This window comes from Notothenia rossii, assembly GCF_949606895.1.
Source record: "Notothenia rossii genome assembly, chromosome: 8".
Classification (NCBI taxonomy): domain Eukaryota; kingdom Metazoa; phylum Chordata; class Actinopteri; order Perciformes; family Nototheniidae; genus Notothenia; species Notothenia rossii.
In genome coordinates this window covers 72,625,324-72,696,786 of record NC_136906.1, presented here as the reverse complement: position 1 = coordinate 72,696,786, position 71,463 = coordinate 72,625,324, and the positions used below count along the sequence as shown (strand labels likewise).

Sequence of the window (71,463 nt, the reverse complement as noted above, 5' to 3'; positions counted from 1 at the left end):
AGCAATATTCTAAATAATAATGATAATCTTTTGTTAAATAAGCAGTTTTCCTGATTCTTTGTTTTTCATTTCCCCCCCCCAGATCACTTTGGCTGAGCTGCTTTTTGACAGGGGGATTATCCACACTGCAGATGCTCTGTAGTGGCCACGGATTCTTCAGTCATGCATGAAAAGATTGTCTCTGTTCAAAATATTGCAAAAACACTTCTTGTTCCATGTACTCTTCATTGGTTCAACTGGAACGTTCAAGCTAAACAAACCATTTTTTAATTTACTCTGTTCAGCATCAAATAAACCTATAAGAAAGAATCTCATGTGTCATCTAACCAAAGCAACAACCAGTACAAAATGATTTTCATGACAAACGTCAAGTTTATTATCGGTTGATACAACTCATATTAAAGATTATTGGGAGATCCGACTCAAAAACAGATGACATCTTACATATTTGAGGATTTGATGGACGGTCACACAACATGACAGGACACATAGCAGGGAGGGGTGGTCTACTTCCAGGTCACCTCCTCACCAGGCTTCAGCTCCCTAAAGACACCAGAAGTAAAACAAGTCGTGTAAACTTCATATAAACACACATGCTTTCCTTCATCACTAAGCATTCCTCCATCTTACTCTTTACACATAGCATTACGTTTAAACTGGAGGGAAATGCATATTATATAGAAAAAGCATCAACATAAAAGAAAGTGCTCTGATAAATGTGGAGGAAATGTTTTTCTTACCTGCCGAACAAAAGGCTTTTGTTCCTGAACGTTGTCAGCTTCGAGTCCTGCAGTCTGTCAAGGTACCATCCGAAAACAAAGCCCATAGGCACCAGGATGTTTACCCAATGCTCACGGGCTAGGGATACAAAGTTGACCATGGTTTCTTCAGAAATAAGCAAAAGACAGACATAATGTAATGTTAATTATGTGGGACTGATGAAATACTCTGATTTAAAACCGGTTGGCTAACATTTACAGTAATAGTGACTTATCCTTTCAAAAAATAAGTTCACCAAAATACTTAATACTGACAGAATCATAGAAAACGTAAAATCTTGTAATTGCCTTAGCTTCTCTGTGGTGCAGATATTGGCAAAACAGGTGCTACAATCTGACCTGAAGCCCTACACAGAAGACTGACACAGAACTACACTTTTGTCTTGAATAAATTGCATCTTTATCTGAGGGCCTTCACAAAACTAGTCTGATTCTGTGTCACAAATAGAGCAGCATGAACATATTACTAAGGGGGAATTTATAAGCTTACACAAAGCCAACTACATTAAGCCGTGACCGATTACATCTTTTCAAATCTTTGTTTTCCAGATTTAAGGTGACCTTACTTATGCTGACAAACACAACAAAAGGGATTGTTTTTGAAAATGACATTGTTGCTAATGTTTGTCTGAGCTGATTTGTTTGTAGGTGAGGGTGATCTCTAAATTCAATAAATTAAATCTCTAGTTAATTTATATGAAACAGGTAGAGTAAATAATCTCAAACCACATGATGTACTTCTTAAATTTAATATATGCATTATAGCAACCCACAAAATAGTTTAATTGCACACTAAAACAACTCACTGCACCACAGCCACCAGTTTACTAATCAGCTAGCTAGCTAGCATTATACATATGTGTCAGGTTTTCGTTGAGAATGTTATTTCAGTTAAATTATTTTGTGCTTACAACAGTTAACATATCAGATTATAATAAAACCAAAAAAGAAAGAGACACGATGTAGGAATATGCAGGATATTACCTTGTGTTGACGCTCGTCGTGGCCTTCAGCTCTTCTCTTACCAGGCAGAGGACATTGGACTCTTCCAACTGTGCAAAGGCGACAGTGCTACATGAGCAACATAAATAAAATGTATTACAGTGATCACCCTGGCTGTGGATTGTAATATCAATTGTCACTCATGAATTGGAAAATGTAAAGCAAATCTATTGAATTGTCTTGATAACATGAACAAACGTTTTATTTTCTTATACTTTTAATTTTGTTCTAACACCGCCCTACTTGGTACGGTCCTTTGCCCTTTCACACATGATGCAGCGGCAAAGATGTCTGCTAATCAAGTGTGTACTGAAAACGCTAGCCAAAATGTCTTAATGTTACAATTATAGAACATTTTCTTATTTTTTTTTCTATTTGAACGGGAAAATTTTCGCATTTCCTCGTATTAAGTGGTACGTTGCACCTTTCTCCGTCGAGCCAAGCCACTTACATCCACAAGTTTAGTGTAGCTAGCATGCTAAAAAGACATACATCGCAGGGTACTTTGTTATCGGTGTTGCTAACTAGCTGTAGCTGGCAATCTAAATTGTGTTTACTTTTAAATTGACTCACTGCTTGATGAGCCAGCCGTATATTTGATAGACCTTACTTATGCAGCATAACACTATTGCATCGTATAGGTTCATTTATACTTGTTACGGTTTTTTTTCTCCAAAGATTTAAATGAATGAGTTCTCAGTCGTAAACAAAGTAATAGAGCCATAGTAGTTGAGATTTAACTGCATTGTTTATTTGGGTGGTTGTTTTGTTTTAATCATTGATCATCTATATTGTACTTTCAGGGAGACAACTAAAGAAATATGACGTCCATTATTAAGCTGACAGCAGTGTCAGGGGTGCAGGAGGAGTCTGCCCTGTGTTACCTGCTGCAGGTGGATGAGTTCCGCTTCCTCCTGGACTGTGGCTGGGATGAGACTTTCTCAATGGACATTATCGATGCTATGAAACGGTATGGTATCCCTCTTATTATTAGATCAGTTTCCTCCTTGTTCTGCTAATTTGACGTTTATGTGATGTCCATTTTCCCTTCAGATATGTTCATCAGGTTGATGCCGTGCTCCTCTCCCACCCTGACCCCCTACACCTGGGAGCCCTGCCATACGCTGTGGGGAAACTAGGTCTAAACTGCACTATATATGCCACAATCCCCGTCTACAAGATGGGTCAGATGTTCATGTATGATCAGTTTCAGGTAAGAAAGGGACGTCATGCATGTTAAATAATGTATTAAGAGAGCTTGTTTGCATGACTAACATTTATGTTTATTCATATCTCCACTTAGTCTCGAAACAACAGTGAAGATTTCACACTGTTCACCCTGGATGATGTGGACTGTGCTTTTGATAAAATCCAGCAGCTGAAATACTCTCAGATTGTTAATCTGAAAGGTGAGTTAGTTGCAGACCCTTACTAGTCAGGATCCACCCCTGTTTATGTATCAACGATAACCATATTTTGTATATCTTTATTTTTACCCAATAGGAAAAGGGCACGGTCTTTCCATCACTCCTCTTCCAGCTGGTCACATGATCGGAGGAACTATTTGGAAAATAGTGAAGGATGGAGAGGAGGAGATTATTTATGCTGTTGACTTCAACCACAAGAGAGAAATGTGAGTACACGCCAAACAATGAGAAATGGAAAATTCGTTTCTAGATTGGCTATTAGTTCTTAACCTTTATAACTCTGTTTCTATATTCTAGTCACCTGAACGGCTGCGTGTTGGACAGCATAAGTCGTCCTTCTTTGCTTATCACAGACTCCTTCAATGCTAGATATGTACAGCCGCGTCGCAAACAGAGAGATGAGCTGCTTCTTAGTAAGTGATCTTTACGTGCCTCTATAGTAGAAATGTATAATTGAACCCTTCGCCCTACAAACATATCTGGAAAAAGGAGTATAGACTAAATAATACACCAATTTACCAAATTATAACCTGTAGTTAAATTATTCATCTCATCTGAAAATAACTAAAGTTAATGTTTTTTTTAGAAAACTATTTGTATATTGTGTTAATAAGTCTGTGTCCTACAATAATTACAATCCCCCCCCCCCACTGAGAGTGTGTGATACTAAATGAGAAACAATGGACAGTCTCAATAATTACTTCACGCAGAAACAGTCAAATTAAGACTGTAGGAACAGATTCTTTTGAACAAGGATTACACTTTTGTTTTACCCTGTGTTCCTTTTGTGTTTTTATCATCCCCTCCTCCAGTTCTGTAAAATAACTTTTTGAAAAAATGAGTTTATCTTCAAAAATAACCTACATTTTTTTTACTCACAGCCAATGTAATGGAGACTCTTCGCGGTGACGGTAATGTCCTGATCGCCGTGGATACAGCGGGCCGTGTGTTGGAGCTGGCTCAGCTGCTGGACCAGATTTGGAGAACAAAGGATGCCGGGCTGGGAGCCTACCCTCTCGCTCTGCTCAACAACGTCAGCTATAATGTGGTGGAGTTCTCCAAGTCCCAGGTACCACTGGTTTTCACACTTTATACAGTTTCATCGCACCGGCCACAAGACTGTTAAACACCGGAACTTTTGAAAGAACATCCATAACATTCATCTGTTTGCAACTTATATATATCAATATTCCAATTACCTGTATATAGACTATTCTGCACTATTCCTATTATATTCTATTTTATTATCTGTTTTATTGTGTTGCACTGTTGGAGGAGCCTAATGCTGCGTTCACACCGGACGCGATGCGAGTTTTGGGGGCGATCACATGTAAAGTCAATGCAGAGACGCAGACAGACGCGAATTCGCTCCGACGGCGCGCATGAAGCGGTGGACGTGGTTCGAATCACGCGATTGGAGAGGGCCGCGTCAAATGCGAGAGTTCCATTTTTTCAACTCGAGCGTCAAATTCACGTGGCGCGTTCTCGCGAAAGCCAATCAGCGTTGGGATTCCCTCTGACGTCCTGCTGTTGATCAGTTGTAAAGATGGAAGAGATGATCGTTGTGGCTGTGAGTGGGTTCCCGGAGATTTACGATACAATGTCGTAGCCTATATCAACCGGGACCGCAACAAAAAGGAGCTGGCTTGGAGGAGAATAAGAAACCGGACACGGCGTTTGTTGCTACGTTTGTAGGACTTCCACAGAAGGTACAAAGCAGCAATAGTTGTTATATCCTCCATGGTCAAGGACAGAAATAACCAAAACGATCTTGCATGGAAGTGTAAACAACCTCAACTGCCCGTCAACGGCGCGACGCGTCAACAGTATGTCTGTTTTGAATGACGCGATAAAACAAACTGCAAGCCGCGGTGAAACTGCAAGCCGCGGTGAAACTTGAGCGATTGGCCGGTGTGAACGCAGCATTACTTTAATTGTCATAACAACACTGTTGCTAACACTGTTGCTATGTACAAATTACAATTAAGCCTTGGATCTTGAGATGATATCATACTCTTCTTCTCCTGCCTTGTTAATTAACCATCAACATTCTTAAGATTCAGAATGACTTTATATAATAACATTAATGTGTTCTTCCTGTAGGTGGAGTGGATGAGTGACAAACTCATGAGGTGTTTTGAAGACAAGAGAAACAACCCCTTCCAGTTCCGTCACCTGACGCTGTGCCACAGTCTGGCAGACCTGGCCCGGGTGCCCAGCCCTAAAGTGGTGCTTTGCAGCCAGCCTGACCTCGAGGCCGGCTTCTCCAGAGAACTCTTCATCCAGTGGTGCCAAGACGCCAAAAACTCTGTCATCCTGACCTACCGCACCACACCTGGAACCCTGGCCCGCTACCTCATCGACAACCCCGGAGAGAAGATGCTGGATCTGGAGGTGAGAGCGGCAGTCACGATGATAACTCACTGTGTTTATCTCTTGATTGCAGCCCCATGGGGAAGAGCCTGTCTGTCACATTTCAGACTCATAACTCTTTACTCCATGTCCATGCTTCATTCCTCTCATCATCACAGGTGAGGAAAAGAGTGAAGCTCGAAGGCAAGGAACTGGAAGAATTCCTCGAAAAAGACAAAGTAAAGAAAGAAGCAGCTAAAAAACTTGAACAAGCTAAAGAGTAAGTCGAAAGAGAAATGTTGTATGCCTGTAAAAAACTAAGTTTGATTCATACTATTTTATTCTCTTTTAACAGCTTAAAAGGAAAATATGTAAAAAGCCAATAGATATGCAAATAGTGCTCTGGCTTGAACATTTAAAACAGGCTATTTAAATGCTAATCTTAAAATGGAAGATGACACTTGACAACATGTATACTCCAGGGTTCTTACGGTCATTAAAAAAAGTGGAAAAGTCATGGTAATTCAAAATGCTAATTCCAGGCCCTGGAAAAGTTATGGAAAACAATATGTTTCCCAAAGTCATGGAAATGTAATTAAAGTTGCATCAAATATAATTTATATTTTAGCTAATCGCCAAAATAGTAATATTATAATGATAATAAATACTGTGTCGTATTAATGAAACGTAAAATGGCATTTAACTGACGAGGTGTTTTGCTGGTGAGAGATTTTAGTTGCTTTAGCCTGTAGAAGCTAGTAAGCGTACTATTTGATTTGTTTTAGATCGGCACAACATGTTTCATAGGCAGACCTTATTTTCCTGTTCCATGTTAAAAAAAGAGTAATTGTTTTGGTCATGGAAAATTAGGTAAAGGTCATGGAAAGGTCATTGGTGAAAAGGTGTATGAACCCTGATACTCAGCAACTGTAGAAAAATGGGTTTTAAAATTGATGGCAAAAACAAGGAGAACACACACACACACACTTTTAGGGAAGTTGCTCTTTGATCCCATCCGTATTATCGGAAAACTATGCATATGTACACAGTTAATGTTTATTCTAATGCACTTTGCAGGGTGGACGTAGACTCGAGTGAAGAGAGTGATATGGACGACGATCTGGATCAGCCCGTTGTGTTGAAAACTAAACATCACGACCTGATGATGAAGAGTGAGGGCAGCCGCAAAGGCAGCTTCTTCAAACAAGCCAAAAAGTCTTATCCGATGTTCCCCACACACGAGGAGAGAATCAAATGGGACGAGTATGGGGAGATTATCAGGTACTGCAACAGTGATACACATGGACATCAGATCACAGGAAGATGGACTAAGAGTGTAAAGACTATTTGATGCTTTTGTTAATAAGCCAGAGTTGTTTTTTCACAGGCTAGAAGATTTTCTGGTTCCTGAGCTGCAAGCCACAGAGGAGGAGAAAAACAAACTGGATTCGGGGATGACCAATGGAGACGAGCCCATGGACCAAGATCTCTCTATTGTTCCCACCAAATGTGTCTCCAGCATAGAAAATCTCGAAATTAGGTCAGTGATTCCTTAAAGGGGCCCGAACATGCACCTTTTCCGGTTCAAATGTCTATGTTGTGCCTCTCATACCGCCCGTTCACCCTCTGTCTGAAACCATGGCCAAACAATTTGTTGGGGTGCTAGCCAATAGTAGCACGAGTGTTACGTAGTGAGTCACTACATTTACGGAAGTCAACAAAGGAGGCCAATTTAGGCGTTTCAGGCAAGGGGAGTGTGATGGAGAGACACTTTGGGATTGTAGCCTTTGCAGACAATTTAAATGCAGGAAATGGAAAACCCCAAAAAGTATAACTTGGCCCCTTTTTTTAAATCTGTCTTCCTCTGTGAAAAGAACTCTACAGACTTAAAGGTAGGGTAGGTAAGAATGGAGAAACCAGTTAGAGTGCGCTAGAATTTGAAAGTACGCAGACGAAACAAATCTGCCCTTTCCTTCAGACTTCCTCACAGAGCCCCTCCTCCAACACAAACGAACACGCGCACATGACCAATGAGGGCACGAGATAAGTTTGTACACAGATGGAAGGCTGACAGGCAGGTAGGCCATCCAGTTATTTTAGCCGGGCCGGCTCAGATGATTGGTCGTGCTTTTTACAGCGCCACAGCTTCCACAGATGACATTTTTTTAATGGATTTATTGTCAAAGCATTTCAGATATTCATTGCTATCGGGATGTTAAGAGCATTCCATGGAATATAACAAAAAGTGTTTCTGAAGTGAATGACCTACCCCACCTTTAAGTTCTAAATATGTCTCACCTCCCTTTTGAACTGCCACTAGTGCTGATCATCTGCCAACTGCTCCGTGCTGTGGGGTGCTGGACGCCCTCCAGGTGTGAATATTTGAATTTGAGGCTAATTATTGTTTGAAAAAAAGCTTATGTCTACTCAGCAAACGGCTCCTGGAAAAATGACAAACGCTCTCAGGAAGTCTTGTCTGTGCTCGTGTTCGACTATGTTTGACAATTACGAAAGAGCTTTATCCTGTCTTCAATCTTCCGCAGAGCGAGGATATCGTACATAGACTACGAAGGTCGCTCCGATGGCGACTCCATCAAGAAGATTATTAATCAGATGAAGCCCAGGCAGCTGGTGATCGTTCGCGGGTCGCCGGAGGCCAGCCTCGACCTGGCAGAGTCCTGCAAAGCTTTCAGCAAGGACATCAAAGTGTACACGCCCAAACTGCAGGAGACCATCGACGCCACGAGCGAAACACACATCTACCAGGTCAGCCTCTAAATGCTTCTCTCTGTTTGGAGACTGAATTATTGGAGGGAAATGTTGTCCTTTAAATGTGTTTTTAAAAGATTCATAAAGGTTCTGTAGGGCTGAATGTTCTAAATGTAATAACGAAAGGAAATATTAGTTTATGAAACAAAAAACCTCTAACTAATAAGAAGTACTTTTAAAAAAGTCTTTCATGGGCTTTCAGGGAGTTTCTCATCTACCTTTTTCATCCCTCTGCATCCATACAGCCCAGGAGTCCCTCATATAATAATAAACTAAGGGCGCCCCCTCATGGTCAAAATAGAACACATTACATAAGAAATATCACATGCATCACAAAGCTGTACACATTACAAACAGCACAGCCAACATTAATTAGACGGCATGATCAAACATCAACGTTAACAGCCCTATTCTGCTTTGAGAAAGTAAATCCTGATAAATCTGATAATGTTAGTTGCAATTTAAAACCCCATGGCAATAGACTAGAGCTTAGAGCAGCGGTCGTGTGAGGCGCGCCTCCCCCGGGGGGCGCCAGAGAGCTTCCGGAGAGGCGCAGTGTGAGAAAGAAATAACCAGAAACAGTGAAATCTAGCTTGTTAACTTCAGCCAACTTTATGCTAGCGGCAACATGGATCGATTTTTAGTGAAGTTACCTAAAGGGAGAGAGGAGACAGCGTCTGGCAGAAAACGGAGGAAGCATGACCACGATTATTTGAAGCTAGGATTTTCATGGACCGGTCCTGGCAGGGGCGGACTGGCCATGTTGACGGCCGGCTCGGTTCGCTGACGGCCGGCACCGTCCCTTATTTTAATTTGAATAATACTTACTTTGATCAAAAGTACCGGTCAAGGCTGCAGCCAGAGGATGATCTGTGTTTATTCCTGTCTACATTGCATCCCCGCATCATCCGCCTGTGCGCATCAAAGACGCAGACTCATTGTTCGCACTAAAGTAGGGGTGAGGGCAATAAGGAGGCAAAGTTGACGTTCAGTGTGTTGCCGGGAGCATATAAGGAGGATTTATCCACGATGTTGAAAAAAGTTGTTGTTTAATGTTTTAAGGAGGTGACGCTACTCAGCCAATCAAATGGGTGCAGTCAGTGAGTCAGCACGATAGATTCAAACACAGAGACGAGAAGAGAGAAACAGTCGGAGTCATTTCAAATGGCGTGCTCAAAAAAGAGAAAGCTAGACAGCGTAAACAGAGCATGTAATGACATTTTGTCTTACTGGACTTCTTTGAAATGCAATTGAATACCCCTGCATTATAGCAACAACAACAATAATAATTATAATAATAGCAATGATAATTGGGTGGGGGGGGCGCGGCACAGCTGTTCTTATGTTCTCTGAGGGGAGGCTCACCTTCCTACACTTTGAAAACCACTGGCTTAGAGGTTAACTGCTCCCAGGTTGAGTTTTTTTAATGAAAGAATAAAAGCATCCTCCGTGACAGGCTGGTGTCTTCATCTTGTCTCATCTTGTCTCATCTTGTCTCAATCTTGTCTCATCTTGTCTTCATCTTGTCTCATCTTGTCTCAATCTTGTCTCATCTTGTCTTCATCTTGTCTTCATCTTGTCTCATCTTGTCTTCATCTTGTCTTCATCTTGTCTCCATCTTGTCTTCATCTTGTCTTCATCTTGTCTCATCTTGTCTTCATCTTGTCTCATCTTGTCTTCATCTTGTCTTGTCTCATCTTGTCTCAATCTTGTCTCATCTTGTCTCAATCTTGTCTCCATCTTGTCTCAATCTTGTCTTGTCTCATCTTGTCTCATCTTGTCTCAATCTTGTCTCATCTTGTCTTCATCTTGTCTCATCTCATCTTGTCTCCATCTTGTCTTGTCTCATCTTGTCTTCATTTCGTCTCATCTTGTCTTCATCTTGTCTCATCTTGTCTTGTCTCATCTTGTCTAATCTTGTCTCCATCTTGTCTCAATCTTGTCTCCATCTTGTCTCAATCTTGTCTTGTCTCATCTTGTCTTCATCTCGTCTCATCTTGTCTCCATCTTGTCTCCATCTTGTCTTGTCTCATCTTGTCTTCATCTTGTCTCCATCTTGTCTCCATCTTGTCTTGTCTCATCTTGTCTTCCTCTCGTCTTCATCTTGTCTCATCTTGTCTCATCTTGTCTTCATCTTGTCTCCATCTTGTCTCCATCTTGTCTTGTCTCATCTTGTCTTCCTCTCGTCTTCATCTTGTCTCATCTTGTCTCATCTTGTCTTCATCTTGTCTCCATCTTGTCTCAATCTTGTCTTGTCTCATCTTGTCTTCATCTCGTCTTCATCTTGTCTCCATCTTGTCTTGTCTCATCTTGTCTTCCTCTCGTCTTCATCTTGTCTCATCTTGTCTCATCTTGTCTTCATCTTGTCTCATCTTGTCTCCATCTTGTCTCATCTTGTCTTCCTCTCGTCTTCATCTTGTCTCATCTTGTCTCAATCTTGTCTTGTCTCATCTTGTCTTCATCTCGTCTTCATCTTGTCTCATCTTGTCTCATCTTGTCTCAATCTTGTCTTGTCTCATCTTGTCTTCATCTCGTCTTCATCTTGTCTAATCTTGTCTCATCTTGTCTCAATCTTGTCTCATCTTGTCTCAATCTTGTCTTGTCTCATCTTGTCTTCATCTTGTCTTCATCTTGTCTCATCTTGTCTCATCTTGTCTCAATCTTGTCTCATCTTGTCTCAATCTTGTCTCATCTTGTCTCAATCTTGTCTCAATCTTGTCTTGTCTCATCTTGTCTTCATCTTGTCTTCATCTTGTCTCATCTTGTCTTCATCTTATCTTCATCTTGTCTCATCTTGTCTTCATCTTGTCTCATCTTGTCTCATCTTGTTTCACTTGTCTCACTTGTCTCATCTTGTCTTCATCTTGTCTCATCTTGTCTCACTTGTCTCATCTTGTTTCACTTGTCTCACTTGTCTCATCTTGTCTTCATCTTGTCTCATCTTGTCTCACTTGTCTCATCTTGTCTCATCTCGTTGTCACGGTACAGGTTCGATTGAAAGACTCCCTGGTGAGCTCGCTGCAGTTCTGCAAGGCCAAGGACACGGAGCTGGCGTGGATCGATGGCGTGCTGGACATGCGCGTGGTGAAGGTGGACACAGGTGTGATGCTGGAGGAGGGAGTGAAGGAGGAGACGGAGGAGGGCGAGATGCCCATGGAGGTCGCTCCTGAACTGGATATCGACCAAAACGCGACGGCGGTGGCCGCCCAGCGCGCCATGAAGAGTCTGTTCGGAGAGGACGAGAAGGAGGTGTCCGAGGAGAGCGACGTCATCCCCACGCTGGAGCCGCTGCCTTCCAATGAGGTAAGGCGGGAACACGAGGAAATGTGTTGCAACGATCTGTCATTATTTCTGATTATGAATTTAGGGGTTTTGGAAAAGTGTCATTTATTATTCTAAGTATTTGGGTTTCCACTGAAGTGTTAACAATTCGAAAAGTTTTAACAAAGACAAGATGCAATATTTAGCAAGATCAGTGGCACCTCATTTTGATAAGCAGATTTCCAGGAATACATGTTGGAATTATCCTTTCGGGGTTCTAGGATTTTCAGGATACATTTGACCCCAATTCACTCACAAGCTATTCGTGAGGCTTTGAATAAACACAATTAGTATCTAGTTTTGCATGGTCCCATTAATTCAATATTTATTTATATATTTTTTCCAATTAATTTCATGACATGACTGAAAGATCTTGAACATTTGGATGGAAAAAACACCTACTCAATCTCCCTGATTTAAAAAAAAAAGAAAACCAGAATCTATAAATATGCAAATATAGAGATTTTCATTTCAAAAAAGCTGACCACAAGCTGTCTCCCACTGAATAGTCCACTCTCCGTAATTGCTGTCTCAAATCATCACCCGAAGATGTTAAACTGAGATTTAAGTGTGAGATCAGATAAATGTTCTCACTTTGACGAAAGTCCAAAATGTGATTTAAGCAACAATGACCAAAACGGCTAACGTACTTAATAGTCTTTGCATTAATGTGAATTATTGATGGCCATAAAATAGCACAAGCAGCAGATGACTTCTAGGTGTCCTGCAGCTAGTGGACGTAAACCATTACTCCTAAAACGGCATGTTGCCTGGCCACAGGAGAAAAGACAGTTTTCTCAAGGTGAGTGGTACAGATCAGCGTGAGCCTGATTGAGAAGGCGTTGTAACACCATTCCACCAGTGTGTGTCCACAAGGTTGTATAAGCACTTGAGACAGGCCTCAGTGTGATTGGCGCTCTCTTCCGCTCTCCCTGCAGATGCCAGGCCATCAGTCGGTGTTCATCAACGAGCCTCGCCTGTCAGACTTCAAGCAGGTCCTGCTGAGAGAGGGCATCCAGGCCGAGTTCGTGGGAGGAGTGCTGGTCTGCAACAACATGGTGGCCGTCCGCAGGGTGAGTTGTCCGTCCCACTGGCTCAGAGTGTGCTGTCCGTCAGCTCGCTGCAACACGAGTCCCCGCTAACAACGTACAGCGAGCAGCGCAGAACACATAGGACACAGGCTTGTTTTACGCCTACACACTGGAAATTCAAGATTCAAGGCTTTTATTCTCATTCGTACATAGTCTAGTTATGTCGATGAAAGTCTTAGGTCCCAGGCTCCTCCAACAGAGCAACACAATACAACAGATACAATTGTCCAAGTGAATGCAATAAAAATAGAAATAGAAATAGTGCCATAGGAGTCTATATACGTGATACATAATTTGTAAGACAGGTGAATGTTATGGATGTTCTTAGTTCAGGTTGAGTTTTATTCCAAATGTATTCATATTTATAAGTCCATGTGCAAGGAAGGTGCATAGTTAATATACAGCCACCGTTTTAATGAAATTAGAAGCAGGTAGAATTTAAGGACCAATTAAAATTAAGTATCCAATTAATTTAAAGAATTTGAACAATTATTTTGCTAGAAATCCCTTCCCATGTCTTGTCCGTCACCCTCCTGACACTTCTATTGTATGTATATCATTTATTAATGCAACAAATATCTAATTTATCTTGAGATATAGGAGGTATTTATTTCCCTAAATATTGTTGACGGAGCCGTCAGAAGTACCGATGCATAGCCAGAAATTGTCCACATTAGACATGCTAATATTGTTGAGGATATTATATATTGTTGCTAATAATAACCAGAGGAAGCAGAAGTTGTAAACTGTAGTTACAATAGATTAAGGCTGATCAGTATTTAACAACATAGTCATTTAATATAACATTACAAATAATCAATTTGGCCCTGGGGTTAATAGTATCTTAGTTCTGTGTTAGGGCTGGTTGTCGATGGTTTATAGGCTAAGGTGTATTTACTTGTGCATTCTATAATAAAATACCAGTGCTTAATAAAAAAAAGGAACATTAAACACAAAGGGAAGTTAATACAGCCCGCCTAAATAGGATTTCCTTCTTCTTTTTTTTATACCCGGCGGCATAACAAAACATCTCGGCTCAGAAGAAACGCACATAAAAATAATCACAGACAGAACTTAACAACTAAAGGAAAAGTAAGAGGGAGCCAGGGTACCACCAGCAAAATGCATAATTGACAAGAACTTAAAAATAACCCCAGAACTCGCAACCCAGAAAAACGAGATCAAAGCGAGCTGAGGCTTTTAACGGAGTGTGTCCTCGTGTGTGTGTGTGTGTGTTTTTTAAACGGGAAATCTTGAAGTGGAACGCTTCGTCACACATTTAAGTCTGTGAACAGTGTGTGGGAATGATTTGGAAGCGTATTTATTTCAGAGGTCAGCATACAGGGCTTGTATCTGATATGTTAAAATGTGGAGCCATGTTGTTTGAAATGTTAATGAATGGACCCGTGTGACCTGTGCATCTTTGTCCAGACGGAGGCCGGGCGCATCGGGCTGGAAGGATGCCTGTGTGACGACTACTATAAGATCCGGGAGCTGCTGTATCAGCAGTACGCCGTGGTATAGAAGCAGGAGGAGGAGGAAGAGGAGGAAGTGGAGGAAGAGGAGGAGACGCAGCAGAAGAGCAAACCACGGCAGTACAGAGACAATCCTTTACGAGGACTTTACCCAGAGGAGCAGAGTGTACCACACTCCCTCTGCCTTATGGGGGGCTCCAGCTGTTTCACTGCAAACCCTGTTGTATATTTTCCCTTTTTATAATTTTTCCTTTTTTTCTAGATAATGTTTCTTCTTTTTTTTTTATTGTTAGTTTACCTCTTTGAATTGAGACAGATGCTGTCCCTGGACTGACCTCTTTGTAATCAACTCCTCCCTCTGTACAGTCCTGATGCACTGGATGGGAAAATGGTGTTTCCCCCCCATCCTGTTGTCATTAAAAAACAGATTTTTTTTTTCAAACACGCGTCCCAGATTTCCGCATTTGGGGTACTGAACCCTCTTAACTACTTTTAATACTTTTTGAGTAAAGTGGGGCCGCAGCATCAAGAATCTAAATGTGGCTTCACGTTGTGTGCACAATTCTTAAGCTTTGTAAAAAAATGACTCTCTCACACATTCACCGCTCCATATACTGTTTAATAGATGTGTTAGTTTGCCTCATACTGAGCATTGACAGGTGTTTTGTCATCTCAATTTTCCCACTTATCAGTAAAATTGTTATCATGCCATTTACAATACTTTCTTTTTTCCTTTGGTTCAATTGATGTGGATATATTTACACTAGAATTGGACATCAAGGTAAATGACAGAGGACTTCAAGTTAAATGACAGAAGAGATATATATATAAACCTATTCCCTATACTAAAATATAATTTCAATTCCCATACAAACACTGAATGTTTTCTAAATGCAGCGCTTGTGTTTCTCACGTTGGTGAAGATGTAACTCCATTTGCATCTGTTTTGTCACATTTGTTTTTTTATTTGCATCGGGGTTTTTTTTGCACCCGTCGTCCACCATACACACACACATCCAGATAGGACACACTGGACTAACCCCCATGAAATAACCAGAGTCCTTGTGCGTAAAATAGCCGTGAATATTCCTTAAACTAATAGTGAAGTTTTACTGCCGAAGCTACCAAATGATCCCCGGCTCTATCCATATTTGATGGGTTTTACACAACATTTACTGCCTACTAGGTCACCTAGTTCCTGCAGTAACACCAGATGGAGACATTTTGCAGCTGCTTCTAACCGGCCTCTGAATACCCATATCAAATCTGCCCATGCAGCAGGACCATCTGTAATACAGCGGTGAGATGACATTGTCCCTGAAGTGATAACTGGGATTGAATATAACTCAGCATGCAATCTAGTGAGCCAGGATTACTGCTCCTCTCTTTATTTCAGGCAACATTTCTCTTGCAGCAAAAACACTTATTTTATTTATATATATATATACCTCCCTGGCTGTTGGTGACAGGGCAAAAAAGGAAAAAGAAATGGTTCTGCAGTTTGTTTTCTTATCTTTCTCAGGCACACATGGATATGCAGCATCACCTCTGCTGTGCTCCAGTGAGGTCTAACCGCTGTATTAGGGAGGCGGGGTGATAAGAGGGGATGCAGCGAGGGTGGGGGACAGGCAGGGGTGTCATTGGCGGAGAGATGTGTCCGCTGCAGCCGTGGTGGCACATTGACTCGGTTGATTACGTTTTCATCGCTGTGTGAATCCCCAGAGGTAGGTCCTTAACACAGGCAGCTGCGGATTCCCACTTTTGGATACACCAACACATATCCCCCACAACTCCTCTTCATCATCCCACACTCTCTAGCATCACACGTAGGTGGAGACTCCTCCCTCACTGATTGGCTGTTGAGCAATCACAGGGGGGTACACACACACACACAAGTAGGACAGTGGAAGTGTGTGTGTGCACGGTTGGAGGAGTTAGGCTCGAGCACGGATGACTGGCTGACGTGCGAGCCAGTTTTTTTTTTTACACTGTTGCATAACATACAGTTTTGCACTTTAGAAACATTACAATTTAAATGCTCTTTTTTAATCCGTGGCTCACAAACGCAGAAAACTTTCATGTTGCATCAATGGTGCCTTTTATTTATTTCTGCCCCTCCCTCCCCTCAGCGTCCCTAACCTGTGACAGACAGAGTGAGAGATGGAGAGAGAGAGGAGCTCTTCTGTGCCACAGAGCCCTGCCCAGTCACTGCTTTTCATTTTGATAATTGTCCGACAACGCCAGAAATGTCCATCAGCTAATCCTCTTAGCTTTCATAATGCTGACTCTGTCACAGAAGCCCCTGTTTTAATGTAACGAGCAGCTAAGCCTAGAGCAGACTCTCCGCCCCCCGAGGCTGCTCTGCCCCCTGGAGGCCGGACAGAGATCTGCTCTCAACTCAACAAGTGCCCTGCCAATCTGTCCAATCTATAAATCCATCACCCCCCCTCCTCCTCTGCCTTTCACAACATACACATTGGCACAAAGCTGTGCTCCAAAAAAAAACGAGCACCTTCCTTCCTGACCGCTGTGCATCCATTCATCTGTGTAAAGGGAGGATGAATGGATTTAATCTCTTTGAATTCCCGGTTTACTCACGAAGCAGACCACTCAATGCCAAAGACATCAATGTAATAATGTGAAAGGGGCACACATTTCTATGAAACCTGACAATATTCAAACACAGCATAAGGCAGTGATTCTCAAATGGGGGTACGTGGACCCCTAGGGGTACGTTGGGGTACTGCAGGGGGTACGTGAGGTACAAATAAATAAAAAGGTTAATTAAAAAAATACCATGAGTACAATAAGTTAAATAGAAAACACAATTTTATATAAAATATTCCTAGAACAACTAAGGAGGTCCTCATATAAACATGTTACATTTGTGTATTGTATTTATAGTTTTTAATTATTCATTTTCATTTTGTTCATTGGTTTGTTAAACATATTAATTCAATTGAAAAACTCCTTGGAAAAATGTCAAAAATGTCCGGGGTCGGTCAGGGGTTGGTTGAGAAAATGTCTCAAAGGGGTTACATTACTGAAAAAAGTAGTTTGAGAAGGACTGGCATGAGGCACCACAATCCCATGATACCCTGCTCTAAAAATTGAACTTGTCACTCGGCCCAAATGGACGTCACATTTAAGTTTCTGGATATATATTACGGTTGTTTCACCAGCTCAGGCACAGGTTTTGAAATGAATATGAGTCATGCCTCCATGAGTTTACCATTGTCATGCTTTCATATCACCTTCTGAGGAAATGTAAAAGACGAAACCAAAGCTTAAATAATTATCTCGACATTCGAAAAATAGGCATAAAAAGAGAATTTCGACAATTATTCCAGCCCCCTTTTTTGTGCCTGACATATCTGTAATTTCTGACAGCCATAATCTCTCCCACTCAGTAAACTGTACAATGAAACTGTCACAAAAACGTACACAGTTGCAAATCCACCATTTCCATTTTAATATGTCATTGTTAATTATTTCTCCAAGAATCGGTTTGTGTTGAGTTGCCTTTTGAAACAAAATGAAGAACCTAAGAGTAGCTTTAGAAAGTTTCTGGATGCTGTTCATGGTCCTTCGTGCTTCTAGTCTTTTAATTTCCTTTCCACACATCTTAATTCCTCTCCAGGCCCTTTTCACTTTCCCCCCCGCCTCTTCCCTAATTCCTGCCTCTGAGGGTAATCCCCACGTGCCAGCATCTTCCTGTGGTAATGGTCCTTCAGTGGAGGAACCACCCTCTCTTTAAGACACGCATAGAAGGGCTGTGTTGAGCAGGAATCCTGAATTACAACATTACGGAGGTGATCCTCTTATGCAACCTGCTCTTCACACCCATCCACAAAGCGGGGATGCTCACGAGCACAAATCCACGAAGGCACTTGCTGACAGATTATCCGCAATCCACAATACTGCAGCTGCCATGTTTCCCTTTTGATGAAACAATGCGTTTTGTTGGGTGCATTCAGGGGACTCGCGCTGTCTGGCTTCCTGGCACAGACATTTGGATGACTTATTGATCATGTGTATGTGACTGGATATTTAGGACAGATCACATGAGATTGTTTTGCTTGGCTTGTGTACAAACAGTGCATTCTTCTCCTCCCAGAGCAGAAACAAACCTGACCAGTTGGTTGTCCGTAACTTGAGGCGATGAGGGCAATAGGATCGGGAGACACGTTCTTGGACGAGGGCAGTCTCTTAGCAAACTGCACTCAGGCGGACATGTGGTTGCAGCCAGTCAGCAGAAAGCATCCTGCCTGGCCTGCTCTTTCCGCTCGGCACATCAGAGGCAGCCGGCCTTATCTGATGTGACATGGCGGACACCACCTTGAGAGCGATGAGGAGACCCTGCCGATGATTAATTCAAGCTCAGAAAACACGAAGAGGATCGGCTCTCCGTGTTTACCCCTGCAGACGTCTCTCCTAAACTGAGGATGACTCTCTGGCATGACACGTGTAATAAGGCTGAATCATCCGCAGCTAAATGATGTCGACGTGAGAACGAGAAGAGGCCAGGCCCGGGAGTGTGAATCCAGAGGAGTGACTCTGCACTACAACTGTTTGTCTTCGTGCAGCTCAGTTTACATGCCAGCACTCTGAGCAGTGAGCTGCAGACCTCGGTTGAAAGTCCAAATTAAATCTGCTTGCTTCAACTTGAGGTGGAATATAGGTGAGCATGCAAGCAGCATCTGGGAAAGATACAGTCCAATCACAGGCATCTGACTTTTTCCTTTCCTTGCTTTTTGTCACTCACATTCTCTTTGAGGCAGATTCTTGCTGAAAACAGATTGGACAATAACCACAATTTAGGATTTTTGGTTAGAAAAAATCCCTCTGTAGGGAGCTTTGGGATTTTGCCTTTGCAGAACATTCCCAAACCTAAATAACCAACCCAGTCTCACGGTATTTCAAACTTTATTTTCCCTGGCCACATCAACCAGCTCTGACTGGGGGATCCCAAGGCGCTCCCAGGCCAGCGAAGAGATATAATCCCTCCACCTGGTTCTAGGTCTACCCCTTGGTCTCTTCCCAGCTGGACGTGCCTGGAAAACCTCCCTAGGGAGGCGCCCAGGTGGCATCCTAACTAGGTGCCCGAACCACCTCAACTGGCTCCTTTCGACGCGAAGGAGGAGCGGTTCAACTCCGAGTCCCTCCCGGATGACCGAACTTCTCACCTTATCCCTAAGGGAGACACCAGCCACCCTGCGGAGAAAACCCATCTCGGCCGCTTGTACCCGCGATCTCGTTCTTTCGGTCATGACCCATCCTTCATGACCATAGGTGAGGGTAGGAACGAAAATGGCGCGGTAGACAGAGAGCTTTGCCTTCTGGCTCAGCTCCCTTTTCGTCACAACGGTGCGGTAAAGCGACTGCAGTACCGCTCCCGCTGCTCCGATTCTCCGACCCATCTCACGCTCCATTGCTCCCTCACTCGAGAACAAGACCCTGAGATACTTGAACTCCTTCACTTGGGGTAAGGACTCATTCCCTACTTGGAGTGGACAGTCCATCGGTTTCCTGCTGAGAACCATGGCCTCAGATTTGGAGGTGCTGATCCTCATCCCAGCCGCTTCACATTCGGTTGCGAACCGATCCAGTGAGTGCTGAAGGTCGCAGACCGATGAAGCCATCAGAACCACATCATCTGCAAAAAGCAGTGGTGCAATCCTTAGTCCACCGAACTGCAGACCCCGTCCCCCACGACTACGCCTCGCAATCCGATCCATGTATATTACAAACAGGATTGGGGACAAAGCACAGCCCTGGCGGAGGACAACCCTCACCTGAAATGGGTCCGACTTACTGCCGAGGACCCGGACACAGCTCTCGCTTTGGGGGTACAGAGATTGGATGGCCCTGAGTAGAGACCCCCTCACCCCATACTCCCGCAGCACCTCTCACAGTGACTCCCTGGGAACCCGGTCATACGCCTTCTCCAAGTCTACAAAACACATGTAGCCTGGATAAGCGTACTCCCAGGCCCCCTCCAGGATCCTTGCGAGAGTAAAAAGCTGATCCGTCGTTCCACGACCAGGACGGAATCCGCATTGTTCCTCCTCAATCTGAGGTTCGACAATCGGCCTGACCCTCCTTTCGAGTACCTTAGAGTACTTTTTTCCTTCTAATTTGTTCATATTTGGTGCTGGCCCGAAACATACTACCAATAGAAATACATTGCTTCTAAAATCGTTCTGTTTCAGAATACTGAAATCTGTATTTTTTTTATCTGTTTTTCCTTCTAATGTTATTATTTACATTGCTTTTAAAATCGTTCTGTGTGACACAAAAAAAAATGGCGAAATCGTGTTAGTGGACACGAATCAATAGATTAATTTCGTGACTATAACACGAAATGCCGTGAGACTGTGTTGAAATAACACATGAAAGGAAAGGAAAACCCTGAAAAAGCATAATACGGCCTATTTAAAAAAACTTTTCACAGGAGAAATGAACCAGCTGTTTTTACTATCTTTATGATGAGCTCCCCTGAATGTTAAAAATGGTTGGAGTGCCACTTTAAAAAACATTTCTGCTAACTTTTCCATCAAAAAAGCACGTTCCAGTCCTCGTGCCTGCTTATGAATAATAAGACTGTATGACATTAACAACTCCTACTCACCCTCCCACCGCACAGTGCCTATAACTTGTGTGTCCAGTATGGAGGTGTGTGGGGTGATGAAATCACACAGCAGGGAAATCTACTGGCTCATTGACTTTATTGCACACGTCCTCAGCCCTCCAAGTGAATGAAGTAGAGGAACTCACCCTCGCTCTGTTTCAGACTCCTGGCTCCTGCTGCCTTATATTACACTTTGTATCCTGCGTCTCTAACTCTGATGCTATCTTCCCGGAATGAATGGACTGCATGTTTCTGCTGGCATACCCTCTGTGGTCAGTCTGAATTGGACTCTTTGCTGCTTTTTGCAAGGGGGAAAGATGGCTGTTTGCCTTTGTGCCCTGCAGACAAAAGAATAATGATGTTATTTATGTGCAGCTCATTACAAAAGTCTTTCTAAGATATAGTCTTTTTCCTTTAGCCCCTAAAACCTTCATCCAATTTCACACAGTCCTGATCCTCACGCTACAATGAATACACATTTCAAAAAGTTGAATGGATCTGTTTGGTGCAGAGGATGAGGGAGGTGTTTAGATAGGTGCACTGCGGGTTGTAGGAAAAGAAGAAGAAAAAAGGTTTGGTGTTGCTGTGAATAGAGTTTGACACCAGAATATTGAAAGATAAGTAGCATAATAGACACATTTAGCTCCTCTTACTTCTCTTTACAGGATCTCATTCATATTTTCACAGACTTCCTCAACAGATAAAAGCAGCCACAGATGTGCATGACCAATTTCCGGCACCCTCTCAACAAATAAGGTAAGCTTAACAAAAGCAGCATATCAAACATGGCACTGTATGTGTTGCATATACAGTATCCAGCAGAAGTGTTCTACACATCATGTACTGAGTCAATGCACCAAACATTTAAAAGTATGTTTTCCAGTAAAGGCAGTCAGAAGCCACTACTGTACATCACTGGCACAAGAAACAGAAATAAATCAAAGCCAGCTGGAATGAAACGCACATAAATGACCAATTTGCTGTTCTCTGGTGCAGATACACCTGCATGTCACATATAGTTACAGTATAAAAAGCGCCTGCATGAATAATATTTTGTACAGATGCTGGATTTCTCGGGATGACTGAGTTGCTGACGACAGCTGTATGGGTGAGTTTTTTTTTAAGTCCCGGAAGATGAAGAGAGAGAGATGCCTGCTGCCTCCAGAATACACAGATTAGACTCTCTGTTGCTGCTCTCTGCCCGGTGTCCTCTTCATACCTGAACAGGCAAACAAATAAACCTGCAGTGCTACCCCAGAATGCTCAACACTCACGATTAATATTTTATTTTTCCCTCCAGCTAACTGAAGAGCTTATGCAAGGAGTAAAAATCAGCAGGTCTCCAGAGATATGTTACTGTGTATGTGTGTGCCCAGCTTGTACTGTGCACACCAACCTGGTAAAGTAGACTCTGCAATAGTTGGCAGTTTGAGAAAGGAAAAAAAAAAAGAGGATGGGATATTTCTCCCGCCATCTGTTTACTTGCTTCAGATCATTAGTAAAATATTAGTAACAATGCCAGCAGCGCATTAATTGAAGGTGTCAAACTTTGGCTCACAGTCACCTCTATCCAACACTAACCCACCTCAGCAGTATCAGCCCCACTTATACAATACATGGGATATCCCAGCACTTTGCAAACACTGTGAAAGGACATACTGTATTCCCATTGTCCTTGTATCCTTTGTGTCATATCAACAAAAACACAGAGAATTTAAAGTGACATTCAGGGTAATATCAGTGTTTTCAAAATGAGATAGTTACATTTATTAAAGGTGTAAAGGGGCCCAATTATGTTTTTTTTTTTTGTGTTCCCTTTCTGAACATTAAGGCATGTAAACATGTTGCAGTAGCTGCTTTTAATTGAGCTGCCCATACTCACACTACAGTATGCCTTTTTAGTCATGTATTCTGTACATGCTGTGTTTATTTTTATTTCATTAACTTTGCTTATTATGCCTGTTTAATAATTTATTTATGCTGTATTTGTTCTTAAATATATTTTGCTTTTAATGTGTAAAGCACTTTGAATCGCCACGTGCTGAAAAGTGCTATATGAATAAAATTGCCTTGCCTTGCCTAGAGGCACAAAATACAAATATGCAACCTGAACATTAGCATAATAGGGCCTCTTTAAACTTGGAAATAAAAGGAGAACTTACTGTAGGAGAGATGAGGCATAACAAACTATTTCAATAACATATACTCCAAAAAAATAACAATACACTGACATGAATTGTCTGTATTCAAATAGCTAGATTTTGCAAATGTACTTATGAGTCAGTTACTTTAAAGACATCATTATTAAACTACCTAAATAAGTGCGGCTTGGTACTTCCTGTTTTTGTTTAGTAGCATTATAATGTCACACTGTGTTACAGTAACAACAATAGAGAAGTGACATAAAGATAGCAACTTTGATTCTAAAGTAAGCGGCAGCATCAATGTTTATTTAATGTTTGTGACCAAAAGCTAGGCATAAGAAGATTTCTAGTGAATTGTGCTTTATAAATACTATAATTTGAACATTGAAGATTGTGTAACACACTTTTTAAAAATCTATTTGCTGATGGAAGATAAGGGGATATTATTGAATACGTTATACTACACCGTGAATAAATGGATTCATGTGGTTGAAGTTGATAATCATCACTCTAGTGAAATCCATTAGTCCCTCAGCTCTGTTGACAGCCATTGTATACAAACCTCTGACAGCGTAGGGAAAATCCTTCTACGGCGTATTCGTTAAGTGGAACAGGCTGTGAGTAGCTTTCAAAACCAACACATTATGCATTGGAAAAAGTATTCCCACAATTATAGAAACATTGTGTAAACCGTGTCGTGGTTTTTGCTGAATCTGAATCACTGCATTGAACCAGCGAATAAACCGCATGAATCATTGCAGCAATAATGGAATTTGTAGCTGACATGAGCAGCGCCGAGTCAATTGTTGTGCAACACTCACACACAGTTCATTGTTAACACCCTTGACATCTAGTCATTAGTGATCTGCAGCGCAAGGACGTGACACATGCTTGGCATTTATATCAAACAACACATTTACATCCCACTGACTGCTCCCTTTGACATCTGCCCACATTAAAAACACTCCCACAAAGCCAATCTCTCGCCGTCTCCCGGCAGCTAAAACCACAGTTCACACACGTTATTATCTCTGCTGCAGATCATTTCCCTTCGTCCTGCAGGAGGCAAAGGAGGCCATGTATGTTTGACCGAGCCAGGGAGTGTAAAGCAGTGGCTAAATCTCTGTAAGCAGGCCCTGGCACAGATCCCCAATTGCCTGCCTGCTGTGTGGGCAGTGGGTCTGAAGGGGACTAATCCCTTGGCATGGTGCTCGGGTCACACATTTCGATGTGTACGTCTGTGCGTCTGCAGAAGATCCAAGCTGCAGGATGAAGACCTGGCGAGGGATTCAAAAAGCCCTGCAACGCCTCCCCTTCTTAAAGCAGCCCACACAGAGTCTCGCATGCTCCTCGGAGATGATGGGTAATGTTTTTGGAGGTGTGCCACAAACAGGGACAGCCCTGCTCTTACATAACCTCGGTCTGCGGGAGATTGCTTTGGAGTGTGTGGCCTTTGACCCCTACATGCTGCTCGGTTTTTGCTTAAGTGGACAGCAAATGTGCGGTTGTAAAAAGTTGACTTGCTGTTTCAGCCTCTTCCAGCTGCAGATGGTTAAGAGGGCGCGGCACCTCTCCTGTCAGTCATCTTGGCAATTAAGGTGAGCTGGAGGGTGGCTCAGGGGTAAACAGGAGTCAGCCAATTGGAGGGTCAGAGGATCGATCCCCAAACTCTGCAGATGACATGTTGAAGTTTCCTAGGGCAAGATAGGCATCTCTACGGTATTGAAGTGTAGGCAATGTAGGATAATAGAGTAGCTTTTTCCCTGCAGCTTTACAAGTCCCACTGTGATTTCAAGACAGCACTGTTGTCTGTAAAACACTCGACACACATTGAAATAAGCTCAAAAGACTGTAGCTTAATAGGAGAGGCAACAATATCATAACAGTCATTTTTATCATAGCCTTTTAAAGACAACCCCACGATTTAAGTTGTCTGCTTAAGATAACAACATCACATTCAATTATTAAAAGGCCAGGTGAAGAAAATTGTTTGAAACATTTTCTGTTCATACGCTGATGTAATCTGAGCTCACATGTTTCTTATAAACACTGAACGTATCGTGTCAATCAACCTAAGATGGGCCTCTTTCCAAGAATCAAAGACTTGCCTCTTTCAAGTATTGACATCAAATTTCAATATGATTTACTGTCATGAGTGTAACAAGCGCATCATTGCCAAAGCGTTAAGTTACAAGAAGAATTACAATTAATAAAATCAGTGAAATCGCAAAGTTACAAAACAAAACAATTAAATGACATGTGATTAAATCACAGAGAGCTTGACAACATTACCCATTGAAACTTGTTTTACTGCGACTAATGTTATATGATTTTTAATTGCTGAAAATTAGATTAAAAGATTGAATTAGAGTCCGCCCACCAGCACGTGTAAAGCCACTAAACCTATTATACCATAAACACACGACCAACAAACAGTCTAGCACATGACTCCCCGTAATACCATAAGTTGTAATTTTTACAAATGGGCTTTGTACAGAATCAACATATAAGCTTTCCAACTGCTGGTCGGATTCTGTTAGCTTCAAACTGAGCCAGGCTAGCTGTTTCCAGTCTTGCTAAACTAAACTAACTTATAAAAACATTACAGTGTAAATCTTCTTTGGTCACTTTTTGTAGGTTTCTAAGAAAGCAAGCTTATATTTCACAAAATGTGGAACTATTTCATTAAAGTTCTTGGAAGTGGAAACATCCTCTGCTTTTAATTGAATGGGCTACACTATTAAAAGTTCACTAATGGGAAGAGACTTAATTATTTTCTGGGGGCAGACTATAAATACAGCTGGATGCTAACAGGAGATGTGCAGCATGGCTTTTATTACCAACACTGCTGCAACATTTAAAAGACTTTGAATCATTCTCTTATGGGAGGAAACAGTACAACAAAAAAGAAAAATATGGATAAAAGAGATAATATATTTGGAGTATCAAGTCTGTTTGTGGTGAATTTTCCCTTACATCAAAATTATTTGACGGTTTCATAATAACTTATATCAAAGTATAACGTCTCTTCTTCTAATCATACTTTCATTTTGGAGTCTAGGGAATGAAACTGTCCATCTATTTATTGTATCAAAAAGTGACAGCACTAGGTGACAACAGCTAACATCAATAGGTGAGCAATGACACCTTGATTTGAACTGAAGCACCCACTGTCTTGTTGGGTGTCATATTGCTGAGATGCCAACTATTGATCACAAACCAGAGGTGTAGTGGAGGATTAAAACAGTCCAACCTTTACATCTCCAACTAACATATCTTTGGAAAAGTTGATGACACATAAAAGGAAAGTTGGACTCTTGAGTGCTTTTCTGAATACACAGCAGAATTGATTCCCCCCCCCCCCTTTATAATGGTAATTATTTAACTTATAGTGACCACTGACATATTTTACCCACATTAACTCTACAGCTGTCACACTGACTTAAAGCTCCTCGTTACATTATTCATATCTAGTATGTGCAGGTCCAATAGCTGTTTGTGTGAAGCAATGTTCTGGAGGCAAACTATTAAAATCTTGGCAAAAAAAAAGCTTAAGGCAGAGAGAAATTATTTCAAGGTTATATATTTCAAAGGGAGGGGAAGGGGGGGAGGTACTAATGCCCGTGAGCTTGAAGATCCATAACCTCAATTATCCAGCAAGATATCAAAATGAGGATACCAGGTGACTTGCAGGCCAGTTATTAAAGGGGTCTGTGTTTGGGATTTAGAAAAATATGGATTTTGTTTCATAACAGTGAGACTAGTGTTGTTTTGAGGAGCATGATAGGGCTTGCCTGGTCGCACAAATCCAACCTGTGCGATTGATCTGGTGCAAATAACGTGAGAGATCTCCGGGCTGATCGATGAGGTGTCAATCCAGACAGCACAACAAAAAAAAGCTGTTTGCACATGCAGTCAGAGGAAAGTCCGGTCTCCTTGAAAGGGCGCATAGTGGGAGGGCAGCTGGAAGCACAGGGGGCTGATGGTCCTCTCTCTCATCAGCTTGTTCTGCACCGAGGAGGAATCCATGTGAAGGGGGAGGCGCCCGAGCGAGGCGAGTTGCACGACTGCTGGCCGAATTCAACAATTAACCTTGATGAACACAGATTGGTTTCACTTAACAGACGCAGGTGCGTGGAGTTTGCGATCCGGCGCAGCTGAGCGACCCCACGTTCATGGCTGTGTACGCTGACGCATTTGATGCCAAACACAGAAACTACACGGAGAGAGGATATTGCAGCAGTGTGTATGTGTGTGCTTTTCTCGACGGGACAGGATACACGTTGCAATGGGAGCCCGTCCGACACCCTTCCTCTTGCTGAATTGATTTTAATTTGGTGAATTTGACCGCCTTGTCATTGCCCAGCCCACCGGTCCCAGCAGCTGAAAGGCATCTTCGGAGACGAGCAAAAGGGGGGAGAAACTGTCCGCTCCACTACTCTCCATCTGCGCCCTGGACGGCTTGAAATGAGTAGCACATCCTGGCTGTGTTCCGTTTGAAGAAGGCAAGCGGGGCGGCAGTTTTTTTGGCTTTCAAGGACGCAAAAAAAGTGGCCACCGGCCGAGCTGAGAAGCATGGAGCGGGACGACACCGTGAGCGCGTCCAAAAAGACAATAATCTCGAAGATATTTAAAGTTCGTAAGAGGAGGGAGATGCTTTTCGTTCAGGTGTGCTTTATCTGCAGTGCCCTTTTCCTGGCGTGGGGCATGTCGGCGCTGTTGACCAAGACAGGTGAGTGGGGAGGAGACTGCTGAGATGCATCGGGGCACAGGGAGCTGGGGAAGGAGCTCAAGACTCAGAAATCTGCAGTGAAATCATGCACCCACACACACATCAGTATACTTTATAAAGCATCGATCCCATGAACAGCATTATTCTCAAGGGCATTGGATCAGAGCGTTACATTTGTTTGCATGTTCATATAGCAGACCGAAAGTGAGGAAGCGATGCCTCTGATTTTGGTTGTCCACCCGTATTATAAGATATATTAAAATGCAGCAAATGGCCCAGGATGCGTTTTTTGTACCCCTGACAGTCGAAAAAGTGAGCTGCACATGTTTGTCACGTTACAGTATCTTTCTTTTATCTCAGTGTTTGGTACATGCGTCTGTTTGTCCGTATATGCCGCAGTGTGCGCGCCGTGGCAGCGGCACGTTTTTAATTTGAGAGGCAGGCTCATAATCACGCACACCTCCTGCTCCACATGCACACAGCGATCATGTAACCGATCCCAGAACGAGCGCAATTTGGTTGTGGTTTGTTTGCTCTTTGCATTTTCTCTGCCCTATCTTTTTTTTGTTCTTGTTGGGGGCATTCTCTGTCTCACTTCACCGGAGCTCAGGATGGTGTTAATGCTGGCATCATCACGCCTGGCCCGGGGCCACACACACACACACACACACACACACACACACACACACACACACACACACACACACACACAGGCCCACCTTAATCACACTCGAGCATCATCACGCTTCCAGGTTTCGCATGGCCATCGAGGGATGGTGATTTTACGCAGAGGCCACTGACGGGGTGGAGGGTTGGTGAGGATAAACACTGGGACGTGTTTGCTTGCTGAGTGTAACAATATTCATAGCTTGATGCTCGAGGGGTGATCATGCGTGTGATTCCCCCATGCAGGCACACACACTCCAAACCACATGCCCTCCCATGCACACATGTCAAAACTCTTACCTCGGGCCCTAGCAAACGATGACACACACACACACACACACACACACACACACACACACACACACACACACACACACAGTTATGTAAGCTAACTAGCAACCTTGATATTTAGCTTGTGAAGAATTATATCTGATACAGCAATGGGATCAGAGGTTAACCCCCCCCCCAGAACAGTGCAGGGAACACTAAAACTGTGCTGTGTCATCTTGAATTTTTGAAAACAATTTTAGTGACTTACTGTCTTAAAACGGGCATTATGGGGAGGACAAGGCCCTCTCCCCTCAACGTGCTTTTAACTCCATGTCTCAGCAGACCTGGGCCTGTCCTGGGATCTGTCCATCTGCAACCACTTAGGCCCCGGGCCTGAAAGCAGCTGTAAATTCCCCACAACTCCTGCCTGGCCGTAGATCTCGAACTGATGTATCGGGAGTTTTTATTAATTACATTAAAAAACAACAAGAGGCTTAAAAGATTATTCTGGAATGATATCATACAGTCGAGTGCAAATCTCTTATCTCCAAAGGCAGGCACTGGGAGACAAAGTAAGCCCTCCTCTGTCACTAATGGCTTGCTTTTTTTCATTTAATCAAGTTTGCCTGACCCACGCCGTGATATTCATGCAGGGGTATTTGACAGAAGGCGTTTTCGTTGTGAATAGCATCCTGTGTCCAGTGGTGGTTGTGCTGGGAATTCAAGGTGACACAAAAAAGAGAAGAGAACCAGAAATACTCTCTGAATCCACGAGACCCAAACCTCGCCATAATGAGATCTGTGTAATTGAATAGCTGTGGCCTTCTCATCTTTCATCCATCACAACAGGAACACGCATTTGTCGTGTCACCGTAAAATCTGTGCCATGTGTTTGCCAACAATTTGATTGATAGTAGTATGGGGGTGGGGGGGAAGTGGAAGTGTTGATGTGCTGAACGGTCCAGATGGATGGGATTTGATGTACTACTCCCAGGTTACATCTCCATAAAGAGGGGTGGGGCGCAACATGTCGTGCATGCTGATGGTTGCTGTGTGCGGGTATGTGTGGCGGAGGCTGGCCTATAACAGGTGTTTATGAGGAGCAGGGCTCAGCTCTGACAGGTAGCTGCAGCGGGATGACGCTCATGGGTGGGGTGGGGTGGGGTGGTGGCAGCAGGAAGGTGGACACGTATAAGCGTCTTCACCACAAAGAGAGATTGATGGATGGTTGTCCTTGGTCCTGAGCTGATTGGACAGAGCTGGAGGACGACATTACTGCTGTGCTATTGCTGCTTGTTGTCTCACTCTGCTCCTCAATGTAGTCTCATAGTGCTCTCAGTCTTATTCCATTTGGGTTTATTCCTTTTATAAAGTAGATTTAGTCTCTGTAATGTAACTGCGGTTTTCATGATTTCAGGTTGGATATAGTGTAATACTGCTTATCTATAAAGTAACTTTAATGTGCGCACAGTATGTTAACCTTCATGGGCGGCTTTTCTGAAGATTATCTTTTTGATCTGAAACGATAATGAGGATATCTCCCTTTTTTTTGCATTTCACGAATCATTGACTGGTTTTAAAGAATATTTAGCCTCTCTGTGGTAATCTATTCCAGATTTGATAACTCTAAGCCTCAACATTTTGGTCTAGACCGTGTACCATGCAGTCTAGGGATTGCCTTTTTTTCATAGGAGTGTATCAGAGTTTTTTTTTTTTATGTTTTAACATTTTAAAATGATTTAAAACATCTGAAAATACTACACTTCATAGTCCTACAGCCCATACAAAACATTAAAGAGAGCAGAATGTCAGCCCGGGCCGCAGCATAGCAGTGCCACTGGTGTCCGCAGTAAAAAAAAAACATGAAGAATTAGCCTGGACAACAAATCAATGTGAGTCATGCCTCCAACACACTGCAGTCCATATTTTACCCCCAGCCTGCCTAGAAGTATTGACAGAACACGCCTTAATTGTTTCTCCATATCAGATGCCTGACAGAGAGCATGCACCGAATGACCCATGTTTCAATGACATTCATGTCTGTTGTCTTCCAGGAAACTATAAGAATCTGTGTCTTAAACAAATGATTTCACAGTTATGGTCAAGTGACTCTAACTTCAAGGAATTGCGTTAGATTGACTGTTGAGCAAACTTTCTCTGAAAAGAATGAAGTCCACTGTATCCAATCGGTCAATGTGAAACAGACCTTGTGCTTTACACATGACTTGTAACCCCCCCCTCACACTTCACACCTTAAATTAGGACGGGTTTTACATTGACCATTGCTAGAATACAGTGAAACAAAAGACTGGAGACATTATAGGAGAGAGCTGGTGAGTGGGGAGGAACAGGTTGGAGTGATGACTGGAGGGTTTGGTCTTTTGGATCTGAGAGCTGTGTGAAGCAGCTGCGGTACAGTCTGCTTGTCCAGCGCCTGCTGATTGTCCGGCTGTCCAACTGTACTGGATTGAAAGCCATTTAATAAAGACATTGTGTGTTTCAGCAAACATTTGGTCCCGCTAGTTGAGTTGAGACAGGGACGTACTTGAAGGTTGGAGAGTAGAAAAAGAGAGGGTGCCTAAAAAGATATTTGATTTATGTTTGTCAGGCGCTTGTTAACATGCCACCTGCTAGATGTGCAAACAGACTGCTCATTTTCCTGAATTTTTTTATTATTAACTGTGTAACATGTTGGGTTAACAGCTTGTTCAGTCAAACAACACAAGAAATCATTCTACCAAAAGTTATTATTAAATATTAATTCAAAGTGAATGTGTTGTTTCTAATTTACTTTGAATTAGGGTTGAAGCCCATTTATTGTTCAATTAAATCAGATTATGAACCTGCAATTAACTTAATCCATTAATAATCTCTGTAATTTTTAAGCAAAAAATGCTATACATCTTGAGTTTAAACTTGTAAAATATCAGTATATTTAAGTTTTCTTTGAGTTTCTTTGACATTGACATTTGGTTAGAAAACGCAATTTAATAACAGTACCTTAGAGACTTTTCTTAATAATTTGTCCTTGGAAGTTGTTGTTTTTCCATATTTGTTGGACCAAACCATTGATGAATGAATCGAGAAAGTAATGAGATTGTTCGCGTTAGTTTGCAGTCCCCAATTACTCATCAGCAAGCATACACCGATTCATTTCCTAACACTGAGATAATGTGATTCAACAGCTACAAAGTCTTTCACAACCTGCAAAGAAATTCCGAACAGGTAGCGTGAACAACTTGGATAGCAATCAAACACGGACCATCTGTCCTCAGGGTATTCCCTAGTGATGCTCATAATGCGTATACAGCGATACCGTTTAATCATGCTGCTACAAGTTACCACTTTGTCAATTCAACATCAAATTTGTGTGATATATTATGAAAATTGCATGTTTTTTAAAACGCCGCTCAAGTCGTGGGACTGATTTTACATAATACATTTGGGACAGCAGTAGTTTTTTATGTCCTCATTATGGAGGCTTAAGAGCAGTTTAATGAGAAATGAAACTCGTACGCTCCTCCTCCCACTCTCCCGCCCTGAAACATAATGGCACGGAAGCTGCATGTTGCTGTGTGATAGCTGACGCCGGATGAAAATGTCATGTCTAGAACTTTTAAGAGCAAAGCAACCTTATTTGGATTAAGTACCGTGATCATGGACATGTTGGGTCATGAAACATACTCTGTGCTCGAGCAGCCATGTTAGTTTTGATGAGTTTCAATTTGCAAAATGGAGTGTTGAGGTTTCCTTGAATAAAAAATGAATTGTTTCTGCAGATATTTAGCATTGACCTCCAACATGACGTGTGATATAAATGTGCATACTTGTCTACAAGCTTGTTTTATTCATGTTGAATGTGTGATAAGCAGAGCTTCTGTTTTCCATTGCAGGCCATGGGATGATCGTGGAGGGACATCCGAACCTCGAACACTGGGGAAGACGGCTAATGGCCTCAGTTCCAGACAACGAAACGGAGCAGAAGAACTGTTCAGCACCAGGTATGTTTTGGGATTAAAGATTCACTATCAACGTGTTTTTAACCTGCAAAAGATGACTGACTGTATTTCATAAGAGGTCCCACATAGTGATGTACCGAGCATCTTCGCTTCTTTCAGGTCATTGTTTTGGTTTTACGCCGAACAAAAATGCTGAATATCCCACTACACTCAACCTGCCCAACACCAAACAGCAGTCAAGCTCAGTTAGCGACTATCTACTGAACGTGTAAAGCATTTAGAAGCTACAGAGCCATATTTTCCCCCCAGGAACAAAACAAGCTAAACGTATGAGACATGCATTCCTCATGCCGACAGAAACACTCGGCAATCTTTTGCTAACATGTTTGCCATAACAACATTATGAGGTTTCAATGCGGTCAACAGCTTGTTAAATTGCCCCCCAGGCTGACAAATAAATCAATTAATATGGCTTCAAATGAGCAATTTTCCTCAATGAGATACAGTCTGTAGATAGTCAAGATCTTAGTTTCAAAAGCTGGGAACAATTCAACGTCAGAAACACACAGACTGCTATGGGCAGACTATTTCAAAGGATGTTCCAAGACAAACGCATTAATAACATTTGATAAAATCTCAAAGTAGCGCTTAATATTGAACGTTTTTAAAATGAGATCCTGCTTTGATTGGGTCTCTATTGCTCTGACTCAGTTGAGAATACTTGCGCTGAAAAGGCTATTAAAAGGGTTGGGTATTGATTATGCTGAAGCGTCTTTGGTACGCTTAAAGGAAGCAGCATTCTCTATAATTGGACCACTAGACTCTATGCTGACAGTTTCACTGACACAGCTCACATCCTAAACTGCGTTTCTTATGAAATTATTGATTGAAATGTAGCGGCAGCAATGCCAAGCCATGTCATCGGAAATTCTTAGTGTTTTACAAGCACATGGTTCATTTAACTCTATGATCCTGCATGACAGTGTAATAAAACGGCTTGGAGTACTTTTAGTAACATATGATACAGTATGTACTTCCTTCATATTAAACGGCTGAACAGGATTGACCTGCTCTTTCAAGCCTCTATATTTTAAGCCTTAAAGGGGCAATTTATATTGAAAGGAAACCTGTTGAACTAATTTGCAACATTATGTGCAACTGAATATTCTGATTTGTATTAATATATATTATGGCTCTCACTCAAAGGATGACACCAGGATGCAGACAATTTAGGAAGTAATTTAAAAACGTACCAGTTCTGTCACAGCAGGAAGCATCCATCATTGATTCTGTTACCTCCTATTTTATACATATAAACTGTTTAAAATGTTTACACTAATGACTCTACACTATTCAGTATTGTGGCCATTTGATGGGGGAGCTCTCTGTCACAGTGGGTCCTTATTGAAATGAGTGCCAAATGACAAGATTATGTGCTTGAAGTTTTTTTTCCTAATCCTTTGGGATTACCTTCTTTTTTCCATTCAAATGTCTTCGGCACTGGAGGCACCAGACTGAACTTCACATTCCACACATTTCTCAACGGCTCTAGTTTCCTTTCCTCTGATCCCTCCACTGCTCTGCCTCGTCACCGTGATCTGATCATATGACTCTTTGTTTCCTGGGTCTTGGTCTGGTGAATAATCACGTAATAGATAGATTTCAGGTTCCTAAACTGACTGCTTTGTTTCACCCAGTCACCAACAGCATGAGCCGCCCTGACTGACCTATCATACGTAGAGCAATGTTCATTATAGTATGTTCTGCCTCTACTGTGACATTTCTCCATGCTTTAAGGTTCAAAAAGTCTTTATTTCTCTCGTACTGCCTGTGCTGCAGCACCTCTTTTCACCCCCCCCCCCAAAAAAAAGCATAATAGGCCCCTCTCAAAAAACGATTGGACTTCTCAGTGATGTTGGATGTGTGTTTAGGACTTTTGTCGTAATGAGGGTCAGTATCTTGACACAAGACGAGTAAAATCTCTGCATCAGTTTGAAGAAAGTGCTTCAAGTGGTGTTTGTGGTCACATGGAATCACACAGTCAGCTCTTTGATGACATGATTCATGGTCAGTTATATCCAAAAAATTCAACAAACACAACTCTGGAAATCATCAACTATGAAAATCTTGCATTTGACACACTTGTCTCTGTAGTTCCAAAAACAGTCTGACTTATTGTTCATGTTGCAGTTGTCATCTGGAATGGATTTGCATGGTGTCTGTGGAAGATAAGTCTTTGCTTCCAACTCTCAGTGAGAATCATCTTTGTATCACAGATCTGTGGGTTTGTCCAAATTCCCCGGGAAGTTGTTTGTCCAGAACTGATGATTCAGCCAAAGATAAGCGATGGCTCAGCTGTGAGCCTCTCCAGGGGAACGCATTCACCGTGCATCCCAGCTCGATCGGATAAGAATTATTATAGGAGGCTTTCTGTTTTATGCTGAGTGTTTGCAACATCTTAAGCTCACTTTAATTAAGCCACTGTTTGTAGAAGGAGAGATCACATTAAGATAGCCCTGAGGCATGTACTACGAAGCCGGATTTTCGCTTAGCGAGGTAACTTCAGGGTTAACCCGGTCCTACGACGCTGGTTCACTTCTTACCGGGGTAGATCTCCAGGGTAACTTATGCTGAACGGCAAACCTGGTCCGGAGCAGGTTAGGTTCCTGTGTTCACTCAGTGAAAGCACTGCCTGCTGACCAATCAGAGCTCAGTGTGCAGAGTTTAAAGCTATCAAGTCATATTACAGGAGAAAGGAAATGCAGAAAAACTGCCATTGCAGGAAAGACGGCCGGCGTGAACGTTAACATTTATAAAATATCACCTCCCATCTTCCGAGCAATCTGACTAATATAACATTAGCGTTAAGAGAGCTTACTTAAATATCTGCCACAACATAAGTAACCGGATCAAAGTAACATTAAGTACAGACGTACGCACTGTGAGTGCAGACATCGATGTGTCCCATTATCATTCATATCGTATCATATGTTTCCTTATCTGAGTCAGCTTCTTGAGCCGTATCTGGCCGTGCAACACAAACAGTGTCTCTTTTATTGGCCTTTGACGAATTACCCCTAAAGTAACAGTTTTTGTGCTTCTGCTGAACCACAACGAATGCCTATAAAGTACAGAGAGCTAAAACACTGAGCAAGGGACTGATGCATCCTCTGGTTAATGTTATTTAACCGTCACATGGAGACCTCGAGTCACACCACGCCTTGAGATGCGTTTCCCCTGTAGCGGTCCCATAACAAATGGAACAAATGCACTCTTTACTTTTTTTAACCTACTTTTACATCTGCAATAACTCTCTGCGACAAAATGTTTTATTTCTGAATTCAAAAGTCAAGGCTGTGTGAGGAATGTGATCAGAGATGTGTGTTTGACTTAACTTAAGGACACAGAATATTAGATCATAAGTTCCCCTGTGGCTAATGCTCTGTGGGAGGAATAATTAGCTTTTAATAAAGATGCTCCAATACCATATTTAAAGCTCCGACTTGAGTGGCATAATTGGCCTGATAGAAGTAGACTGCGACAGGGCAAAATGTAGAAGTGAACAACAAAGCAAAGGTTTTAGTATGGCTTGGTTTGTACTATGAATTAATCGGATAGGATTTGATTGTAGAGGTTTTAGATATGGCACTAATCTGCTCAGAGTCAGGGGGGGTGCACATGTTGCATGTTAGGCTGGAACAGTGGCGTGGGCGAGGAGGAACTGTGGGTGACTGTGGCCCGACGCGGAGGCGGCGTCGTCGTCGTCACCCTGCGAAAGCTTGCACTGTTGCTTTGGTGTAAATGTCTGTTGGTGGGTAGAGTGTGACTTCTGCTGCTGGAGAAAACACAAAAGGATTTTAGGCAAATGTGTGGATGGTGTATTGTGAGTCTTGGTGAATGTGGTCAGGAAATTTGGCGGCATCTAGAGGGTAAATCTGCTGGTTGGTGGCGGCAAGTCCATGTAGGAATGCAGTTTGTCGACTCCAGGAAAACACCAGAAGGAGGCTTTTTAAAAGGGAATTACACAAACGCGGATTATGCTGCGGTGCATAATGGAAAACGACCTCGCTTTGCTTCTCGCTTGCATGCCAACAGTTGAACGATGCAGTTGAGGGGGGAGAGCAGGCACGAGCACCTGCAACAGAGCACTTTCCGCGCTGTGCAGTTCAAACACGCTTGACCTCTTTATGTATTCAGTCATTCACATTCTGTTCGGCATCAGATCGGCAGCCCGTGCGCTACGCATGCATTTTTCTGTTCTGCTTTTGACTAATGCTTTTCATTAAAACTGAGTCTAGAAAGGACATTTCCCCAGGTTTAAAGTCCTAGCTGAGTGGTAGCTCTTCTCCCTTTTGCTTTTACCCTGAGGAAGCTGTTTACCTATTTCTCCTGTACACAGCTGAATGCTTGTGTCTCACAGCGGCGTCCCCTTTAGGTTATTGAACCAGGAGTCTTCTGGTCCACCAGCTTGGCCTCTTTCAACAGCCTGACTGCTCCGTCTCGTACACACGGTCACGTATAGGCTGAGGGGAATTCATGCTCAAAGTAGAAGTGAAATGGGTATGCGAGTGTGTTCACGCAGGTGAAAATGCATGTGTTTAAGTGCTCACATGAGCAGTTGTTCATGTGATGTTTAAGCATGTGAAAGTATGGAGCTAACAAGAGGATAATCTTGTGTTAACTTGAGCCCCCTGCTCCTTTTTTATTTTTCTCTGAACCTATTCTTTCTGATGGTCGCAGAGATTTTCCAGCGACTCGTGATGTTGTCCTGTTTTACAAGAATGGCTGATGTCAGTCACAGTTGAGTCATGCTGCTCAGCGATGTGTGCCAGAGCAAGCTAATTATCTAATGGACTAATAATGACCCAGAGGAATCATTCTCCTCTGAAGAGTCTCTTGACTACTGTACTGGAGTGTCGACTGTATTCTGTTAATGACTGGTCTGGTGTGTGGGTCTGTGACAGAAGGTAGCACCAGGCACGGAGCCAGAACATCTTACATGCATCATAATATTATTACCCCGCTGTTTATTATGGGATTAAGTTGTGATTTTACTTGACATAGGACTGCAGCAACACTTTCTTTGTTAATCTTTTTAGTCCCGCCCACCTTTAGTAGTGTAGTAAGTGGTACAGAGTGTTGTGTACAGTCGTTGAGAGTGTAGGGTTGAGACTGTCCTCACAGTCCTCGTGTCTCTGGGACAACAGGGGGCACTCGGTACTGAGCTCCATTATATAACGGCAGAATATTATCTAGAATATTACCAGATTATGGTATAATAAATGCACAAATGTGAAGAATGACTGGCATGCTCTGGATTTAATAAATTAAGATTATCTAAGTAGATTTCCTATATTAAGAGAGACTTATGTGGACCGGGAAGAGAGAATATATGTTACACTCGACATTTTTGCAATTATTCAGTGTTTTTTAAATAACTACAGAATACATTTGACTTAATGTGTAGACGTGTCACAACAAATATAAGGAAATGTACGCGTGTTATGGTGCATGGAACAAAAGCAGGATTTCAATTGGGTTTTACGGACTGTGTGAAAAGGAATAATTGGAGGAATATTGTTTTTCTCATAAAAAAAAAAAAAAGCAAGGCTATTCCCAAAGTTATTTTCTTGCATCCTCCACAGACTTTCAACAACATTACATGAATATTTTAAAAACGGTAACCGTGTTGAGTTGGTCCCAGTCCCAGGAGATTATTCCCTTTTTTTCCGGTTTTAAAAAAAAATGCTGTGCTTTTCACATGGCAAATGTCTTTCAGAGGGAACGCTGGAATAAAATAAAAACATTTTGGGTAAGAAAAAAAAAAAAATGGTGTCCTCAAAATAAAGTCAGGTTACTCTTTTCGGACCTCTTTTATATTTGTAATGTTGTCAAATTTAAGGACGTACAGTAATGGCAGTGCTGCATCTTATAAAATCCTCCCCACTCTTCTCGTGGGGACAAAGTTGTAATCACTTCTGGGGCTGATAAGAGGAGGAAGGAGGGGTTGGGGACACAGATGAACAAAAGTGTTGCCAGTAAGTTCTTGCGTAAGCTGCACAGTCAGGTGTCCAAACAGAGACTCCAGGGTTTATTTATAGTATTTAGATCAGCTTCTGAAGAGGACTTTTTTTTTTTTTTCCACGCTCTCGTTCCCTTGTTGCCTCCAAAAATGACAGCAGCTCCGCACAAACACAAGAGCAGCAGGATAGATACTTGTTTGTTTCTTTCAGATGTGTACACATTTTGTTAAAGCAGAACACCCTCTACTCTATTCTAATAACAGCTTTCTTGGCGCCATCTTAAGCAAATTTACCTGAAGATCTTTTTTTGTACAAGCTGTACTTTATGATACAATTATGTATGCTGTAGTAAGTCTGTTGGGGGGGGGAAGAGGAGTACTGTTAAACTGCAACTATTTTGATTATTATAATTTTTCACTTGTAATTAAGCAAAAACCCCAAACCTTCTAATTCCAGCTTCTCACTTGTGAAGATTCTCTGCTGCTTTTATTTGCCATATATGATAGGAAACTGAATAAATATGGGTTGATTTAGCAAAACAAACAAGTTATGGCCCCTCTGGCTTTTGTCAAGGACTTTTTCAAGAATCTAGTTGGTCGATTTAATATTAGGGCCACTTACATTTAAACAATTGTAAGTTGCACTAAACTCTTTGAATTAATGACTTCAGAAGTTTGGTCAAATCTTCTTGATAAATGATTTCAATCTTTGAAAAGAATTCCTTTCTTGTCACGGAACATTTTCTGCAACAAGTTCTTCCAAAATCCATCATAACAATATGCCTTCTCCTCTTTATTCCCCTTTATTTTCTGTAAGAGTGAGCCATAATTCAACTCAGCTGCACATTATTCTATTGATGGGGCTCATTTGAGATGCATCACTTAAGCAATCTGTGTGTTGTGACGCTCCTGTGTGTTCGTCCTGTCCTTGTGTGGGAATCGCCTGCAGAAGCATGTTCACGTCCGGTTTGACCTCTACAGTGACGACACAAACCCTGTAGACGCTGTCTGCTGAATGTTTACAGGGGCTGGGAGGTGACCTCCGTCTGTCATCTCTCTGCTGGCGCCCTTTTAAACACCTTTTGTGACCACCTATTTTTACCTCGCTCTCAGCCAGACCTGCTTTTATACTGTGGCAAGGGGCTGAACATGTAACCAAAGAACATGGATGTCAATGGCATTTAATTATCGATTCATGGAAGACCTGCAGGTTTGGCTACAGAACGTGGAAGCAAGGTGAAAAGGCTTGGGCAAATTCGAACCGGATACTTTCCCCATGGTTTTATATTTTAAGCAGCCATATTAATGTATGGTTGTCTGTCCATGAGGTATCAGTAGGAGTTTCGCGTACTGTATTGGCATCAGTTGGTTTTCAGTCACCTCCGAGGGCACAGCTGACATATCCTGCAATTGATTGTGCCTTTGCTTGAGGGCCGTCGGCTTTTCAACACGTTTCATTCAGAACATAAACCTGTCAGAAATGAAATGAGCTAACGCCGCCATCGACCGTTAATGTTGCAGCAAAATTCCAATGTCAGGTGTTCTTCAGTTTCTCATCGTACTTCGCAAACGCATTACTCACTCTTTTTCTATGACTATTTTGTCCTCTAATCAGTAGCATTAAGTCATTTACTGTGTCATAAAGGCAGTCCAAGTGCTAAATTGAGATGCAAAAGCTCATAGAAATCCCCTAAGATTTACTTGTGTCCCACCACTACTGAGCAAAGGGCCTTGACTCAAAGGAACTAACGCTATTTCTGGCAGAGATGTGTTGGAGGACATATGAAGGTACAAAATGTACTATATTTCCATACATATGTGATGTAATTGACTGTAATCTGGGAGGCATGCAGTTGATTAGGTGGGATTGGACTAGATATGTGCAGTGTTTGGTTTGATTTGCTTGTGCAATGTTCCAAATGCAGCACTGATTCAGTCATGTGTGCACACCATTGTGTATCAGAGAAACAGGCAGTGGGGAGGTTGGGACAGATGCAGTGAGAAGTCTCAGGTGAGCAATGTTCCACTTCACAACTCCATATGCGACTAGGGCCCAAATCTTGCCTTTTATTCTCAGTTGTCACGGCATTGTTCTGCCAGCTCAGACTATAACATTTTGTTCTTGCATAATTTTTGTGTTACTGCTCTGCTTGAGTTGGTAAAGCGGAAAATCCCTCCTGTCTATTTTTTTTTTTAGCAAATGTGTCTGCATGGCTCTAGGGATGGCAAAGTTGGTTGAAATTCATCTATTCGTAGTGCACAAAGGATGAATTGACTGTCGCGGTAGTGTCAGCACTGTTGACAAGTATTCATTGCTATTTAAATCTGGCATATTCAGTTATCTCCCTCTCATGACTAGTTTGGTGATCCGCTTTAATTTGGTGCCATCATTGGGTAAAATACTTTGGCTTATGACCAAACCAATGAATGACAGCCACAATTTGACTCTTAATTGGCAAATGTTAGTATGCTAACGCACTTAACTAAGATAATAAACATGGTCAAAAACACAAGATATTTTGACTTCAGCACAGGTGTAGGTAGCTAAATGAATGATGGCTGAAATCCACTTTGGTTCATGAGTTTGGTTTCCTAGTAAGGCATACTGGCTCTCACTTTAATACAAGAAAGCCATTGTTAGTGTTGTTGGTAACACCTGTGCTTTTCCTACTTTGGCACGTCCAAATTTCCGCATTGAGAAAGGGCCTATTGTCGTTGTGTGCACCTTATTTGCATTCTCTTATCAAGGTGATATACAGAAAGTAAAAAAGCACAGTCCTATATACTGTACAGATGGCCAGGCAGCAAAGGATGCTACAAACCCAGACACTTCAAAATAAAAGTACACAAATAAATAAAAAAAATATGTGTGAGTTGAACTCTGGGTGAATATAAAAAATATATTAAAACTGTGAAAATATCCACTAAACTACAAAACTCTGACGACTGTATCTGTAAAACACTGCTAAAATATTCATTGATTGTGAAATGCTGACATTAGCATTTAGCGCAAAGCACCACTACGTCTAAGTGTAGGCTAAATGAGCCGCTCGCATGACTGTAGACGTCCTCTTCATACATCCATGCTGTAGACTCTTTGTCTAGTTTTTTTTCTTCAGTTGGATAGTTTATTCTCTCTGTAGTATAAGGCTAACTGTAGCTTAGAGCTAGCTTGTGTAAGTGTTATGCTAGTTTTGTGGCAGGCCTTTTACAAGCAGGGGTTAAATTGGGCCGGGGCTGTTTGGCATCTCTCGTTCTTAGTATAGACTTTATTTAGGGTCGATATGTGTTGACTTTACTTTAAAATAGCAGATCTCTGTGACAGAATATATATAGTGTGTGTGTGTGTGTGTGTGTCGTCTTGTAACACGGAGCCCGTTTCCTACACCATCAGGGCCGGTTCTAACCAATTTGCTGCCCTAGGCGAGATTTTAGCTGGTGGAATACACAATAGAATACATGAAAAATCTCCACAAAAGACCAATACAGAAACGTATTGACATATAAATCAAAAAGGCTTCAAATGTATTCAGTATTGTATGAACATGTTTGAATTGGGGTGTTGACGTCCCATCCTCCAGGGGGGTACGGGGGTATGCTCCCCCGGGAAGAAATGTTCGAACATTTAAAGTAAAATGCTTCAATCTGGTGCACACATTACTAGATCTAGGGGGTACAACTCCAAACACCCATATGAAAAAGATCGGTTTACATTTTAATAACCAATAACAGCCAATAACAAATCAATGTAACTTATTTTATTTATGTTGTTCATTCATATCTTATTTTACCTAGTTAACATTATTTATGCATATTTTTGTATCAAGTTTTAAACGATATTTTTGGTTTACTATCCTATAGTATACATTGAAATGATTTCAAACCTGTTCATCCCAATAATTATAAAGGAGTGCCTTGGAAATATTTGTTTACATAACTTGCATTTATCTCTCTCGCTCGCTCCCACGCCCACTTTAGCTGTGAGCTGCGGACGCCTGATAAGCCAACACCCCTGCACTTTCATCGCTTACAGCGCCCACCGTACAGGGCAAATGAAAAGTGTAACCGGGGTGAAAAGGGTATTACATTTACTTAATTATGAATGTTGTTACATCAAGGCCGAGAACTAGGATGAGTGCAAACAGTAAAAAATGTTTTTTTCCCTCCCAGAGCTGCCAGCGCAGCACCCCCCAGATTTGGCGCCCTATGCCAAAAACCGGCCCTGTACACCATGCTAAATGTATGTCTGCATAAAGCTGAGTTATGATCGGTCATAATAACACAGAATTTGGTGGTGATTAAATAGTTTACAGTGAGATATACTCCCATACTTTTGGCCATACTCACGCAGCCCTACAAATGAATTGAGATTTCCACACAAATGTTCTTTAGCAAGTGTGCAGAGCAGTGTTGATTTAAAAAAGCTATTTGAAGGTTTGTATATTTGTAAACCTTTTTCTTCTTGTATATATATTAATAATTTAAGATGTAAATGAATTCCAGTTTATTTGAAGTACTTTCTATTTTTATTGTGACATTTGGTGGCATCAATGTGTGCATTTGATACAGATAATGGAGCAGTTGCTTGAGGGCCACAGTGTATATCCCTTAAGGTAAAATAATGAGATCCTCGACCTCCGCCCCCCTCTCGCACCTCCACACAGAGCCCCCCCCAAATATCAAATCCCAACTTAACCCCTGGTTACAAGGACAGACAAGATATGAGCCCACAGCTCCTGCCCAACACAAACAGGGCGGATTTGGCCGCAGATGTCGAAAGACGGCTAGCTTCTGTCTCCAGCCAGGTGCACCGTGATGTGAGCCGTATGCTGGTACCACAATCACACTGTGTTCCAGCTGCACCTCTGGATGATCAGTCCCCAGCATGGGATGGTTTTCCGCCTGCTTGATTTTAATTCTGTATGACTTCAGGCTCTTAATATAGCCAAAGCTTTTACATCAGCTTTTGAAGATGAGATAGGATGGTTGTTGTGTTTTTTTCCCCCTTCCTTTTATTCCTTGAACAGGGTCTAAAGTCATTTGTTGTCGAGTCGTGGGACTGGAGATGATTTACAAAAAGTATGCAGATCCATCTCAGGCTTTTGAAAATTCAAAGCCTCTGATGTTGTCTCAGGTTCCAGTTTTCGCTTTTGGATGATGATCACAGGCTGCTGTTCAATTTGCATTTGACCCCTTCGTGCTGTGGTGCCCTGTTTTGAGGTAAGAATCCAGTGGGAAGAAACGGAACAAGGAGAGCAGTGAGGAGGCTCCCATAGGTACCACGACCAAGAGTTTTTTTTTGGTTAGCTTGTTTACCCAAAAGGGCACCCCAGGCCTGCTCCTCTGAGACTGACACCCACCTTGAAGCTTATTCGATCCCCTCTGGGTGGTTTGGGGACATGTACCTCGCTGTCATACCGCTGATGTGTTGTGACCGTGACATTTCCTTTCTGCTCCTCAGCGGTACACGAGTTCCCCAGTGACCTTTTCACCACTGATGAACGCAGAAAGGGGGCCGTTGCACTTCACATCTTGGCGGTAAGAAAAGTTGTATGTTTTATTTTCTTGATATAAAGCTGCTGCTTCTCACGGAGCTCAGGTGGATTCAAGGTATCAGTTTCTTAGCAAGATTGTAAAGATCATTTTTAATGTTCAAATGATGCACACATGAGAAAGATTTAAGAAAAGTGGGTATTTGTTTTAATACTTCTTGGAGCGTTGGGGTTAATTCTTGTCCTTGGTATAATGCATATGTGCTCTTGGAATAGCTCAGTAAGTGCATTTAGAATTTGTATTCACATATTCCCTTAATGTGTCTTGAATTGATCTAGCCAAGGCACAAATACATTTAATAGGGCTTGGCATAAAGTAAGCAAAAAAGGCCCACATAAAGGGTAAAATATGAAGCACTAGATTAAAATCAGTTGATTAAATACGTCTTTATGTTTTGAATGTACATCAGAACAACTAAACTACAAGACTTCATTCATTTCATTTTACAGTTTCGAGGGTCATAAAGTGCTGATGTCTCTCAAAGGAGAGCTTTAACTCATGAGTGTCTGTGTGTGGAAACCATCATAAATATGCTATGTTATAGTATTTTTAGTCAGAGCTTGAATTTAAGAATGATTCATTAAAACAATGCACAGACTCGTATTGAAAACAGGCCCAGAACGGGGGGGGGGGGGGGGGTGAAAAGGACAGGCAAATGTCCAATATTTATATTGCATGAGCTGCTTCCCCACGTCGAAAAAAAGAAGCTATTACTGTCTACATTCAGCCATGCTAAGCTCCACTGACTTGACATGGAGACACACAGGCGCATCTGGAGTTCAACGGGTTCTTCAGTGTTGTTCAGCAGGAGGTGCTGTTCTTCATGCTGGATTTAACTAAGAAAGGTTCTTAGTCAAATACAACTCGGGGCTGTAGCCAGTATTTTAAAACATGCTGATGTCCTGAGGCTCTCCTAACACAACAAATCCTGCTCAGACAACTTTGACCAGAAACTAAACAAATGTACATTTCCAAGCATAAAATTAGGTTTCAAAGCCTTTTTCAAACTCTGGCAGAAATGCTGAAACTTACAAACATGTATTGTGAATTTTCAAGTCTGTCAAGTCAAAAAAGTATTCACTTTTGCCCCAATGGCTCTGCTGCAACTCAGCGAGGGAACACAGGCAATGTTATACTAAAAACAGTGTAGGGGTGTTGAATATAGCTGAAAACTCATTAGAAATGTAGATGTGCGTGTGTATACAGTATATAGATGTTTTAAATATATTTTTGCACTCCAAAAAACCACAAATATATATTAAGGACATGCCTCAGTGGTGGCACCAACAATACACTTTATCTTAATAGTTTTTTATTGCATTGAGAATTTTACAAACATTAGTGAGAGGAGGTTGTGAGGTGAGACCTGAAGTACTAATCCTTCCCTTATGTGTAATTATTTCTAAACCTCAATAATCACCAACATTATCATCAGTATTGTTTTTCTGTTGTGCCCAATTGTGGTTTTAATTTAAGATTGAAGATCTTCTTAGTGACAGGCGAGGGGGGAAAAGTATTCACAAAATACTGGATGATGGGAGGTAATATACTCTGTTAAAAGTAAAAGTCCTGCATTATAATTGTTTTTTAAATACATTTAAAAGATTAAGGATAACAAAACGACATGTGTAAAAGTACTTATTGTGCAGAATGGTCTATTTCAGAATAATTGTGCCTATATGCTAATAATTACTGATGCATTAATATGTACATTGCTTCAGTGTTGCAGCTTGTAAAGGTATGTCATATACTGAGTAGATTAATTTATAAGGGTGCTTCATCAATTATCAGTTGATTTATATTTTGTTCAGAATATTCCAAATCTACAAAGTACCTAGTAGTACCTATTAAATAAATGTAGTGGAGTAAAAGGTGCCATATTTCCCTTTTTGTAGTGTTTCGAGGTTATAAAGTAGCATGAAAAGGAACTACTCAAGTAAGGTACAAGTACCTCTAAAATGTACTTAACTTTAGTGCTTTAGTGAAATGTTTATAAAAACGTTCATAACCAGGAAATGAAGATTTGTCCAGACTGATTTTGAAGTGTCCCCATCTCTATGTTCCACACTGAAATATGAATTCTTACTGCTGAGAGGAGTGAGATGAAGTCTGTGTGGGGGGGGTGTGATCATCCTGCAGTCCTGCACTGCCCCCTGTGGATAGCATAGAGCAGAGCACTGCTGCTGGCTGCCCATAGTGATGTCACAGCTGATCTATCATTTATAGATCTTGCCTCAACTACTGAAATAGGCTGCCTCCCACCCGCATCTATCCTGACATAAATTGTAAGAGAAAACAGTCCATCTCTGAATTGACATTTGATTTTAATGCAGGCTTATTTTAATTGGGTGCTGCATTTTGAGATTCCCCTTCATCTGTCCTTTAGCTGGAGAACATGGTGCTCTGCCAAGGCTCTATTTACTCAGCTGATTTGGGATACACACACACACACACACACACACACACACACACACACACACACACACACACACACACACACACACACACACACACACACACACACACCTCTAATCTAACTCAGCTGATTCTGTCTCTAGGCTCTCTACATGTTTCTCGCCCTCGCCATAGTATGCGACGAATACTTTGTGACAGCGCTGGAGAAAATCTGTGAGGTACTTGGGAGTTTTAAGTCTTTCATCTTTTCAGTCGCACATCGCCGGTTCGTCTGTGAAATACTTTGCTTTATTTCTGCAGAAACTAGATCTGAGTGAAGATGTTGCAGGAGCCACCTTCATGGCAGCTGGCAGCTCTGCACCAGAGCTTTTTGCATCCGTCATTGGTATAGACACACACACACACACACACACACACACACACACACACACACACACACACACACACACACTCCAACATTCCCAGATGGTTGGATTCACAGCTGATTCTGATTGGCTGCTGCTTCCTGTGTGCAGGTGTCTTCATCACCCATGGCGATGTGGGGGTGGGGACCATCGTTGGCTCGGCAGTCTTCAACATCCTTTGCATCATTGGTGTCTGCGGCATCTTTGCTGGACAGGTGTGTGTTTGTGTGTGTTTTAGAGGGGCTGACTTCCTGCTCCGGCTGCATCCTGCTGTTTATTTTTAGACCGCAGTACGGCACATGTGTGGCAGAAGTTGTTGTTTTTTGCTTAGGGGGAACAAAGCCATCTGTTTCGGTTAGCTTTCTCAGAACTGGTTTACGTAGAAATGTAGAACAAACTCTCGGGCCATTCACGGATCATAACTCTGTTTCTTGAAGTAAACTTTTACATATTGTGTGTGTTTGATAGTATCATATAACAACGTGCTTCACAGAACTCTAATACCCACAGATAAATAAAATATCTAAAATGTGACACTGCACTTTTCCCATGTGTTATCAGGTGGTGATCCTGACCTGGTGGGCAGTTTTCAGGGATTCCACCTACTACATCCTGTCTGTTTTGGCTTTAATTGCAGTAAGTTGGACCACATGGATTTATTAATTAAAGGTGGGGTAGGTAAGTTTGAGAAACCGGCTTGAGATACACTTTTTGTTATATTCCATGGAATGCTCTTAACATCCCGATAGGTCCACTTTAAGATATTCATTGCTATCACGCTATATTTGAATAATATAGTGCAGGACCATACCTATATAAGGCATATTTATACTTTTTATTTTTCAAAATACCAAACAGATCATGCATTTTAGCCATTCCTCATTTCGCTCAATGTAGAACTGTCTTTGCATGCGCTGATTATGTGAGAACAGCACCATCTACAGGCCTGGCATATGTACTACAGCGTCTCCAGCGCTTTCGAACGGCAATGTCCGTGGCTGTCTCCTCCTGATTGGTGGAGTTGGCCCAATAGCCGTAGCGCCACTTCTGTGACGTCATAGAAGTGTTCAAATCTGGATCAGTCTATCAGATCCGTTGCAGCCCCTTTTTAAGAGATTTGGGTATGGAGGAAAATAGAGAGGGTTGTGTTTTCTGACACTTGGTGAGTTCCCTGGAACACCGGGGACACATATTCATGTATACAAGACGTACAAAAGTGCATTTTTTATGATAGGTCACCTTTAAGTGCTTTGATAAAAAATCTGTGGAAGCCGTAGCGCTGTAAAAAGCACAACCAATCATCTGAGCTGGCCCGGCTAAAATAACTGGATGGCCTACCTGCCTGTCAGCCTTCCATCTGTGCACAAACTTATCTCGTGCCCTCATTGGTCATGTGCGCATTCGTGTGTGTTGGAGGAGGGGCTCTGTAAGGAAGTGGCAGATTTTTTTCCGGCTGTGTATTTTCAAATTCTAGCGCACTCGAGCTGGTTTCTCCAAAATTACCTACCCCACCTTTAACATCAGCCATGAATGTAGTTTTTTTTTTTTTTAATCTAAGAGAAATGTTTACTTTTTACTTTTCAGTTCATCTATGACGAGAAGATAGTTTGGTAAGTTTCTCATTCTGTAAATATGTCCACAGTTTGAGCAAGACCATGAATTTGTCTCTTCTAATGATTTGAGCTTACATTTTAAGCAATAAAACTCACCCTTTCTTCACATTCAATGATTTTGCTTGTCTGGTATGACCTTTAGATCATGATGGCTACTGTTAGCAAACTTGTAATTTATATTACTGTAACTGACATCACTATTTTCAGGCTTTACGTTACACTGTGATTTCTCATTGTCCTGTAACTTTTTGAACAAAAGTTGAATAATCTCGCTTAGAAATGTAAAACTTCTCGGTTTTAAATCTTGGTTTATCCGCTGTAGTAATCCAACATGTCCTGAATATTCTATGTATTTCTTATCATGTTATCCATCTTATATCTTTTCTTCCTCTTTAGGTGGGAGAGTTTGATACTGGTGCTCATGTACATGGGATACATCCTCGTCATGAAGTGAGTTCTGAATATTTTGTCTCTTATTCGATTATTCAGTCCGTCTGACTGATGGCACGTTCCCACAGCAACCACCTGAGTGTGTGCGTGGGGGTGGGGGGTGGGGATGCTTGAACTCTTACCCAATGATACCTGTGGGCTGATAATGATGAGTGCACTCAGGTTTCACAAGAGGAGAGTGGGTTTCCAGCTGGAGGGAAGCTTCTCATTTCCATGTCCTCTTTCCCAGATGTTAACGCTCGGCTTGGCTTCCTCAGTTCCAGAAAGATTTTTGTGATGCCCTTTCAAACATTTGGGATAGCATTTTCCTACTTTTTGGACCTTTGACCATCATAGATATAAGAACTTGTATAATTCAATTTTAATTATACAAATGGATTTACACAATGTGTTTTAATGCTGCGACTAGATCTCCAGTTGGCCATTTCTGGTGTTTTACTGGTTTAGTTTAAACGAATAATGAACTGTATTTAATTTTATAAAACTGTTGCCCCATGAAACACTTGAATATAGTGTATTATAGCCTTTCTTAGGGGTAGGGGTGTCTTTGTAGTCATGTTCCGGGGTATGCATAATTTATGACGATTTTTCGATAACAATCTTACACAATCTCGTCTTTCTGTTTTTAATCATTCACCTTTCAGTTTGTATCACCAAAGTCAACCTATTTTGCCTTATTGAGTGTTCATAGTCCAAACTGCATAATGCCGCCCCACGTCTCTGTCCAGCCGGTAATCTGTGTTACACTCAGCAGCCGTCTGCTCTCTCCCTGCCATAAGAGTTTAATCTTTCTCCCTCTTCAGTGGCTAAGAGCACAGGCTTAGCCGGATCCCTCCTCTCCTTTCTCATTTGGAGGAAAGAAGTGCTCACTGTAGGATGTGCTGTCATATGTCTCCCCTCTCCCAAAAATATCTGCTGACCATTACGAGCTGTTCCAGACAAAATGGAGTAGAGAGGGTTTTATTTAGCACCGAGGTGACCTTCCAGCGCCTGGGTTTGTTTTTGTATCTTTCCCCTCTCCTCAAATAGCATGCATGCTGACAATTTTGAAAACAAATAACACCATAGGGAAACCACTAATGACACAATGTAAAAGTAAAACAAATCTATTAATGCTTTTGATTCCTAAATAATGAGCATTTGTTTTGGGATGTCATTAGTCTAGATTGCTTGGATCCAACATTGACTTAATTAAATTAGAATCCAACACCCTCCTCCTATCTGCATACAATTATCCCCATTTAGTCTCTTGTCCTCAAAGACTACAATCTTTAAGTAACTTTTTACAATGTAGTACAAATTTGAACTTCTGGGTAGTATTAGCTAGATAACTTTGTTAGCATTTGCTTGACATCTTAAAAACTATATCCACAGTTTAAAAGTGGATACTGTGATGATAAAGAACAATAAAGTATTAACATTAGTGTCTCTTGTCAAGCTAGCTCAATGCTTTCTTATCACCTTATTCGAGGTTAAAGAAGGAATAAAGCTCTGTATTTATTTTTAAACTTTATCGACAGCATCAACATTCCTCAATTTGACTCCTAGTAACATTTTTAGCCTTTGTCAGTTTTGGCTTAAATTCTGTACAAAAAAAACCTTCTATCCTTTAACGTTGAATTCAGTGAAGGAAAAAAATAACAAACTTTCATTTAGTTTTAAAGTTTACACTTCAAGGCATATCACCTCAGAAAGGGAGAGGGCAGCTCCTGTGGGGAGTTTGGTTCTCATAGTGTGTTATGTTCTTGGCAATGTTTCCCCAAGTCAGTTATGTGGAAATTCCCTGTGTACATCTTATACAGATGTTGTGGGCTACACATTGAAACCACTGCCTTGAAATTTGTGGCTAGATGGTTTTCCTTTCTTTTTTCCGACACGGATATCTTGAAAGTGGCTGAATGGCTTTTAAACCATTCAAGCTGAATTATAAATACCCACATTACTTCATTCGTTTACAATTTGACCTGCAAAGATGGCACTTCTCTCACAATGATGAGATGACTCTGGCAATTAAAGTGTGTTTAGTGTCTGTGAGATCCCTTTTGATGACATGTCCCCCAAATGGTCTTAGGCCTCTGGGAACACTAACTTTCTATTCTAATGTAGAACAGCATATGTTTGTATATTAAAATGCTGATGTGGATTTTTAGAAAGTAGGCCATCTTTACTGTAAACCAATATTATAGAAATACAAAGAAACTGGTTATTTTGGCTAATTAAACTGCATATTCAATTCAGTTCCAGCCTTTCATCTGGAGCTCGTAAACCCTATTTGTTGTAAAAGTATTTCTTCAAACTGAATGCCTTATCTTTTTGTTCCCCCCCCCCCCCCCCCCCCCTTTTGAACTCTGGGTTGAATTATTTCAGTATCTTTAATTTAGGGGATTTTGTTCCATCTCTTTATCAGATTCAACTCCAGCATGCAGAGATTTTTCACGGGTGCAAAGTCGAAGAAGAACGTGGCCAACGGTAACGCTGCGGCCAGCAGCGAGATGGAGGACGGTAATACTAGTTATGACTATGTTGTGGATGACGACCCGTCATTGCCATTACTCTCACCAGGTAAGGTTAATCAGACAGGCTGGGTACCTCAAGACTGTTCTCTGCCAGTAGTGAATAGTGAAAAATATATTAGACGATTTGACTTTGATTCTCTGGAAGACTGTGGTTGTTTCCGCCGTTAGAGGGTCTGTGGCTTAACCTTTGCTCCTTTCTGCTGAATTTATCTACATTTTCCTTATCTTATTCTGCTGGAATTACCTTAAAGCAAAAGTTTGACATTTTGGAAACTATGCTAATTTTGTTCCTTGCTGACAGATAGATGAGAAGACCGATAACACTCTTAGATTTGTTTAGCATATGGACTGGAGACCGTGTTGTGTCTAGATTATATCTCTGGATTTGCAAACCGTTGCATAATGGTTAAGATTAGGCATTGATCCTTGAAAAGTAAAGGTTAGGATAATTTGTTGGGCAGTGAGTCTTGTGAAAGTTAGTAAATCAAGAGTTAGAATGACAAGGTAACTCAAAGAAACGAATAAGATAAAGTCAAACACATAACAGCTTTTAAACCAGTTGGTTATTGTCTTTACCCTTACTTTAAATTTGTACAAATGTAACAGCTGAAAGAATGAGTTTACTAATGAGCTTTAAAATGATGGTAAAGAGATTTTGTTACCTTGGTAGAAGCATGTGAATTATTTCCCCCCGTTTTCAGGCTTATCCCAATGCTAAGCTAATTTCCTTCTGTCTGTAGCTTCATATTTAGCATAGCCTACTGACATGAAAGTGGTCTCAGTTTTTCTATGAATTTAACAAATAATAGCTGACATGCTAAATATTGATCTTTATAGGTGCTTTTATGAAGATTGTCACCTTCAGACAAAGCTAGGACACTCTTCACATCAATGTTTTCCTTTGGTACAGTATGCTAGGCTAACTGCCTGCTAGCTGTAGCTTTATTTTAACATCAGTTCACACAAACACATTTTCCAAATTGTCAAACTATTTTTAACATGATTCTGCAGAACTACATTTTCAAAGATAATGAAAGCTTCAGTCCCTTGAGCTCATGAACTGCACTACCTGAAGAAAGACGGTTTGTTAAATCTACCTTTTATCTTTTTCTTTGTCCCGTGGTAATTTTGTAAATCCTATATGTTCCTCGATTAATTTTTCTTTTGCGGCCAAGTCCTTTCCTTGGCTGATAAGCAACTGAAGCTTATCGGAGCATACAGGGGGCACAAAATGAAATGCTCCTGTTTTTAAAATGGGGGCAGCTGCAAAGTAGAGTTATTATTTAATCTTCCTTCAGTAATGCAGTTAAATGTCAGGGGACTTTGTTGTCTTGGGTTTCAGACTTATTAAAAAACGTCTGGATACATTTGCCTCTTCTAAATAACATCTTTTAATGTCATGCTCTTTGAGATGTCCTTTTTGCCGCAACTCTCCACTTCTTCCTTTCCTGCCTTTGACCTTTTTAGAAAAAGTCTAATCAGTGACATTTAACCCTTTCCACTTTGGCTGCATTAGATTTAACCTGCCTGTCTGTTTAGCCTTACTAAACTTATTCTTGCTTACTGTCAACAGTGTTGTGCTGCTGTGTGCCAATTCTTTCTGCTTGCATACTACTTTTCTCCTGCCGGTCTCTGGGGCGTAGACCCCCTCACTCCTGAAGTGGTAATGAATTTCACAAGAGGAAATGTTTATGCCGGCTCTGTTTACACTGTTAATTTATGTGCATTCTTGCATGAATAATAAGTCAAATTTAAGGCAAAGTTAAACTAATAAGTTTACTGTAGAACTTTTTTAATTCCCCATTCACTGCATCTTAAAGTTAATTGTAAACAGAGAGCAAATGAGGAGTTATAGGGTATCAATAAAACATGTAGAGATAGGTTTTAGGTGTCAGATACCTGCATTAGAGATTAACATCGTCAACTGATGGACGCCGGAGGTCATGTTTTTCATGTCATTTTAAAATCAATCTCGGTCGACCGATAAATATTCACTAATCGCAGACTTCAAAGCTGCACCAGGCAATTTGGGAAAGCTTTTTGAAGCTCAGTACCCAGAAATCATGTTAACTCTGCTGGTGTGTGATGTCTTATACCAAAGGGGAAAGAAGAGTTCAACGTTGGTCGGTCCAGGGGGGATTCCCAAATATTTAAACTCTATGATATGAGGGTAGAGTGAATTAAAAATAGGAGTGATCATTAATCTGCTACTCTGTCAAAACTGTAGTTATTTTTATTAAGTGGTCCCATAGCTGAATTGGCTGCAACTGGAAGGTTTTCTGCTGCTCTGTGAACCTCACTCATATTTACATACATATATTCTACATCCTGCAAATATATGCAATTTGTATTTAGACTGAACACGTGTTCATAGGTGAACTTCTGTAAAAACATCCTTCTAAATACATCCATGAAAATCTCATGCATAAAAGTGTTGGTTTTTATCAGTTGAAACAATTCATAGGTTAACTTTTTTTTAAAACCTATTAAATTATCTGTAAAATTCAATTGTTATTTGGAAGATGATCTCACTTTATTGCGAGATGTAAAACACTGGATTTATAATGCTTTTAACCTTCATATTATGTTCCCTTAAAATGAGTTTCCTGGCAAGGCAACAAAAACAAACACTCTCTTCCCTCATCTCTGAAAAAAAACCATAAAGCCACCTACAGCCATTTCTAGGTCACTTTGTAAAAGCTAAGGGAGCCAATCCAAAGTAAGAATGAACTTCAGAGCTTTGGAAAACATCCCAACCTGTCCAGACGGGACATCCAGGCTGTTATTTAGTGGACGCTGTTACTCTGAAGTTTTGATTTGTGCAGGCATCAAACTGCCCGAACTGAGCCCACGTCGTGATTTAGGGTAATGGGAATGGTGCGTGCTAACCTTGCCTGGTGCAGCTCTAACTCAGAAAATATGACAAAATATCTCAGGTTTAGCAGTCATTTATATTCATTAGCAACTTGTCCCAGGAAACACTATTGACTTCAAAATGATTGTCCAGTACATATTTCTTACTGCCTGAAGTTTTAAAGTCCATATACTTCAGTGAGGCAATTCAAACGAATAGAAAGTGAGTGAAAACAATCGTATGCTTGTCTGATGTTTGGTGGATTCATGGTTTTGATATTTTGGTTCACTAATTACATTTGTTTTATTTTTCTATATTTAAATCATCTTCATCCACCCCTCAGTCAAGCCCACCAAGGAATACAGCCGTGGATCGGTGGTCATGGTGGACGAGATCATGCACGACAGCCCTTCAAAGTTCAGGTTTCCAGAAGCGGGCCTCCGTGTCATGGTCACCAGCCATTTTGGACCCAAAACCCGTCTGCGCATGGCCAGCCGCCTCATCATTACAGAGGTACAGATGAATGTTGTTGCTCCAATAAGATTTGCTACTGATATGTTAATTTATTTTAACTCCAGTTAAGCCCCATGCCCCGGCCCGCATGACGCAACATCTTGCATGAAATGGCGTCTGAGGGCTTCTTAACATTTAACAAACTATGAAGGTGTCATACCCACTTAACGGGAAGAAACTCAGCTATCAGACAATATTAACCATTTTTAGCTAAACAAAAAAACAAAGGCTCTGAATTAGTCCTTGAGCTAAACAATTCTAACGCACTTAGCACAGAACTCACGGTAAAATACCCTTATTACTTATTGGATCTGCACAAACAAGATATCGATTAACAAGCTGAGATTCCACAGATTCCATAAATATAAGTATCATCACTGAGCGATCAAAACGCGATAGGGGAAGCAAACACAGACATTTACGACAGACTTTACGGAGCAAACACGGGAGAAATGTCTTACCTTTTGTCTGATCAAAAGTTGTGTTCAATGGCATTAAAACGATAACAACGCTGCTGAAGGTTAATCCAATGTGTCTGTGTCACTTGGAAATGATTACTGATAATCCATCTTCATATTTATGTCAATAACAGAGTTTTCATATAGCTGCTATGATAGCTACCAGAGTGTATGACTGCTTCCTGTTTTGGGCATTCTACGCATCACTCATTCACCAACGGCTAAAGTTTAGATGGATTTGAGGAACTTCCCCTCGATTCTATTGGCTCTAACGGTTAAAAAGAGATGTCAATCGTCAAAATCGACCGAGGGGGGCCAGAGATATGGAAAATCCACCCAAATGACCCCAGAAGTGTTTTCTTTTGCTAAACCTCTCTAAAAAGATCAAATGTCACTTGTTTTGCATCAATCTTGATACAGGGTACTTATTATATGTTATAGTTTGGATTCCTAAAGCTTTTAGTCTCCGATCCCATCATCAAGGGTGGTTTTCACTATAAGTAATGTTTTTTTTTTCTTTGGACAGACACTATAATTTACATATCTTTTTACTATGTTCAATCTGAATTTACTTTAAAATAAAAAAAATCTATATTGATTCTAACTTTTCTACATCCCACTCACAGGTTTATCATTGCTTTGAGAAAAAAGATGATTAATTTACCCCTTTTTTAGAAGTGAAGAATATAATTTGTTCCGGGAATGTCATTGTCATGCCTGAGGCCTGAAAAACAGGCTCGTGGCTTAACTGGTTAAATCTTTTCAGCTTTGTGTTTGAGATTAGTTCCCAAAAAGGCTTCCCAAAGAGTCCTTATCTCACACAGACACAGTATGAAAAGATATGTTCAAAATATGGCTGGAGCGATGCAGTCGGGAGTATAAGCGCGTCCTCTCATGTGCACTTTGACTTAGTTTCTTTTTTCTGAAAGCGCCAGAAGTTGGTCCAAGCTGCCAATGGCGTGGAGACACAAGTGATCGACGGGAAGGTTGAGATCGAGAACGGAAACGTGCCAGAGGACAAACCCACCGAGGAGCCGGAAAACATAACCATCTCACCGTTTCATATCCCACGTATGCATTCACTTAATGTGCATTATTTGGTGGACATGGATGGATTCCTTGGGGTTAAACATATACGGAAACAAAGTAGTTTTTTCCTTATTGACATTTCAGACACTTACATTATTTATATCTGTGTCCAACTGTATATCCTTTCTTTAAATATGCAATACATTATTAATGTCTTTGCTCGAATGTCACTGGCTTTATATGCAAATTATAAAATGTAAAGAAATGTAGAAGTTGGTATTTACAATACACAAAGGACAGAAGGTCTCCTTAGAATGACATTAATAATCGATGTAGAAATAGATTCATAATATCTAAGGAGGAAACCTGACTTGATTTTAAAGTGAAAAATGTGTAGGAAATGTAGTGTTTCTAATTATAAAAGTGTATATCAATGTAATATGTTGAAAGAAAAACAATTTCCACCATATTACTGAAGAGCAAGAGGCTGATATTTGGTTATAATGCGTCTTCCTGTTGCAGGGGGTATTGGCAGCAAATTGAAGTGGCTGATCTCGTGGCCTCTGCTGCTCATGCTGTTCGTAACCATCCCAAACTGTGCCAAGCCTCGCTGGGAGAAATTCTTCATGCTCTCCTTCTTCTTGGCCACCGTCTGGATCGCCATCTTCTCCTACTTTATGGTCTGGATGGTGAGTGCAATGTTTGTGTGGATCAGTCAAGAATTTCATATGTTGTGAGTGTGAGAAATGTGGTGTTTGTTGGATCAAGGGCTGCTGTTACAATAGACGTAATTGACTATTTAAACTATTTTTTGTCGTAAAGCTTGATGCGATTAATTCCTTCTGCAAATTGTATCTGTGAAAACATTCAATGATGGCCATTAGAAATCAGAAAAATCTATTATAAAAATTAATTAAGGCCGTATCAAGACCTGGATTCACAATATTTTAGTCTAACTGTCAAATTTAGCACATTATTGTGCATCACAACCAAAATGGTGGAAGCAACCGTTAGCCAACTATTAGGAAGCTGAAGTTTAAATGTTCGATGGTCAGTAACTGAGCATTAAACAAGGACATTGTTGGCAAAGTTTAATGTGCTTTTTGCCATTCATAATGCTATTTTTAAGTGCTGACACTGTATCTGTCTCAGGTGACTATAATCGGCTACACTCTGGGAATCCCTGATGTCATCATGGGCATCACTTTCCTGGCAGCAGGCACCAGCGTCCCAGATTGCATAGCCAGTCTCATTGTCGCTCGGCAAGGTATACCGATCGCTCTGAAACATTTGAGATGCAATTATGGTGGAGAGCCAGAAAGTGCTTTCTGGGATGTCCCTTTTTGGATGGAGAAATGTATCTGTATGTATTGTAAGCAAAGTATCCTCATACGACATTGCGTGTGATATCCTACAAAAAGTTATCCTAATTTTTCGTGAGTTCTCGTACAAATCTTTAGGAACATGCTCGCAGTATTTTCAGGATAAATTTAGTGGGAGGAAGTCTTGTGTTTTTGTCCATACCATCCACCCACCCAAAATCATATGGATTATACAGGAGTTGTTTTAGTAGGAAACGTACATATAACAGTGAGTTTCCTTAGTAGGAATTGCTACAATTTGCATGCACATGGCGTTTACATGCATGTGTACACACCATAATTGATAAACCTAGAAGACTTGGTTCCTAGGGTAACAAATGAGTTGCCGCCTCATGCATGTAAAAGAGTTGGAATTAAAAAGAAAAACATCTCTGCATATATCGACATTATGGTGAGTCACGACTTGCTTCTGAATAAGGTTTGGGCCCTTGTGAATAACTAAAAGTGCAGAACAGCAAATCATTAACCATCGATTAGAAAAAATAAGTTTACTTGACCTGAAAGCATAGAAGAGAAACTTCCTTACCCTTGCTCCTTCTTACTACTCTTGGTTTTGTTGCAGGTTTGGGAGACATGGCGGTGTCCAACACTATTGGCAGTAATGTGTTTGATATTCTCGTGGGACTGGGGGCTCCCTGGGCGATCCAGACCATGTGTGTGAGCTATGGATCAGAGGTAATAAGCTTGTTTATTCTGTATTATTGGAAACAAACAATCCAGTTACTCATTATCTCTGATGTTGACCGATAACGTTCAGGAGCTGCAGGTGAATTGTGGTTTTTCCCTTGTGTTTTGCAGGTGATGATTAACAGTAAGGGCCTGTTGTACTCTGTGGTGCTTCTGCTGGGCTCTGTGGCCCTCACGGTGAGTAATAGTTAAGGATGTCTACGCTATACAAACATATTGACCACTCCCAGGAAGAATGCCTGTTTACCGGACACGTCTGAAGTAAAAATGAACAGTACATTATTACAGAAAAACAAGATCCCTGTTCTCATCACTGACAGATGCTCTGTTACACAATAGTGACTAAACCAAATGATGTGCTTTACCAAAACATTTAAATTCAGTGTTGTATTTCCTGTGAAATATTCCCTGCTGCAAAGGTTTAAACATTTTTCTTTTTGGAATAAACCGAGCGAGATTTGGGTAGTTATACTGCATTCATTAAGCAATCTGAATGGGACACTCTTACTGGATAAAATAAACCAAAATGATCATTTTAAAGCAATTATGTCTGACTTTCTGGCCAGAACTGAATTGAAATATATTCCTACTTTACAATTTGATATCAAACAACCATGGGTTTTTGAAATTAGTTTTTCTGAGCTTGCTTTCTGTGCCGGTGTGCCAGCTGCAGAAATTCTTAACATCACCAGAGATAAAAACACTGCTGTGGTGTGATCTCTGAGCAAAGATGAACATGGAAATGCTTCTTATAGATTTAAGTTTCATGATGAAATATGCATTTTATGTTTAGTGACATTTTACTGCCTATAAGTCAGCTTTTTTTTCTCCGTCATTTTATTTTTACTAAACTTCGATGACCACACTGACCTATTTTGTATGCGTGCAGGTGCTGGGGATCCACGTGAACAAGTGGAGGCTGGACACGAAGCTGGGCATTTACGTGCTGGTGTTGTACGCCATCTTCCTCTGCTTCTCCGTCATGATCGAATACAACGTGTTCACCTTCGTCAACCTGCCCATGTGCATGGAGGAGTAGAGTACTGCGCAGGAATCGCATACCAAAACCTCAATGCTCCCATAGCAACCCAACATTTTTTTTTTTTCTTTCAATGATACTGGACCTATCTGCAGACTCCTTTCCTTACTTGCAATCCTTTGTCCCTAATATGAATCTCATTTCCTAAAGAGGCAGTTTAGCTGTAAGAGTGGACTCCGTTCTGCTTCTCTAATTTGACCTCTTGTCACACAGTGCCGGTCCTTAATGCCCATTTGTTCAGGCTTTGCCTGTTATTGCAGTTAAAGTCTTTATTTCCTCTTGTGCGCCTGCTAACTTTCTACCCATCTAGCATGCCTTTAGATGTCGGGGATCTCAGAATCATAAGTGCCCCTGTTGATTGTCGGTGTGTGTGTTTTCACTGTTTTCACATTGTAGATTTCCACACACCATTTCCAAAGCCTTTTCACAAACCAAACCAGAGTCTGTGAATAAGAAAAAAAATCGTATGATTCCAACCAAAATCCCCACATAGACAGAACTCTCCTCGCTTTCTTCCTAAAACAATTACAGTAACCCTGGCACCCAAAGATAAAATACACTCCTTTTTCTCCCCCCACGGAGGAGGGCTTTGTCCTCGGCAGCTCCCCCCCTCCTGGACCCAAATACCCTGGCATGGCCTTTGGCATCAGGGAGCAAATAGTGTTAGCGCTTCGATCCCTCTCTGCTACTCTTCTCAACCTTCATCTGCTTGATCAAATCTGCTTTGTTTTCTTAAAAAAAAAAGATGACATTTTGTCAGGACGCTCTGTGTCCAGAAATATCACAGTCCAGATCAGATGACTGTGAGGGTGTTATGCATATGCAGCACTGCACAATGTAAACTTGTAAACACTTATTTTATTTTGTATTTTTTTTTTCAAACCAGGGTTTTGTCTCGTATGAGGTGCGGAGGACAGCTTGTTGCAAATATAGGACATTGCCTGTTTTTCACTGAAACAAATTGCACATGGAAACGCTTTTCTTGCTTTGTGCTGTAAGGAGATTTGACCACTCAGAGGGGTGTGTGGCTGCTGGTGGAGACTCCACTCCAGCGTTTTATTCATTCATCAATGGGTCAGTCCACTTTTCCCTCTGCACAACTTCTGAAAAAAAAACTGGCTCCAGATCTGTGGATGCATTGGATTTTCGTCATCATCAGGTGACTTGTGGTCATCTGGAGACAGCCACAGCATGGAGGTCATTGTTTTACAGTAAATGGAAAGAAACAAGGCGGTTCTCAACACTGACTGTCTGCTATCACACCCTCTGGCCAGTAGGGGGTACCTCAGCCCCTCTACCCAGGGCGGGGGTGCCAACCACAGCCGACGGTTATCAGGGAAACTTGGAGATGGACAACTCCAGCAGATGGCGATGGCGTGGTCTCTTGATTTTTGAGTTACATGTAGATATTGCACTTTAACAGCCGTCCTCTCATTCTGAATCAACTAGTGCTTCCTTCTGTGCGTGTGTATTTTCAGTGTATAAGTGTGAGTGTGTGAGTGAGAGGATTGTGTGTGTGTGTGTGTGTGTGTGTGCGTGTGCTCGCTCAGTATGGGCCCACGCTATGTTTCCCACACCGGGCTCTCCACACTTGGGACGGACTGTAACCTCGTTAGCACCATGAGCACACCCGACTCTGACTGCAGTGCATGCTGGGACATTACGTGCAGGTCCTCCACAGCATCACTTCTGGGCATCACCATGGATACCGCCCGACCCACTTTACAAAAATCGGCAGCTACACTGCAATCCAGACATTTTGACATCATGCAAAAATGCCCACGAGGAGTCCACAAGTGCTGTGCAGAGACTAAAAGGGCGTGTGGGGAGTGTTTTCAGTGTCGAAATTATTCCTGTGCCACACCGTTGGCAGCAGGCTCTTGTATATGCAATCTCAATTTAAAGAATTCTATGTGACAGAGGGCCCCTGCAAGGTTGCCATATAGAGACGGGGGAACCTCGTGGAGATGTGACGTTGGTTTGTCTAGTACTACTTGATGTGTGAGCTCACAGGTGTGTGTTTAGTAAAAACTGAGGCCAAAGGAAAAGTCCATTTCTGGAACTGTGGCTCTGAGGGAAGTCCTACACACACTATCCTTTTTTGACCCCTCTTTCTCCACTCTTGTCTCCTCCTGCACAAGGGCATTAACTCGCCACTAACCCAAGCTGAACGAGCAGCAGGGAATGCATGGATGACTTTCCTCCACCGCCCTCGGGACATTGTTATTTTTGAAAGGACATGGATGAGAGCAGACTTAAAGGGGAAAAAAAAGAAATAATAAAAAAAAAAAAAAAGGTCGGACCCCCTTAAGCTGCTATTCCATCAGGGTTCAAACTGCTGTGTTTACTGGACGGAGTTGACCACACAGGGCCTACAGACTGCTCCACTATGACATCCTTCCTCCTCCTGAACCCTTACAGTGGGTCTTATATAGAAACAGGACCTAATTTTTGATGCTTTTTCTGGGGAAGGAATGTCCGTGCTGTACTTGAGTTGATTCAGAATGTGCAGGGTTATTTATTTTGTGTATATTGTTGTTGCTCTGTGTGGTCATGTCCCGGTTGCCATGTTTGAGTGGCACAGCAGGGGGGAAACACTACTCTTTTGTCCTCATCTTGATAGTTATCACCGGTTGTCTGACTCGCAGCTTAGTTACCAAGTCACTTTTCTTTGGACGTGGGGGAAAAAAATAATTAGTATTCAGATGCCGTTTTTGTCGTAGCTCTACATAAATCCAGAATGTATGAAAAATCCTGTGTACAAAATAAGCGCACACACTTTAGAACACACACGTTAGAAATGGCAATTGAACACAAGAGAGGACCGGTATGTATTTCTTGATTGAATGCGACCTGATGCACTGTGAGCTCAATGTGACGTGGGAGTTGTTTGTCAAGAATAATAAATGATTAAAAAAACATATTTAATGTAAAGTTAGTTACTATAAAAACATTACTGAGGACATCTGTATAACTTATATGAATGTATTGTCTTGCTATACTGGACATATCCAACCAATGCATTTTACTGTAAAGCAATAATGTGAAGAAAATAAATAACATGGCAAAAATAATTCCTGTAAATTTGTCCAATAAATTCTTGAATTGTTTGTGAAACACATTAAATGAAGCCATTTATAGATGTATCTGCTGCTTGTTGGGTTTTGTTTTTCACAGCATGTACCGATGTTTTAAACAGTTTGAAGGGCACTTCTTCGGTTTTGTACAAAACAAAATATACAAATTATATTACTTTTCACCATTGACTTTAACCTAATATGGATAGAGTCAATGGTGAAAAGTAACATACTTTGTAGTTTTGTTTGATACTTTATACCTATATACATTTTACAGGAAATAAATGTACTTTTTATTCCATTAAATGTATTCCACAGCTGAAGTTACTTTTTAGATTAAGATACTGCACTAAAAAACACTTTTCTGCAGAATGACTTTTTTTCCTAATATCTAATCATTTCAACCTTCTGCTGATAACACTTTTCTTAAAGTTGTAATGCAGCAATATGTTATTGACCTTCTACAAGTTGGGGGACACAAACTTATATGGTCAAATTGTAAGCAGCAGATGCCAAGACTTTTAGTCCCTGGTCCAAAAACACTAGATCCCTCAGTTCCCATAATGCAACTTTGTAATTTCACACTTAAAGGGGCCATATGATGCTTATGAAGTTGTCACTTTCCTGTAGTTTTTAAACTTCCCCAGTTTTTTTTATTCCGGAATGATGCTGCGGTACCGCCTGCCAGACGGCAGCCGACAGAACAGTTTGTGGCTGGGGTGATGGGAGTCTTTTATAATCCTGAGGGATTTCTTCCTGAGCCGCTGGGAGTAAAAAGGTCCTCCATGGATGGCAGCTCCGTCCTGGTGATATTCTGTGTAGTTTTCACCCCCCTTTGTAAAGCCTTATGATTGAGGGCGGTGCAGCTGCCATACCAGGCCGTGATGCAGCCGGGGCCCAGAGCCGGACAGGGGCACATGCAAAAAAAATAAAAATAAGTCTGTCCAATGACCTTGCTCCCCTTCATGCCATGTGAATGTGATACCTTGCGTGACGAGTGAACCGTTTAATCAACCTCAAAGGTTATAGGTATAGTAGCAGCAGCAAGTTTGGCAGCATTATAAAAAATTGAATAGCTTGCATTTATAATGTGCTGCAAACCAAAGCCCAAGAACGGCGCTCAAAAGAGAAAGGATAAGCGAGAACAAGGAGATGTAACGGCTAAACTGACGAAATTAGACAGTTTCTTTTGTCATACATCGTCCTCGAAATCTCGATTAATTATGTAAAGTGATTGTGTGATTAGTTCGCTGTGCCGTTGCCAGGCTGTGGTGGTCTGAGGCCAGGGCAGGCTGTTGTTGATAGCTTACACGTGGCGCTTATGAGTGGTTGTGTGTGTCCGTGCGTGTCCGTGTGTGTGTGTGAGGGCATCAGCGTGTGCTTATGTTTTGGGCGATGTAACCTTGTTACGCCACTGCAGTCAAGATACTCTCTATGGTGCACCTGTAGAAGTTGCAGAGTATCCTGGAGTCCATGTTGAACCTCCTCAGCCTGCGGAGGAAGAAGAGCCGCTGTCGAGCTTTCTTGGTGATGGTGGTGGTGGTGTGAAGAGTCCATGTCAGGTCCTCAGTGATGTGGACACCGAGGAACCTGAAGCTGCTGACTCTCTCCACCGTAGTCCCATTGATGGTGATGGGGGCGTGTCCCTCTCTCTGCTGCTTCCTTTAATCAACAATCAGCTCCATGGTTTTGCTGACGTTGAGATGGAGGTTGTTATCCTGGCAGGTGTCAGGTTGTCAGGTTTTCGACCTCCTCTCTGTACGCCGTCTCCGGTGGAGGTTCCTTAAGGTGGATTTTAGTCCTAGAACTTTTGACATTGTTGTATTGTTAATGGATTTTTCTCTCTCTCATTTATGAAGGTTTAAAGAAAAGTATCCCAACAATATTGTGTACTGAACATTTTATTTTTTTCTGTAATTTATTCTGAACCATTACTGTGAGTTTTAATTAACAGAAAAGTACCTCTGGAGGACAACTTCATACATGCTGACTCATTTCCCCCTTCAAACAGAAACCAAATGACACAGCACAGTTTCACACTGATTCTAGCAGTTTAAGATATGTTATATTTCTTTGTGAAATTACCCTTAAGGTACATTTAATGAGTTTCATGTACTCATTAGGGACGGTTTTGCACCAGTGGACATTAAAGCACAAAAAAAGTGTATGTAGCCTCAAAAACTCTTTCTAATATATTCTGGTCTCATCACCATGGATTGATTACATCTTTTATTTTTTTCCATTCTACTAGCCATGCTTTTATTCAATACAAAAAAATCAGATTTTTACAAATGCAATCATCCCAGCTGTAGATAGATTCACACTGTTGGCGCTAAAAGTAATACCATGCAACAATACTTTTAATTTTTAGGGATATGTGTGAGAGTTGATGTCAAATAAATCATCCGCTATTTAGTTGAAGCATCCCTGAATACAAGATCTAAAATGAATAAGACCCACTCACGGTCTAGACGTTGCAGCGACAGCTTGTGTTGTGAATGATGAATAATGATTTATTGGTCCTCACTGAAAACTTTTCCAGTGCGATAATCAAGCTGAAGAGCGCTGTATTTGCGAGACAGGGTGATTGCAAACAATCTGTTATTTATCGTCACGGCTGGCAACATGTGAAGAGCCTATTGATTGGTGAATGATGCAAAAATATGATTGGATCTTGCCTCCATCAGTGTTTTAGTTGTTAAAACCAGTAGGGGGCAATGTTGCAACAGGATTCATGTCCCAGTGTCATGGACAAACATTGTTACTGCTCAGTATGTAATGAAACTGGAGCTCCTTCACCCCAGTGAATACAACTGGCAGTATATATAAAAGTTTCAGAAATCAAACTTTGTCAAATCGAACTGTGACAAAGTCAAACCATGACTGCAATTCATCCTTTCAGTATGATTTCCTGCACATAAAACATATTGCACATAATTAGCAAATGATGGATGTCCATATTCTTCATCAGCCAGCAGACAGGCAGCCATCTGGTGAGACCAGCATGGCCCGGGCAGGCTCCTGGTTCCTCTTCCTAATGAGCCACCCTTTTGGCTCCGCCGTTAACAAGCTTCTCTGTCAGCCGTGATCTTGTGCACTGATGAGCTCCCTGTCTGCCCCCCTAACAAGACGTTCGTGCTGCTTCTTCGTGTCTCCCCTGAACGCCGGCTTAGCTCCCCCGCACCATTTGTTGTACCACATATAGAGACAAGGCCCACGCACCCTGGCCTCCACATACAGCACCGTAATCCTGCTTTGGAAAGTTGTTTATGTGTTCCCCCACCGCCCCCACAGTTACAGTTAGGGGACATTTTATTTTCCTTGCCAGTATTTTTTTTGACTCCACTGTGCTGTTTGGGTAAATTGCTGTGCTGCATTGATGGATGGTGAACAAACTGGGTTGCTGCTGCTCTCTGCAATCCCTCTTAAGGGCACCCTGCGCTGCTGAACAGAAGGTGTTGTGGGTCGCTCGTGTTTTCTTAACTGCTGGTTTGTTTGGCTTTCTCTGTGGTGTACCGACATATGTTTGTTTTTCAGAGTACTGACATTAGCTTGTGAAAACTGGCTGCATTTCTTTTTTAAGGAGAAAGTTCAAATTAGAAAACAAAGATTACCACCTCTTGTGCTGTTTTTCATTGCAGATGTTTTCATATATTGTCTCATATAGTTTTGCTTCCAACTCACTTCAATGGTAAATTGAATTTTGTGGTTGGTGCTCACAGCAATGAAAATACATTAAAAACAGAAACATCTCTTCCCAGAAACAATTTCCCGGTAACTCAAGATAATCCACAGATCTCAGTGTGAATAGTTTCTATTTTAAGTTCTTTAACTTTAAAAAATGTCCTCATAAAAACTGTTGACAGAAAGTAATTTGGATTCTTCAGACTAGCATGTAAACCCCTTTTTGGTCTTATTCTGTCGAGCTGGTGACATGTAAATCTTGGAGGTCCTGGGCATTTTGTGAAAAAAATTTGTTCAAGTAATAGTTCCCAATCCTTTCCGGCTTGTAGCTCCTGTGATATTTTCTTGCCATCCCTTATCACAGATTGAAAATGTCACTTGGTGATGGACAGCTCAACCAGAGAAGGCCGGTTTACATAATTTTATTTGAACATTTCCTAAGAACACTTTCTAGACTAAATGAATGATTCACATGACATTTGTAAGCACTGTAACAGTCAGTTGTGGGGCTGGATTTGTGTTTGTGTTATTAAAATGTCAAAGGGATTTTGAATTACTTTGGAAGAAAACCCACAAATGGGGCGAAGCCTGCGACGCACCTCGTCCCTCTTACAACCAACCGAACACATTCTCCTAAACCTGCCGCTCTATTTAAGCTGCCAGGTCTTCCTGCCTCTGCCTAGCTACTGCTGCAGCTGCGTTCGTGCCCTTCTGCTGTGTTCACGTTGCTACTGCTGCTGCGTTTCATGTTGCTGCTGTTTGCCTGCCCCACCACCACCCCAGCTCCATCCTAGCATCCACCTGTAGGCTCGGGGAATAGTTATCTAATCATCACTCAATGTTCTTTGTAAATCTGTGGAGTGATGAGGCCCGAGCCTAGACGCCAAACTCAAACTATATGCTTCTTCCAATAAACATATAAGAAACACGTGAGTTGTCTGACTGAACTAGAGGTAAGTGAATCCAAATGTTCTTTGTATGTGTAAACCTAAACCCAAGTAGCTCTTTAGAAAATGCATTTTTAAAGTACTGTGCAAAGCTTCCGTAGAATTGCACTCTCCCATGGTCTTCTCATGTTTCCTTTTTTAAATGTTTTTTGTTGTTGTTGAAATTACTCCTCTTTTTGAATCTGTGTCATTTGTCATTCTGTTCAGAAGTCCAACATTTTCTGTCTGAGTCCCAATGCTTAAATGGTACATTGCTATTGTACTCCATTACCACTGTGACCTTTCGCTGGTATTTAAACCGTCTGCATACTTTATAACTAGATGGAATTAAAATAAAATGAATAATGATGAGGACAGTGACATTATCAGAGCTGTAATCCGTGGGTGATTTGGGAACTTTTTTCAAGCAACGAAGACAATAATGAACCCACTTTTTAAATATGACATAAATGAAGTCATAAAGGACAGTCAGCTGTTTTCACAACTAACAGCAGGACCTTCTACGACGGTGCAAACTCAGCTTTCATTTATTCTTATCTGTTTATGGCAGCCCCCACATTCTGTTCCCTTGTGCATTGTGGCTCCGTGATTAATCCATTCTGCACACACTGTACAGTTCATGAAGGTAACACAATACCTCCTTATCTACGTATGAATATTAAGCAGTCAGCCAGTTGAAGGAAACAGTGCGCAATGGAGACATAGTTTGATAAGACAATCTGGAAATACCAACTAAGGGTGAGTCATTCTCTGAGCCCTTTATTCAAGGTTATAGTTAGGATGTGTAACGTACCATAGATAATTGAGCACTGTGGACCTTTGTTAAGCTAATCAATAGACATCTATTATTAAAATGTGAGGCGTGTGGTGCAGTGGGTTGTGCGTTGGTGTTGGGATCAGGTGGTCACAGGGTCAAACCCTACTGCATCACCTACTGTTTCGTTTTCAATCTGTCATGACATTTATTCATCTAAATGTTATGTGGTGACCATTGCAGTATTTCTGTATAGCAAACAGTGTTATGTTTATGCATATGTAATGATGATATATATTTGTTTAGGTTTTTTGTTTCACTGCTACATCTCTTATATATTGTTGTTATATATTTTACATGTGGTGCATCTTCTACATGTTTTAATTCTATACATTGCTGCTACCTTTCCTTTCGAGTCTTTTCTATGTGCCCTATTTCTACAGCAGTGTTTTGGTTTGCAATGGATACAATGTTTAAACTTCATTAATGCATTATTTAGTCCACTCTGGGGCAACGCAACAATCTGTGAAACATAACGTAGACATATTATTACAGTGTAAATATATATATATATTCATTGTCGATTCAAAAAGTGTACACATTAAGGGGCAATGGAGTAACCATGGAGCAACATTAGCAATAATCTGGAGACTTGTTTCTGGCCACCTGACACAAGTAAGTGAAATATTCTCTTGTTTTAGTCTTGTTAATGTTAACTGAGGCGTGAGAGAAATATCTGTCTTTTCTTAACGAGGCTTAAATTAAAATATAACATTTTCATATCTGTGCATTAAGTAGGGAGCCAGATAAGTTTAGCTAGCATGGATAAGACTGAAATAAGGGGGAACATATAGTATAGCTCTGTTTGCAAGTTAAAAAATATGAATACCAGCATTTGAAAAGCTTTGTAGTTAACATGGCGTGTCTTGTTTGTTAAACCAAAACGGAAATGTGAACACTTGTTTTATTGTAAAATAACCTGCAATAACTAAGAATGAAAAGCACACACTGCTGCTCACACACAGGTGTTTTTAATTAGTCGCTGAATACACCTCTGTTAGGTGAAGATAAACTTTGCTACAGTGCAGAGGAAACATCATATATGAATAAACTAGTCTGCATCTTCTTTAACTTTAAATTAAAAAACACATGTATGGTACACAGAAAATAGAAATGAAGAAATTTCACACATTTAAGGATGGTTGTAGTTTAATCCAAGGCAACATTGGAATCTGAAAATATAATTCTGCCTACTTTTAATAAGGCTTTTCACCAAAATGTTAAAAAAATATGCCCGAATGCATCTTGAAAACTCAGTGGCCATTTCTCAATCGCGAGTACACATGCTGCAGAGCAACTATTTCAAGTATACTACGTCATAGAGTGGCGCAGAATGCTGGGCATTTCATTTAACATGCATTTAAACAGTTCTTCGGCGCCACTCGATGACGTAGTATCAGGGGCGGTTCTAGGGGGGGCAGGGGGGCCAGTGCCCCCCTAACACTGACCTCTGACCCCCCTGTGGCCCCCCTAAAAATGAAAAGTGAAACAAATGAAAAAATGATGATTTATTACACGATTTATTGAATGACAGAATAGGCGGAACTAACGTTATTCGTCATTTTAGTCGGACCCATTAGATCGGTGCACTCAGGACCCATTAGAGCGGTGCACTCACTTTCACTGTCCGGCTGAAGCGCGCGAAAAACAAACACTTTTCATCTCGGATCATCAGAGGCTGTTGCATCCAAGAAAGACTGATTGAAACCTAAGTTTCGAGAAACTACCACGATAGTTGAAGGTGAATTAAACTATTGTATCCGTGTAATTGTAGATGTCAAGTAGAGATGTAACTGTTCATTGCCTTTATTTTTATATAAATAGGATATGGTGTTAGTGCAAAAATTGTACTATAACTAATTGTAATTATATACTAATAAAGGACTGGCTTATCTAAAGCCAGTTGAGTAGCACTTGAAATGTTTGGCTCTATGAAACCTGATGTACTTATATGATTCTGTTTTCTTCAAGGTTGTATCTTCCCGGTCAAATGTACCTATTGTAAGTCGCTTTGGATAAAAGCGTCAGCTAAATGTAATGTAATATGATTTAATAACTTAAGCTGAAGCTAACAGTAATAACTATAAGATATATCTGAAATAAATAAGTGTACTGAAACAAATACCAATAACTGTATTGCATTGTTTTCTTATGTGCAATTACTTCATACTGTCTAGTTCTCTTTTTCGTCCTGCAATTATTGTGCCCCCCTCAGAAAATAACTGGCCCCCCTGTGGCCCCCCCCAGTCAAATTGGTCTAGAACCGCCACTGCGTAGTATACTTGAAATAGTTGCTCTGCAGCAGTTTTACTTGCGATTGAGAAACGGCCAGTGACTCCATGGCAACACTACACTTCCTGTTTGAAGTTGAGTCTGCTTGACCTACAGTGTCACACTCTGATGAACCCTTAAACTGAAGTAAAACTCTACTAATTGGCATGGAGAGCTGTAATGTCATAATCCAATCCCACACTTTGTCTAACTGCAGTTATTAGGAAGGCTGTTGTTTGTTGACCAAGACTCCTGTGGACATAAATGTGTTTGCAGTCCTATGATGGAAGCGCAGTCAAAGAGTGATTTCCATATAGATTAGTGTGCTCGGTGGGTAGTGCAGTCGTAGGGGAGTGTAGCCAAAGTGATTACTGTGTGAGAGCCATTTACTAACCAGTGTGAAGCAGAGAGAGCAACCAGTAAAGCAACTGAGTGGACAAACTCCGACAAGTCAACAAATCCAAATGAGGTCAAGAGAGAGTCTGTAAAACTAAGAACGCCATCCTCGTCTGATTGGTTTTAATTTATCTGAGACTAAGTGCTACAGGAAGTCATGGATACACAGTGAATTAGAGGCAGAGAGAGAAAAAAGCGCCTTTACCGAGTTATTACACATAGAGAGCACAATTACATTCCCGATACGCATGCCTGGTGATTAATGAATGAATCCCTCGCTCACAGGGTCCCAGAAAAAGTGGTCTGTTGCAAAGGCAGCCACAGGTAATTTATTCTATTCCCAAGTTTGCCATTTGCTTTCTAGCCTTTAACCACTTGCGCTGACAAGATTTATTCAGACAATAGTGGTATTATGATGTAAGCCTAACAATGAGAGAATATTTGGTCTCAGTCACAGACATTAGGGTTCTAAATGGTACGAGTGACTGGTTCTTATTCATATAGTGGGACATTTTAATTAAATGCTGGATATGGATCTTCCCATTTTTCGAAAAAAAAAAGTGCTGAGTCTACTGTTTAGACGGTATAAGAGAGATTTAATAATTTGAATTGCGGCAGAGTGCAAACCAGGCCATGATATGCCTAAAAAGGCTCCACAATCTCAGATATTATGTAACGACTCAATGCTGCATCTTCAGCTTTGTTAGAGATAAAAGTTACC

At 41.3% G+C, this 71,463-nt stretch overlaps 4 protein-coding genes across 6 annotated transcripts in view; 3 read left to right on the top strand and 1 right to left on the bottom strand.

Annotated features, from left to right (window-relative positions):
• Positions 1-309, top strand: part of riox1 (ribosomal oxygenase 1) — a 5,488-nt gene extending 5,179 nt beyond the window's left edge. Inside the window, exon 15 of the mRNA XM_079641888.1 lies at positions 83-309. Within this exon, the coding sequence (XP_079498014.1) occupies positions 83-142 (60 nt within the window). The 3' untranslated portion in view covers positions 143-309. The remainder of the gene's footprint in view (positions 1-82) is intronic.
• Positions 310-349: 40 nt separating this feature from the next.
• ndufb1 (NADH:ubiquinone oxidoreductase subunit B1) lies at positions 350-1,849 on the bottom strand. Its single transcript, XM_079641889.1, has 3 exons — positions 1,764-1,849; positions 741-885; positions 350-543 (listed from the first exon to the last, which is right to left on the bottom strand). Exons 2-3 carry the CDS (start codon positions 878-880, stop codon positions 507-509), a joined length of 177 nt encoding a protein of 58 aa, XP_079498015.1. The 5' UTR covers positions 881-885; positions 1,764-1,849; the 3' UTR covers positions 350-506.
• A 15-nt stretch (positions 1,850-1,864) lies between these two features.
• On the top strand, positions 1,865-14,413 carry cpsf2 (cleavage and polyadenylation specific factor 2). Its single transcript, XM_079641887.1, has 15 exons — positions 1,865-2,194; positions 2,585-2,751; positions 2,835-2,994; positions 3,085-3,190; positions 3,285-3,414; positions 3,506-3,621; positions 4,090-4,277; positions 5,312-5,602; positions 5,740-5,840; positions 6,638-6,841; positions 6,948-7,100; positions 8,104-8,326; positions 11,318-11,632; positions 12,589-12,723; positions 14,173-14,413. Exons 2-15 carry the CDS (start codon positions 2,603-2,605, stop codon positions 14,263-14,265), a joined length of 2,364 nt encoding a protein of 787 aa, XP_079498013.1. The 5' UTR covers positions 1,865-2,194; positions 2,585-2,602; the 3' UTR covers positions 14,266-14,413.
• A 12,430-nt stretch (positions 14,414-26,843) lies between these two features.
• slc24a4b (solute carrier family 24 member 4b) lies at positions 26,844-61,889 on the top strand. 3 transcript variants are annotated; one of them, XM_079643507.1, is made up of 17 exons: positions 26,844-27,723; positions 32,553-32,660; positions 44,102-44,178; positions 46,752-46,826; positions 46,909-46,993; positions 47,124-47,227; positions 47,574-47,648; positions 48,597-48,622; positions 49,022-49,075; positions 51,483-51,637; positions 54,789-54,958; positions 56,352-56,487; positions 56,968-57,134; positions 57,598-57,712; positions 58,390-58,502; positions 58,626-58,691; positions 59,404-61,889. In XM_079643507.1, exons 1-17 carry the CDS (start codon positions 27,567-27,569, stop codon positions 59,551-59,553), a joined length of 1,833 nt encoding a protein of 610 aa, XP_079499633.1. In that variant the 5' UTR covers positions 26,844-27,566; the 3' UTR covers positions 59,554-61,889. The 3 variants fall into 3 exon arrangements, with proteins under 3 accessions (XP_079499633.1, XP_079499632.1, XP_079499634.1); XM_079643506.1 differs by having other exon boundaries at positions 26,946-27,723; positions 56,346-56,487; XM_079643508.1 differs by having other exon boundaries at positions 26,957-27,723; positions 51,483-51,577; positions 56,346-56,487.
• The last annotated feature ends 9,574 nt before the right edge of the window (positions 61,890-71,463 follow it).

Excerpts from the sequence above, each read along its gene's own strand:
- ndufb1 (XM_079641889.1), bottom strand. The coding sequence starts at position 880 with ATGGTCAACTTTGTATCCCTAGCCCGTGAGCATTGGGTAAACATCCTG. Across the intron at positions 544-740 it reads AAAAGCCTTTTGTTCGGCAG|GGAGCTGAAGCCTGGTGAGG; the intron begins GTAAGAAAAACA and ends TGGTGTCTTTAG.
- cpsf2 (XM_079641887.1), top strand. The coding sequence starts at position 2,603 with ATGACGTCCATTATTAAGCTGACAGCAGTGTCAGGGGTGCAGGAGGAG. Across the intron at positions 6,842-6,947 it reads GAGTATGGGGAGATTATCAG|GCTAGAAGATTTTCTGGTTC; the intron begins GTACTGCAACAG and ends GTTTTTTCACAG. Across the intron at positions 8,327-11,317 it reads GCGAAACACACATCTACCAG|GTTCGATTGAAAGACTCCCT; the intron begins GTCAGCCTCTAA and ends GTCACGGTACAG.
- slc24a4b (XM_079643506.1), top strand. The coding sequence starts at position 27,567 with ATGGAGCGGGACGACACCGTGAGCGCGTCCAAAAAGACAATAATCTCG. Across the intron at positions 51,638-54,788 it reads ATTGCCATTACTCTCACCAG|TCAAGCCCACCAAGGAATAC; the intron begins GTAAGGTTAATC and ends TCCACCCCTCAG. Across the intron at positions 58,692-59,403 it reads TGGGCTCTGTGGCCCTCACG|GTGCTGGGGATCCACGTGAA; the intron begins GTGAGTAATAGT and ends GTATGCGTGCAG.